The 72,089-nt window shown below is 43.3% G+C and overlaps 2 protein-coding genes and 1 pseudogene across 2 annotated transcripts; 2 read left to right on the top strand and 1 right to left on the bottom strand.

The window, feature by feature from the left end:
- The first annotated feature begins 12,859 nt into the window (after positions 1-12,859).
- KCNJ10 (potassium inwardly rectifying channel subfamily J member 10) lies at positions 12,860-36,497 on the top strand. Its single transcript, XM_077156610.1, has 2 exons — positions 12,860-12,942; positions 34,483-36,497. Exons 1-2 carry the CDS (start codon positions 12,886-12,888, stop codon positions 35,620-35,622), a joined length of 1,197 nt encoding a protein of 398 aa, XP_077012725.1. The 5' UTR covers positions 12,860-12,885; the 3' UTR covers positions 35,623-36,497.
- Positions 36,498-44,963: 8,466 nt separating this feature from the next.
- Positions 44,964-47,931, top strand: PIGM (phosphatidylinositol glycan anchor biosynthesis class M). The gene has a single exon (XM_077156609.1). It carries the CDS (start codon positions 45,120-45,122, stop codon positions 46,386-46,388), a length of 1,269 nt encoding a protein of 422 aa, XP_077012724.1. The 5' UTR covers positions 44,964-45,119; the 3' UTR covers positions 46,389-47,931.
- An 8,549-nt stretch (positions 47,932-56,480) lies between these two features.
- LOC143680169 (N-alpha-acetyltransferase 50 pseudogene) lies at positions 56,481-57,014 on the bottom strand (annotated as a pseudogene).
- Between the last annotated feature and the right edge of the window lie 15,075 nt (positions 57,015-72,089).

The raw sequence follows: 72,089 nt of genomic DNA, 5'->3' as shown, positions 1-72,089 counted from the left end.
CCTGGCCCTGTCCACCTGAGCTTTGGGCCTGCTAACCTGCCCTTCTCTGTCCTGCCAAGTGTCTGCTCATGTTGGTTCCACTGTGCCAGGAGCTCAGAGAGAAGAAATCAAACCCCTGGGCAAGAACATGTTTGCACAGAGCTGGCCCCATTTCCCAGAGGGGAAATCACAGGGCTGGCAGGGTCCTCTTAAAAGGGTTCTCAGCCAGCCCCCTGCCCCCGTCCAGGCTGCTTTGAACCTAGCCTTGCTGACAAGAAAGGAGGCCACCACTCCCTTGCCTGATTTTCTGACTCCTGCAGGTCCTAGATTTTACCCTGTTATCTGACCTCAGCTCCTTGTTTATCATTGAGCTTGAATAGAGGCGGTGGAAAAAAAAGTGTTTTTTTATGTACCAGGATACAGAAAAATAGGCAAGATCCTAGCTTTCAAATCTTACTGAGAGAAAGTGACTTCACAAGGAATCAGGAAAAATATGTCAGTACATTTGTGATGATGGAAGATTGGGTGTGGAACTTGAGAATGTTTGGGGCAGGAGCTGGAACCACAAACGGTCTAGAAGTAATCAAGATTCAAAATAGAAAAAGGTGGCCCCTCTGGGCAGATATATTCCTTGTACCATTTACCTTGGAGAGCAGATGGTACCTTTGGCGGAGAAAAATTTTTTACAAGATTCCCTTCCTTCAGCAGATACAGCTCTAAACAGAGGCATAAGAGTTGGCAAGCGGAGCACAGGTTGCATGTCAATCCTCAGCTTGCCTGCCTCAGTGGGTGTCTTTGTGCAGTACACAGACTGTACAACTGTATATGGTAGTCCTGGAATCAGAAAATCTGGGAAGACCTTGAGCAACATCTTGAGACTTCTTGGGCAAAAGTATGGAGGTGGGAGAGGAAACATTACAGGGAAGACAAGAGATGGTAGCGGATGTAAAAGCTTAGTGGACCCAGGAGGCCAATCTTGTAGTTTAAAACAGTTTATATAAATTCAAAGAAGGCAGGGCCTTAGAAGACTCAGAGGATTGCCTTCTCAGGTACAAGTCTACCTTACTTTGCAGGATGGGTGGGAAAAGACCCAGGATTTGAAAGTCGTATGGCATTTAGAGATGATACAGTCTTAGCCACCTTTTATGAATAAGGCAATGGGTCCTGAAAAGAAAGCCAGCCTGAGGACCTGAGTCTCCTTACTCCTTGTCCCTGGTTGTTGCTTTATTATTTGTTGCCTCCCTCCTACCACCATGTATTGGTGTATTAATGGAGTTTGTATCAGTTGGACTCAATTGGAGAGGGACTAGAGAAAACACCTGGTTAAATAAATTATTTCGTTTTTAAGGAAGGTATTCTTTAGTAATATGACTAAGCGTCTTCTAACCTATATGTCTTATAAATATGGGTTGAGTATATTACATTTATTTAAAGAAGGTGGCATACCTAAATAATAATCTGTCACTGACTAGATGCTCAGAACTTCCCTTTAATTTCACTTCTGGAGCCTGAATCATCCAGCCAATAGATGTCTCACTAATAATGGAATTTGTTTGGCCCTTGTGGATCCTGAACACTAAAATTTCACTCAAAATCCCGTGGTGAGCCAAGACAGTGTCCCTATTCTTTCCAACCAACTCCTCTGATTGATTAAGATAAGTGTTGCCTATTCTGAGTCCCCATCTTGTCTCCCAACCCAAAGCTTCCCTCAACCCTTTTGTCCATACCTGCTTTTCCTAGCAGAAGCCCCTCATACTGCTGCCCACTTGTGGATTCCCCATCCAAATCAGGTCACTAACCACTACTCCCACTCTATGCTTTAAGGGAGGTCTTGTCCCATTATGCATGAGGCAAAAGGAGATGATGCTGTTTTAGTTTGTTAAACTGCTGGAATGTAATATACCAGAAACAGAATGACTTTTAAAAAGGGCAATAATTGCAATGACTTGCAGTTTATTAAGTTGCAAGTTTACAGTTCTAAGGCTGTAAAAATGTCCAAATTAAGGCACCAACAAGAGGTTACCTTCATTCAAGAAAGGCTAATGCCATCCAGGACAGCTCTATCAGCTGGGAAAGCACATGGCTTGCAACTGCTGGGGTCTTTGGCTTCTGGACACCTGTTCTAGCTGGGAAGGAACATGGAAAAGTCTTCTAGCTTTCTCTCCCAGCTTCTTATATGGCTTCTGCAGGGGCATTTTCTTCCTGCATCTCCAAAGGCTTCTGGCTGTGTGGGTTCTGTCTGCTCTTTCCAAAATGGTTCCCTCTTAAATTACTCCAGTAAGCAACCCCACCTTGAATGGGTGAGGACACATCTCTATGGAAACTACCTAATCAAAAGGTCTCACCCACAATTGGGTGGGTCATATCTCCATGGAAACAATTTAATCAAAAAGATTCCACCCAGCAATATGGAATGAAGATTAAATAACATGGCTTTTCTAGAGGTCACAACAGTTTCAAACCAGCAGATGTCAAAGTTGGAAGGGGTGAGTCTGAAAGGAGCAATTGAGGACAATAAGAAAGACACAACTTGCTAAACTAAGAGAAGAGAGAGAAGTCCTCAAATAAAGAGGTTACCCCTTCATTGTCATGTTGTATGGTGAGCACTGGACAATGTAACCCTGGTGAATTTTTCGTGCCAGCATCTATCTGCTCAGGAGTAAGAGCCCTTAGTTGACAAGTCAGATTATGTTTAAACCATGCAAATTCTGGTATTACTCTGAGAAAATCTTTGAAATCAAACATATAAGGATTAAAATCCCAAATCTAATAATTCTCTTGTTTCCATAGTTAAGCCACTTAACCTCAGAACCTGTTTCCCCTCTCAGGCAATAGATGTATTTTGCATAGTAAACACTCACAAATATTAATATTCCATGTTCCTTATCAGTGATACCCTATTGGACTCCTGGTGACTTTTCTAGGACTTCTTTTTATAAAAATTTAAAAATATATTACAAAGAAATATGCATGGTGAATATATGTATGTATGTTATAATACATAATTTAAAAACAAGAATTCAATTTAGATCACTTTTAAAATTGGAATGTTACAATGCTGTTGACACTATCTGTGTACTTTTCTACAATCTCACACCCCTGCTGTTCTAGAAATTCTAAATTCTAATTGCCTAGATTGTTGGTAAATGAACTCTTCTGCTCTGTAGAAAAAGTTGGAAGAAACTTCTCCAGGGACTTTCTCCTTCACCTCAAGATTTCTCTTTCTGCTCCTCCTGCTCTTTCGTTTCTTTCTTCCTTCCCCTTCTCAGAGGGGTGCCTTAAATGTCAAGCAAGGAGTTTCAGTACAAAGGCACAGCAACTAAACATGAGAACAGGTTGCTCTTCCTTTGACACTGGAGAGAAAGGTGAGTGGTAGATGTAAGGTCCTGGGTTGGGATAATAACCATGGGAATTAAAAAGGACATCCTAGAGAGAGATAAAAAAGGAAACTGGACAGAATTTTGTGGCTTAATTGACATGACAAGGAAGCCTTTAAGGAAAGGGGAATAGGGGAAGAGTGAAGAGTAAAGTCAACTTAGTTTTTTAATCTAATAGACCAGGAAAAACACTTACAGAAATAAGGAAGTCACAAGTACTTCCTTCCTGGGGAGGAAAAGGATTAGTTCATATTGGGGCCTGTCAAATGAAGTAGAAATCCCCTGTAGGCAACTGGAACTGTGCAGGTTGGAACCACAAGGAGAGTCTAGGGCTGAAGATAGAGATTTTAGCATTACTCACTGTTCTGGTTTGCTAGCTGCCAGAATGCAACACACCAGAGACGGATTGGCTTTTAATAAAAGGGGATTTATTTTGTTAGTTCTTCAGAGGAAAGGCAGCTAACTTTCATCTATGGTTCTTTCTTACATGGGAAGGCTCAGGGTAATCTCTGCTGGCCTTCTCTCCAGGCCTCTGGGTTCCAACAGCTTTCCCCAGGGTGATTTGCTTTCTGCATCTCCAAAGCCCTGGGCTGAGCTGCGAGTGCTGAGGTGAGGTATGCCGAGCTATTTGGGCTGTGCTACGTTGCACTCTCTCATTTAAGCACCAGCCAATTAAGTCAAACGTCATTCACTGCAGCAGGCACGCCTCCTGGCCGACTGCAGATGTAATGAGCAACAGATGAGGTTCACGTACCATTGGCACATGTCCGCAGCAACAAAACTGGGTGCCTTCACCTGGCCAAGTTGACAACTGAATCTAACTACCACACTCACTTAGAAGTGATTGTTGAAGCTATGGAAGTGACAAACTCTGGAGAAGCAAGACACAGAAAGAGAATGTAAGAATCAAACTTGGGTGTTGGAGGAGGAAGCAGCTTAGGTTTGGGTGTGTAGGAGCAGTGGAAGGAGATGAGGCTGGAATGGCATCACGTCTAGGTCATGACAGACCTTCTATCCCCTGATAAAGAATTTTTACTTTACTTATAGACAATGGGTCACCATTGAAGTCTCTTAAACTTGGAAATAAGGCAGTCAGATTTGTGTTTCAGAGAGATGACACATTATTATTGTTTCATTAATTTTAAATGAAGGAATGTATGATTATTAGAGTGGAAAAAGACTGGAGGCAGGAAGATTAGTTACAGCTGCTGTAGAAATCCTAGTGAGAGTTGATGGCCTAGACTACAGCAATGGTGACAGGATAGAGGGAAGGAAATAGTAATTAGGTTTTTTTAGAAAGTTGATCCATTGATCAGAGAAGGGAGACAAGGTAAGGAAGAATGAAGAATCTCTGATGGCTGCCATGTTTCTGGTTGGGTGAAGGTAGAGTGGGGGAGAAAATAAATGAAGAGGCGCATTTTTTTTTTGTCAGAAAAATGACACGTCCACTTGGAAGATGTTGACTGTGAAAATGGACATCCTGCTGGCTTGAAATGTCAGCACATGGGTGGAAGCAGAAGCCAAATGCTTGGATAACATTTTTGGAAAAATGGTAAGTGCACAATAAATGCCTGTTAATGATTGCACGAGTCATTACAGTTCCTTTGGTTTATTTTCTGTAGTTCTTCATGTCAAATTTGAAGTTTCCCCACAGCCTTCAAATCCTTCTCAAGATCCTAAGGTCAAGACTGTGGTCCTCTTAGGGATCTCTTAGATACCCTACCTCCATTTCCTTAAAGCTCTTATACTAGCCTTGCAAGTGGCCCTCAGACAATCTTATCACATCCCTCATTCCCTTAGGGACAAGGGATATTGGAAATTTGAAGAAGAAAATCTGGGAGATAGTTTTTATGTAAATTGTTCTGAGATTCTATTGTATTGCTCTCCTTTCTGAACAAAGTTCTCAAAATAGTAACTTAAACTTGTGAACACCTTCTCACTATCTAACAGGAATTTCTAATAATCTGGTTCCTACCCTTATCACTCTTCTGAAACTACTTTCAGATGTCACTAGTGACTTTCTCATCACCACATCCAATGCTTCCTCTCTCTCTCTTCACCTTTTGGCACTGTTGGAACCTCTTCTTTAATAGTTGCTCCTTCCTTGGCTCTTGTAACATTCCACTCTGTCTCCTTCCTGCTTTTCTGTTGCATTCTATGTCACTTTTTTGGGGGGAGGGGGGCTTCCTCTCCTCCCCTGTCCTCTATATGTGGGCATTTCCCACTTTCTGCTGAGAGCTAAGCACACAGTCTTCATTGGCTGCACCCCTTCTCTCAGGCTTCAATTCACCTGCTCCTGACAGCAACCACCTCCTTCTCCCTTTAGCATTGACCTCTCCCCACACCACCCAGCCTGTATCCCCAGCTCTGAAGTCATCATCTCCTCTTTCTTCCACCTCAGTCTCCCAATTCTCTACTATTAATGGCCTTACAGTTCTCTTCATCAGACTTGAGACCCTAGTGTGACTCTGAAGTCTCCCTCTTTTGTTCACCATTAAGTTGTTTCCACAGGTTTTTGGTTTTCTTTTAATTTTTCTCTACTCTCTCTAATCCATTTTCTCTGTTTCAGTATTCACTGTCACCACTGTGAGTTGGGCTCTCATCTCTTCATGCCTACACTATTGCAGTTTCTTTCCATCAAATATACTTTACTGTTTCGCTTTGAGTCAGACAATCTTGCTCACCTCCAGATTAATCTTCCTAAAATTTTACTGTGGTTTTGTCCTCCCCCCTGCTCAAGAACCTTCACTTGTTCTCATTGCTTACAGAAACTCAAGGCTTATGAATTTGTACACTTTATATTCCCTCCATAACAAAAACTATGCCCATGGTGCCTAATTTTTAGCACAGCCCCTCAAGCCCTCCCCCCAATCAGGGATATTTGAAATGCACATTTACCCATCTTATGGCTTTTAGAGGTTAAACTAAACTAAAATTTCAGGGTTCTTTCTTCTCTTCCTGGATTTATACTTCTTGATCAGTAGTTGTATGTCTATGATGAACAAAAATGGGGAAATAATTATTTGTTTCCTTTATATGCCAAGAGTAGGAGATTGTAAATTAAAAAAAAACTTTTAAAACTTGAATTTTAAAACTTTTGTGCTTTGATAAGGACATTATCAGAAAAGTAAAAAGACAACCTACAGAATGGGAGAAAATATCCATTAGTCATATATCCAATATGGGTTTGATAACCAGAATATATAAAGAACTCCTACAACTCAACCAAAAAAAAAACAAACAACCCAATTTTAAAATGGGCAAAGGACTTGAATCGGTAATTCTCCAAAGAAGATACATACATGGCCAATAAACATGTGAAAAAGATGCTCAAAATCATTAGCCATTAGGAAATGCAAATCAAAACCACAATGAGATACTGCTTCACATGCTGTAGAATGGCTATTATTTATAAAAGGGAAAGTAACAAGTGTTGGTGAGGATACAAGGAAATAGGAACCCTCATGCATTGTTGTTGGGAACATAATATGGTTCAGTTGCTGTGGAAAACACTTTGGCCGCACCTCAAAAAGTTAAATATAGAATTATCATATGACCTGGCAATCCCATTTTGTACAAAAGAATACTCCTCAATTAATTGAAAGTGTATGCCCTAAAGAATTGAAGGTGAACACTCCTAAAGATTTCTGTATGCTGATGTTCATAGCAGCATTATTCACAATAGCCAGAAGGTGGAAACAACCCATCAACAGATGAATGGATAAGCAAAATGTGGCATATACATATGTTTTAGTTTGCTAAAGCTGCTGAAGTGCAATATACCAGAAATGGACTGGTTTTTTAAAATGGGGATTTGTTAGCTTACAAGCTGTATTAATTTGTTAAATGCTGCCAAAATACGATATACCAGAAATAGAACTGGTTCTAAAAGGGGAATTCATTAAGTTACAAGTTTACATCTCTAAGGCTATCAAAATATCCAAACTAAGGGATCCAGGGAAAGATACCTTGACTCAAGAAAGGCTGATGGGTCCAGAACACCTATGTCAGCTGGCAGGTGTGTGGCTGACATCTGCTGGTCCTTGTTCCTAGGTCCATTGCTTCCAACTTCTGATGTCAGAGATTTCCTCTCTAAGTGTCTGTGGGCCTTCACTTAGCTCCTCCAGGATACAACTCTAAGTTCTGGCTTGCTGAGCATCTCATGGGAAAGCATGTGGCAATGCCGGCCAGGCTCTGCACCACCAAACATCCATGTCTAGGCATCGGCACTTTCTGTCGGCACTCCAAGAATCTTCAAATGTCTGTGTGTCTCTGGGCTCTGAAGCTTTCACCAAAGTGTTTCCTCCTTTAAAGGCCTCCAGTAAACTAGTCAATACCCACCTTTAAGGGGTGGAGCCACATCTCCATCTAATCAAAAGCTCATGCCCAAATTTGGGGTGCCACATCACCAGGAAAGTAATCTAATCAAACGACCACACGCACAATTGAGTGGGTCCGTCTCCATGGAAACAATCTAATCAAAGGTTTCCACTTTACAATATTGAATCAGGATTAAAGGACATGGCTTTTCTGGGGTACACAACACTTCCAAACCAGCACACAAGCTTACAATTCTGAGGCTATGCAAATATCCAAATTAAGGCACCATCAGACAGTACCTGGACTTTTCTGTCAAATGGCAAGGTACATGGTATCTATTGATCTCTCCCTTCTCTTCCTGTTCATTGCTTTCAGCTTCTGGCTTTAGTGGTTTCCTCTGTTTCTATGGCTTTCTTTCTCTGCTTTTGTTGTATCCTCTGTCAGCTTCTGTCTACCCTGTCTTTCTTTTTTCAGCTTCTGAGTCTTCCTCTGTGTCTTCTGCCTTTGAATTTCATCCTCCTATAAAGGACTCCAGTAAGAGGTTTAACACCCGCCTGGGGCATGCCTCAACTAAAATAGCCTAATTAAAAGGTCCCACCCAATATGGGACTTTTTTCTTCAGAAGAAATGAGAATGTTCTTATATTGACTGTAGTGGTGGATGCGTAACTATGTGATTATACCAAGAGGCACTGATTGTACAGTTAGGATGGTTTGTATGGTGTGTGAATAAAACTGTTTTTTTTTTTTTAAAGGTCCCACCCACAAAAGGTTTACACTAACAGGAATGGATTAGCTTTAAGAACATGATCTTTTCTGGGGTCCATTCAGCTTCAAACTAACACAACATACAATGGAATATTATTCTGCCATAAAAAGGAATGAAGTTCTGATACATGCTATGACATGGATGAGCCTTGAAGACATCATCTGGAGTGAAATAAGCCAGACACAAAAGGACAGCTTTTGTATAACTCCACTTATATGAAATAACCAGTAAATGCATATTCATAGAGATAGAGAGTACAGGTTTCCAGGCACAAGGTGGGAGCAGGGTGGGAAGGGGAGAATGGGAGACTAATGAATGCAGAGTTTCTGTTTAGGGTGATGGGAAAATGTTGGTAATGGAAGGGGGCAATGATAGCATACCACTGGGTGTAATTAATGCCACAGGATTGTATCCTTGAAAATGATTAAAATGGGAAATTTTATGTTGGATATATGTTACCACAATACATATAGACAGACAGATATACACTGAAAATGAGTCCAGATAATGCAAGAAGTCCTTGATGGTGACAAGGTTGAGACCCTCCTCTCTGTACTCTGGTTCAGTGGAATAGTTTGCGGCTGTACCCAAGCACACTTGATTTTTGACGATCCCAGTAACTTTGTTTATGCAGTTTCTGCTTCCTCAAACTCCCTTCCACTACCTCCCAGACTTTGAAACCTCTGCATCCTTTAGAGTCCTTATCAGACATCACTTCTTTGCTCTGACATCTGCCGGGGACTCTGCCCCCTCCTCCCTGGGAGAATTCTTTTCCTTTCTGCGGCCTTTAGCACCTCGCACACTTGCGGCCGCGTGTCCGGGCCTCTTCTCTCCTTCCAGGCGAGGATGATCTGCGCGGTGCGCACCCAGCGCAAGTACCTGGTACGAGGAAGCTGCGGACCTCACGGCAGAGGCGTGCAGCGCCCAGAGCCCTGCCCCGGGCCGCCCCAATCTCACTCCCAGGCGTGGCCTCGGAGCAGCCCGTAGGGTCAGGGGCCCGTCCTAAGTGGATTTTCACCTCATTAACTCGCCCCAGTCCCGCCCCCGCCGGCTCCCGCTCTAGTTCCCCAGCTCCGACACGACTCCCTCCCTTTTCTTCCCTCTTTCTTCTTCTGTCATTTTGCCAGCCCGGCGTCTATCGCTGCGCGTATCGCAGCTTCATCTCTCTCTCTCCCTTGCCTGCCGTCTGGGTCTGGGTCTTGGGTGTTTCTCTCCGACCTGCCTCGGCGGCTGTCTGGGTCTCCGCTTCCTTGCCCCGGAGGCCCCGCCCCCGGCCCAAGCCCCTCCAATCCGGCTGCTTGGGCCTGGCGCTCCACTCTCCCATTGGCCTGTCCACGGCCCCCCGCCCCCGCCGCTCGGCCCCCTCCGGGCCCCTCCATTCACACGAAGTTTGGCTCCGGCGCTGCGGAGGGAGGGGGCGGCCCGGCCCGGCCCAGCTCTGCCCCCGGCCGGCCCGACCCCGGCCCCGGCCCCCGAACCAGCCCTTATCAGATCCCAGCTCCGGGTTTAAAAGTCCCGGCCGTGCCCGTCGCACAGCTCCGCTGCTCTCTCCAGCCCGCCCCGTCTGTCTGTCCTTGTGATCTGCAGCCCCGCGGCCCATCCGAGGGGCCACTCCACCCCGGACCCAAGGTAAGACCCTGGCTCTGAGGAAGGAGTGCTGCCGCCCCGGCCGGGGTCCTGTCCCCCTCATTCTCCAGAGACATCGGAACCTCCACCCTCTCGGGCCTGCGGTAGGGTCTGGTTCCCCCGGTCTCCCGCTTTGGGTAGCCCCAAATGGAGTTTCCTGGGAGGGGCTCCCCGAAGAGGAAACTTTGACCAGGTGGTCACCTTAGCCCTTTAGGCTAAGGAAAGGGCTTTTCCCGGGCCCCCTTCCACAGGGCAGACCTGCGGTTCCACCACAGCGCCTCCAACGCCTACGGTGACCACCGCGCAGAACCACGCAGCCCCCTCCCGCCCGCACAGGCGCCTCAGAAGGCGCCCCCTCCTCCCAGGATCACCACTCCCATAGCCAGCCCCTTCCCCCCAGCCCCATTCAGTGGCACTCTCAGAGTGACAGCCACAAGTCACCAGTTCACACACAGGGAGGAAAACACGCTCACAGAGGCCGGTAGACGGGTGTGCGACCCTTCCTTCTGTTCATCCAGGCTCCCACTTCCCCGACCCATCCCCTTTCATCACAGCGGCGCCCCAGCTGTTCCACGCTGACAGCCCCCGAAGGAAAGGGGCCGGGTGGACCTGGCTCTCCAACGTTCACCTTCCAGATCCCCCTTCCCATTCCTTCCCTCCTTTCCAAACAGGAACTAGCCCAGGGCACCTGGTTAAAAAAGAGATGAAGGTTGGGACTCCCTGCTTTGGGGGAAGGTAGAAGGACAGACTGGGGAAAAGTGGGAGTGGTATCTTGTGATTTCATTCCAGGAAATGAAACGCTCCAAGAATGGGTGAGGCACCTGGGGAAGGAGGGTGGTGAAGCCTGTATAAGCTGAGACCCCAAGAAGGCCAGGGCTCCGGGCTGTTTGTGCTGCTTATCAACACAAATTCCGACTACAGATATTTGGCCAGTTTGCCCTTGCTGCGGTGTTTGAACTTTTTCTCCCCCACTGGAAGAGCTCTAGGTAGTTCTGGTTGGGAGAGAGATGCTGATGGGAGATTTGGTGTCCTCTTGTGAGGGGTACCCTAGATGGGGGTGCTGAGGAGGGCCCGGAGTGGATCTCAGCCACCTCGGGTGTCAAGAAACCACCCAAGGCCAGGCCGGAAGCCACAGCTAAGTTTCCTTTAGTTTCATCTTGAAACCTTCTCCTTAATGTCCAAAGATACCTGAACATGTGTTCCTGGTGTGATAGGGACACCATCCCATGCCGAGTTATAGGGTCTGCAATTCCTCAGGGTATTGGTTGTGAATTGGGAGACCAAGTCTAGAAGGGACCAGATTTCCTGGCTCACAGCTGGTGCTTCAGGGAGGAAGAAAGGGGGAGGTGGGGGAGAGAAGGCGCCATGCCAGGGCCAGGGGCCAGGCCTGGTCTGCAGAGGCAATAGGCATGGCCGGGCAGTGCCACCTCCCTTTCCCTGCCTCCCAGTCCTTTGGTGGTGGTGGTGAGGGAGGGAGGGAGGGGTGTTGGGGGGTGATCTGGGCCAGTCCAGCCTCCCAAAGCCCTTGCCAACCTGGGTCCTGAAAGGAGCTGCTGTTTTCTGAGCCATCCCCCCACCCCTCACCCCGGAGCCTGAGCAGCCAACTTGTCTCAGCGGATATCAAATGGCAATGACTCCACTGACAGGGGCTGGGGGGGCAGGGTTATGGTCCCATTCCTTCTGTGGCTCTACTGCAGAGTCCCACTGCTGTCCCTACCCTGAGGGAAAAGATCTGTCTCCCAGATCTGCCTCAGGTCTAGCCTACGGAGGCATATGCTTGCATGGGGAGATTAGTTGTCTGTCCCCTGGATCTCCCACTCCTCTCTGTTCCTACCCATGGCACCCCCCTGCACCGCTGTGTAGAAGCTCCTTTCCAGCTCTAGCTTTGTTTATGGAGTTAGCTTGAGCTAGAAGGGAAGGGACTGGCAGAAGATCCAGTGCTCAGAGAGGATCTGGGTAGGCTCAGATGAAATCTTCTGGGGTCATCATAAGATGGGGAAGATAAGGGGCTTAGGGCTCCTGTGTGTGTGTGTGTGTGTGTGTGTGTGTGTGTTTGGGGGAGTGGTCATCAGAAAGGCCCACTTCCTCAAAGGAGATTCCTGGGCTTCCTAGCAAAAATGCTTGATTTTTCTGCACACAAGGTACAGGGGTTGAGACCCCTGGCATTGATGAGGAGGGGGAAGAGATCTCAGGCGTTAGAACCTCTAAATCTTCCTGCCAGAGATTATTTAGGATGGAAGGAAAAACCTCCACTCCCCTCCCCTTCCCGGCCTAGATTCTTCTCTTGCCTGACTGGTCAGTGCTACTGTCCAGGCAGTGGCCAAGCTGTCCAGGATAGTGGTGAGGCCCTGGAAGGGGACAGAGAGAAGGGATAATTCCAGGCACACACTGTTGAGACGAAACTGCAGAAGGAGTGGAGAGAAAGTAGAGATTTGAAATTCAAGTTGAAATTGAAAATCAATTTAGCACCCAATGAAGAGTGGCTGGCTGAGCAGCTCCTAGGAATGAGAGCTTTTCGAGTTTACCACATCACCCTGTCTCTCACACAGGCTGTGTCCAATGCTTCCTCTCCTTTGCCCGAGTTTGATGTATGAATTGCAGCCATGCTCCATGGGGAGAGTGCATCCAGCAGCCACTTTCATCCCCTCCTCCCATCAGAACCTTGAAAGGGCAAAGAGAAGGGGATTGTGGGAAAAGCTCTCCCGTGGGTGTCTGCCAGCTTGGAGCCTGGATTTGAGGTGGTGGGGAGAAGGGAGGGGCTGGCTCAGGAATGTGGGAGAGAAGTAAGAACTGAACTGTATAACCCTGGAAAAAGATGTTGGAGAAGCGGCAGCTTGAGAGGACTGAATTAAGACTCCAGGCCACTAAAAAGGTATAATATACCTTATCCAGTAGCAGAATACCTGGGAAAGGGGTTGAGGCTGCAGCTGGAAGGGTGTAGGTTAGATTTCAGGATCACATCCCGTTAAAGGAAGGCCATCTGCAATGGAGGTTGGGAAAGAAAGGGAAACCACCTTCTGGACACTCACAGAAAGCCCATCCTTGGGGTTCTGAATGGAGCTGGGATGCTCGGAGGTCTTGGCATCACTGTGGCGGCCGCAGGAAGCCTCTCTGGAGAGACAGTGCACCTCTGCATTGCTGCCCCTTTCTGCTCTGGGCTTCAGGGGCATTGCCTGAGAGGCAGTAGGCATTGCGGTTAAATCCTGGGCTTACCACTTGGTAGCTGCACAAGTCTCCTAACCCATCTAAAGGACAAATAATAGTTGCGGGGGGTAAAAGAGCCGGTATTTGTAAGGGGTCCACCATGATGCTTAACGTGTAAAAGTGCAATTGAGTTGCTTGCTCTGAGCCTTCTCCCTACCTCTGTTTTCACTCTGTCGTCTTTCTTGGCTCCTGTCTTTGACCCAGACCTTCACTGTGGTTGTCTCTGAGCTCTTACACTAGGGTTCTCAATTCCTCTCTCTCTCTCTTTCCTTCTTGTGCAGAGCACCCTTCTGGAGTTTGAGAAGGTGAGGGAATTATTAAGGAGTTTAAGATGAGGCTCCTGTCTTCTTTGCAACAGGCTGGCCACCACCCAAGGCTGAGTCTCCACATCCTTAACCCCTTCTTTCCATGGGTTTTTTTATCAGGCAGATGGTCTGTCTCCAACTCAGATTCAGTAAATATGAACTGAGCTAGAGCATTTCCCCCAAATAGTCTCTTGCCTCATTCTCAGCAACTTCCTTCTTCAGCTAAAGACACCAGCTTCTCTCTACTGGCATATCTCGCCCCTGTCCCCACCATGGCCTTGCCTGTCTCTTTTCCTCTCCTCACCCTGCCTGTCCCTCTCCCTACCCAGGCTTCTCCCCTCAGCTTCCCTCAGGTTTGTGTGCCCTCCACTTCCTCCATCCCCTGGCCAGCCATCCCCCCCGTTGGCCTGGATGCCCACAACAGCCTCCTTAATTCCTTTCTGACACCAGCTTCTTTCTGGATTCGTTCCTTTCCCATCAGGAAATTACCACAGGAATTGTCCTTATGAAATACCAGTTTTATCTTGCCCCTTCCCTACCTAGACACTCCTCTTGGTAGCAGATGAAAATGTCCCAATGACAATTGTCAAGATACTTTATGCCTTTTCCCTCAATTCCCTCCGGCACCCCCGTCTTCTGCTACTGCTCTTTTCAGATCCTACTTTGGGGGAAGCGTATCTGATGACAACCTCTGAACCACATTCCTCCTCCCTAAGATGACAAGGAGCAGACCCCAGGACCCTCATTCCCGTCCTCTAAGTGTGGGTGAACCAAACACAAGAACGTGGTGTGAGTCTCCAGGCCTTTGATACCCTGTCCCACAGACTCCCTCTCTCCTCGCCAGGGATGTGTGGCCCCAGGCTGAGGCTGGGCTTCTGGGCAGGTGAAGATGCGGGAGAGGGTAAAGGTCAGAGTCCAGTCTCAGATGGCCCCATGGTCTTGCGTGTACCCCTGAACAAGCTAGAAGACAGGTGGGGACATCTCCCAAGTGGGGTGGTAGGGACCAGATGTCGGCCTGGCCTCTTTTAATTGCATTTGTCCTAGGACTGTCCCCTCGGCTCCCACCCTGGATCCCAGCCCCATCTTCTGGACCCAGTCACACATCCTCTCCCCATGTCCAAACCCTGGTAGATCCTGTGATAACAGAGATACGGGGCACTGCCCAGAGGAATGAGCAGGACCCCTTTTTTATCTCAGGACCCCTTTATACTCTTCAAAAATTGCTGAAGACTCTAAAGCGTCTCTGTTTGTGTGGGCTATATCTATTGATATTTACTATGTTAAGAATGAAAACTAAGATTTAAAACTTTTTATTAATTAATTTTAAAATAACATTAATAAACCCATTGCATGTTAATATATGTGACATACTTGTATGAAAAATACCGTATATTTGAAAACAAAAACAGTTTAGTGAAAAGAATAGCACTGTCTTACATGTTCGCAAATCTCTTTAATGCCTAGCATACTAAAAGACAGTTGGGTTCTCATATCTGCTTCTGCATTCAGTATGTTGTAATATCATGTCACAAAGCCTCTGGAAAACTCCACTGAATACTCATGAGAGAGTTAAAGTCGAAATGGCGAATAATATTTATTATTATTATGAAAATAGCTTTGACCTTGTGAAGTCTCCCCCGGGTCTCAGGGACCCCCACAGTCCTTGGAACACACTTTGAAAACTGCTGGTCTAGAGGAGCCTCAGAAGGCAGTTTTAAGAAAACCCTGTGAATCTGATGTCCCTGACGGGTCTCCTTCGCTCCCCTTGGTCTTTTGAATGGTTTCAGAGGGAGGCGGTATAGGGACGTGGTTAAACATGTGGGTCTGTACCCAGACCACCTGAGCTTGAATCACAGTTCTACCACTCACTAGCTATGGGATCTTAGGCAAATTATTAAGGTCTCTGTGACTCAGTTTTCTCACCTGCAAAATGGGGCTTTAAAGGAGTGCCTCCTTTCTAGAGGTGTTGAGCTTAGCAAGTGCTCAATAATATGAACTATTACTAAATTCCAGATCCATGTAGGTGAATACACTGCCTCTGCATGCGGAAGACAAGGAGCTGCAGAGATGATCCCCCCACCATCACCCCCACCCCACCCCCGCCCTGCCTTTTAAGAGAGAGAAAGTGACTCATTCAAGGTCCCAGGGAAAGTGAACACGGTGGTCGGGCCCTGAACCTAGGAGTTCGAACTCATAGCCCTACATCCCCCCTCCACCAGACTCTCGGTGGGGAAACAAGCCAAGGTTCTGAGAGGGGAGGAAGCAGGCCTTACCTTTCCCACAGCGATCCACGTGAGCAATCCAGGCCCAGAGTGTTGTAATAGGGAGCCTGGAGGGTAAATAGCAGTGAGGGCTTCCTGACACCAACAGCGACTGACAAGGAAAAAGAAATCCATGAGAAGATATTCCTAAACTCAGATTTTTCTGTCTTGCCTTGTAGGGAGGTGATTCCCTCACTCGGCCCCCACCAGGCAGAGGTGACTAATACTCTGTCTTCTCCCCCTGGGGTTACTGGTCCAGGGCAGAGAGAGCCTATGATTGGGTGACACGTCTTCTCATCTGGTTCCTCTTCCCTGCTCACTGCCTGCAGCCCCTTCCCAGATCCTGGTCCTCCTCTCAGCTCTCCCATCACCCTAGGCCCAGGATTCCTCTCCCCTTCCCCTTTTCCAACCCTGCCCTTTGCGCTTTGGCTCCATGATGCAGAACAAAGTGCCTTGAGAAAGGCAGCTGGTGATGCTGAGGGTCTCCAGCAGGATAGGGGAGGTGCTGGGGGTTCCCTGGGCAGGAGAACAGGTGCCCCTCCCCAAAGAGTGTTGCAGTGGGGTGAGATGGGGAGAAGGAAACGATCACTGGGGAAAAGCTCGTTCTGGCTCTTGATGCCCTGGGCTGGGTTGCAGGTTCCACCCTCCACATACAGGCACAACTCCCTGGAAGAGTCCCCAAGGGCGAGGGACCTTTGTCCCTAATCACTACCCCCTGCTCCCTCTGTAGCCAAATCATCAGCCTCCAAAACCACTGTAGGAGGAGGATAAGAAGGTGGGACCCCAAGAAAGCAGAAACCCAAATACCTGACACATACCCATTCTGCATCCTGGAGGTTCAGACCCCACCCCACCCTGCAAGACTGACAATTCTGACACACAGTCTCCACCCTAGTGCTGGCTCCCAGTTTAGGTTTGAGGTCTTGCTGTCTCTTGCTCTGTTTTTCTTCTCCTACCCACACAAATCCCTTAAGTCAATGGTAAAACTGAGGCAGAAAGTGGGTTCAGACTGCCCAGCCTGGAACCAAGAGGCCTGGCCTCCCAGACTCTGCAACCCCCCTTCCATCCCTACCAGCCCCTGTGGTTTTTTCCATTTGGGAAGTCCTTTCTGGAGAGTGACAGGTCTGGGGGCCCCGGTCTGCTCTCCTCCACGCCCTCCTGGGCAGTGCCCCCAGGGGAGCCCCCGAGCTAAGATCTCCTCAGTCTCAGCCCTGTCCCACCCCCTGCCTCCACCCAGAGCCCCCCAGCCGGCAGCCCCCCGGTGCCTGCCCTGGGCTGTGGGACAGGGAGAGGGCTGAGGGGCTGGCTCTGCATACTAATGTCCTGCCCATTGTCAAAGCCCCTTTGTGCCAGAGAGCTCCATTGAGGCGGCTCCGGAGCAGGCACAATGGGGGCTCTGTCCCTGAGTTCCCCCAAACAGTCACCTGCTTTCAGAGCCTCCCCCCACCACCCCCACCCCCACCCGCCCCAGTGTCCGGAGGGCCCAGAGAGTGCGGGGGGAATGGGCCCAGGGCCAGGGGGGATGGGCAGGAGGCAATCCCCCCACTCCCTGGGCAAACTGGAGAGATGGGCAGTAGACAGGGCAGGCAGCAAAGGGCATGCAGAGGGGAGCGGCCCCAGGCTCACAGGGACGGAGGCAGTCTGGAGATAGAGTTGAATGCAGGTTCTGTGAGGCCAGAGAAGGGGAAGGGGCACTGATGCCTGCCCACTCCTCGATTCCAATGCCCGGCCTCCTCCCACCAAAGGGATACACTCGGGCTCATATATGCAGAAACACACATGCCCGCACTCATCTGTGCGGCCCCACACTCAGCTGCCCTACGCACACCCCAGCGGATGTGCCCAGATGTAGCACTCCGACCCGGGCGCATGGACCTGCACGTCCGCGCCACCCCTCACTCACATATGCACCCGCACACCCGTCCTCCCTGGGCCCCACCCCACCCCATTCCCCTTTGCACCCCTCTGCCAGCCGCAGGCATCTCTGCACCACCCCCCTCGTGCCCTCACTGCCCCCTGCTGCTCTGACACAGGTTATAACAAGTTTGCACTTGTTGTGACCTGAGGAATGTGGCCCTGGGGCGGGAAATGTCCCGCTGCCCCAGACTGCCCCTGCTTATACGTTAACCATGGACACAGCCTGTGCCGAACTCTAAGCACGGCTGCCCCAACCCCACTCCTAACAGGGAGAGAGCCTGGTGGGCGAGCTGAGCCAAGCATAATGGACAGAGCTCTGTGTGTGTGAGTGTGTGTGTGTGTGTGTGTGTGTGTGTGTGTGTGACCAAACCCCACCCGGCCCCAGCATAACCCATCATGAGTATTCATTGCATCTGCCCAGGGCACTGGGATATCCCAGCCCCTCCCAGCCCCATGAGGTAGACAGGTAACAGCCTGTCTGTGTTTTACAGCGAAGCCTGGAGAGATGAGATGATGTGTCCAGGCAGTTGGTGGCAAGGCAAGGACTAGAATGGATCTAGATTTTTTTCATGATCTTTTTCCACTTTACTCAGATGCCCCACCCTGCATGTGGACTTTACCCCCACCCCAGCATGTGGACTTTTTTTTTATTTAAAAAAATTATCAACAAACAAACAAAAATATTAACATATCATTCCATTCTACATATATAAAGCATGTGGACTTTTAACAGAGCCATCTTTTCCCCACCTTCCTTGGGAGTAGTGGGGCCAAGGCAGGTGAGGGATGGTGAGGTGGGAGGAGAGAACAGCAGGTACAGGAACCTGAAATAGGATTCTGGGTCTAGAAAGACTCTCAGAAGGTCACCTTGACCCTTCTACTGCCTTCCTCTTTCATTTCCTACCCCCTGCCTCCCACCTGCCCCGCTCCTACCACTGACTCTGGACCAATGGAGAGAACCCCCACTGCCTTCTTAGAGTTTGAGATCTCTGTTGATTACAAGTCCTGCCCAACACCTGCCTCTGATTGTCACTGCCAATATCCTTATGTCTGTACAAAGATCGGTAAGGGGTGTCTATGCCTATTCTGGTCTGGGGCGTCTTCTGGCAGTCTGGAGGAGGCGCCCTAAAAAAGGCAAGAGATTTGCACAATGGAGTGCTGGGACTTGGGGTGGTGGGTGGGGCCACAGCTGTAGAAACTCCCTTAGATAGAAAGCTAAACTGATAACAGTTTGTTCATCTACAAATATAATTGACACTGATCTCCATGATGCTTTCTTTATATCAGAATTGCACAGAAGAACCTTATTCCTTCCCCGTCTCCCCAGTTTTTATCTTGATTGCTTCCCTTCTGGCGGCTGGTTTCAGCTTAAGCCTCCTCATCCATCTGTCTTCCATCAGGCAGGACGATACCTCCCCCAGCCCTTATTCTCTGGTGCTTCTGCTTCCAAATGTCTCCTATTGGAGAAAGAGACCTGCTCAAAGTAAAACTCCAACTCCTCCCACACACTCGGGTAGTTAGTTATTGCAAGGATTGTGAGCCATCTACCTCTGAATCTAGTTCTGTATCTAGTCAGATACCTCTGCCCCACCTTTGTCCTCAAATGAGGAATATGGATGAGGAATCAGAGGAAGGTTGGATCATGCAACCCCTAGAATTCTCTGCGTTAGGGTTATGGATCCAGGAGCCCTGAGAAGTTGAGGTGACACCTGTCAGGGTAGGTGGCCCAGTTCCAAGAACACACATTATAGGTAGAGGGTACCTATAGGTCTTCATTTCCCCCAAGGGTAAAAATAAGAATAAGTTGCTTAGGCAGCAGAGATACATTTCAACTTGGATAAAAGGAAGAATTTCCTGGATATAAGATATTACCTAGGCAAAAGAAAGGGATGGGAGACGGTGAAGAATTCGCTCTCCCTGATGCAGAGTAGAGGCCTGCCTTTGGTCCCCTAATGAACAAAGACGAGTGAGTCTGAGTAATAGGTCCAAAGACTCTCCAGGTCTGTTTGGACTGGGGAAGTCTCTGTGACTCCAAGGAACTTCCTTGACCGCTTTCACAGCTCTGAGATGGCATCATTCAATCAGTCAGGGTCCTCCTCATAGGCCCTGACATGCTGAATATTCCAGCTCCTCTTGCTGGTGGGCTGCGAGTGGATGGGAGGGGTACGTTGCACACGCGCTGAGCTGCGGCTCGGTTGAACAGGGGAAGGACTCAACAGGTAATATTTCAAAGTTGGCTTCATACCAACTGGCCCTCCACCTTCCCAGAAGCTAGAAACAAGGATCTTGTCAGAAGAGAGAAGTTAGGATGAGGAAGAAAGCCAGGGTTAATTTTATGAATCTGATATAAATTAACAGCTGTTACTAACAGCTGTGTGATCTTGGGGAAGTTACCCAACTTTTCCAGGCCTTGGCTTCCTTTCAGTAAAATGAGGGATGCAAACGGGGTGGCCCCTAAGGGACCCAGCATGTACATTCTGACACAGGACGGTGGAAAGATGAAAAGCACACAGACTCAGGTTTAAGCAGGCCTGGGTTCAACTTGCAGCAGCATCGCTTATGAGCCAATCATCTGGACAAGTTAGCTAGCCTCCCTCAGTCCTAGTTTCTCTGTATTAATGTGAAGGACAATGATGTGACCATCCTCTCAGGGAGGACAGGGTGATGTGGGGCTCGCAAACACTCAGTACAGTTGCCTGGCTCACTGTAAGAGGTGAGATGGGGAAGTCCATGGTACCTGGGAACACAGAGGAGGGACGCCAACCCACACTGCAGGGAGGGGCATTGCAAAAGCTTCCTAGAGCAAGGGGCATCTAAACTAAGGCCTGAAGGAGGAGTAAAAATTAATCAAGCAAAGTGAGTAGGAGAAGAGTCCCCAGTATTTGCGAAGAACTGTCAGTCAGAGAAAGCATGATCTGTTCAACAATTGAGAAATTTATCAGAGCTGGGGAGTAGAGTAGGTTTGTGTGTGAGGGGTGCAGGTAGGTAATAGAGAATGCTGACGCTAGAGATATCAGTCGAAGGCAGACTCTGTCCCACCTATAATTCTAGGGGTTATAGAGCTGGGGTCCCTCTACTTTCCCTTCATTTTCCTTTTCCTAATTTTCTTTCTTCCTTTCTCCCAAAACTCAGTCTTCCTATCCTTGGTCAGGGTGTGCCACATGGGCAAAAAGAAGTACTGGACTCCCCAAGGGGACCCAGTCAGTCCGGGGAGAAGCTGCACATCCAGAGTTGTCTGACTCTTGACAAGTTTTTGGCTCAGGCCTTAAGTTTTCTTCTTCTCTCCTTCCCCATCGTAAAAGAGGAATCTGCCTCCTACAGATGAGTCTGGAATTCTGGCATTGAGGCACTCCTGCTGAGCACCGTGGACCTCAGTTTCCCCACCTGGCCACCTTCTATAGAGAGTCAGAAGAGTGTTGATGGTGGTGAGGCTGAGGGCAGCTTAGAGCGAGGACTGAGGGACATTAGAGAAAAGACTGCTGTAACTTCAGTTACCGTGAAGAGTAAAAGCTGATGGGGAGACTGAGTCAGTGCCCCCAAGTGTCCAAAAGTTGAAGCTGTGATGGAGAGCTCAGAGGAAGGACTTCCCAACGGTAGAGCATGTTACACATTGGAAAGGGGGCTTGAGGGAGGAGAAAGTAAAGTAGAATATCAATCTTAGTGCCTCCTTTTAAGTCAAGAAATACTCAGCCAAACCTCTATACCAAGCACTGAGGAGGACACAAAGATGAACAAAACACAGACAAAGAATCAGTTCAGAAAAGATTCTCCTGATGCGATAGGTGGGCATGGTCTTTCCTGGAAAAAATGGGGCAGAGCAGATGATGCGTATGGGACTGCCCCCGGGGTGCTTTTGACACTGGGGAGTGACTCTTGTGCCTTCTCCCTCCCCACACATTGCCTCTCTAGCTCTCCACCAGCTAGGGCCAAGTCCTCGCACTAGCAGATTCACCTTCTAAGATCACTGATAAGAAAGTATGCCAAGACAGGGGCTTCAGCTGGGACCTAGTCTGCCGTCCTCTCTCCAATCCAGTGAGAATCATGTGGTTCTATTTAGGCCCGGGGACCCCAAGGAGTAGGTCCCATCAGCTTGGCTCCTGTCTGATTTCCCAGACTCTGGCAACAGATCTGGTGACAGCTCAGTGGCTCACTGCCTGTACCCCGAGAATCTTATCTCCTGGGGCCCGGCCATCCAGGGCTTTGAGAAGCCTGTCAGCTGCCTGGAGCCTCTGTGTCTGGGGGTAAGTGGGAGACAAGAGGCTGAAAGGCAATATTTGAGAAATTTCATTCTATTCAGCACCATTTCCATGTACCTTCCCCACCTCTTGGCAGGTTGAGAGGATTCTGGAGGGAGCCCCATCTTGGGGATTATAGGGAGGCAGGATGAAGAGAAGTGAGTTGGAACTCCATTGCAATTCTGAGCCTATAGTAAATCCTACCACACAAATCACTGTTACCCTAGAGAAAGGAGAGAGGGGTAAGAGAAATGGTACAGTGGTTTAGCTTGAGCATCATTATGACTCTGTAATGTGTTAGTAAGCAATGTGAGTGAAAGTCCACTGCACATGGAATCGGAAGTTATGGCTTTACTATTAAACAAATGTCGGTAAGTCACTTTACCTCCCTAAGCTTTATTTCTCAAATTCAGCAAATACTTTTCCTTCATCTGCAAAGAAAACTAACAGTAATATCTTGTATTTGCATCAGAGCCTTTCAGATTTCACACATTTTATCCCATGTCATCCTGACCACACAATGGAAGGCTTAAGTGCCTCCCTAGTTGAGGAAATGGAGCCTAGAGAAATTAAGAGATTGATGAAATTCCCACAGCTAGTAAGTGACAGAGGCCATGATGGCAAGTAGTAGCTGTGACCCAGACCTGCCAGCATAACAAATAGGTTTTATTTGTTAGGGTAACTTCATTTGACTGGAAATGGCTCTCTGTATCCCTGTGTTGAGAAAGATTCTGAGGCTCGGCCAGAAAAAAGTACTGTAATGAATTAGTGATCTCTACTAAGGGCAGGGGGGTGGGAGAGGTGGGGGCGGCAGGCATAGTAAGTGATGGCCCCCACATGCTGTATATTTTACATCCCTGGGCCAGAATCAGACTCAGATATTGGACGTATAAATCCTTCCTCTATATTACTCAGTTAGGTTAAATTCTAAGGCACCAGTTTAAAAAGGTAACTAAGATATAGTCTCTGCCTTCAAAGAGCTCACAGTCTACTGAGAGGGGCAGAGAAATGATCTATTGATATATCAAAATGTCCCAGGAGGTGGGCCACGGTGGCTCAGTGGCAGAGTTCTCACCTGCCAAGCTGGAGATCTGGGTTTGGTTCCCGGTGCCTGCCCATATAAAAGAAAAAAAAAATTCCCAGAAACATAGAGGGAGAGTAAATATTTCTACCTGGGAGCTGAAGAAAGTCGCCATAGTGGAGAGGGCATTGGAACAGGACCTTAAAGGATGAAAAAGAGAACTGCAGGAGCAAAGGTACAGAGAAATGCAAATGGAGGGCAGGCCAGGTTTGAAGAACAAAAGGTAGTTCTTTACCTAGAATGTGGAGTACATAGGGAGAAGCATCCAAAGGAGAGGCTGTGAAAAGTAAAGTGGAGTAAAGTGGTGAAGGATTTTGAGTGCTATGTCTAGAAGTTTGGGCTTCATCTCAAGAGCTGAGAGGTTTCATTAAAATATTTAAAGCCTGGAGCTATGGGGTCAGAATCTTCTAGAAAGGCCCTGTGACAGCTGAGGGGGTAGAGCGAGGAAGGTGAGCCTGGGGCAAGAGCACCAGGAGATCCTTGCAACATTTTAGGTGAAAGAGAGTAGAGACTGAGTTAGGGCAGCCTCAAAGGGGAAGGAAAAAAGTCTCACAAAGGCTGAATTGGCAAGATCTGGTGACCACGGGATGAGGGGCATGAGAGAAACCAAGGATGGTTCTAAGGTTTCTGGCTCGGGCATTAACTGGATGATACTTTTTGAACAAAAAGGAAAACACAACAGACTCCCTTTTGAGGAGAGAGGACATGTTTGGACATGCTAAAATTGAAATGCTCCAGATAGACGGAGCCTGTGAGCAAGTGAACATACAGAGCAGAGGGTAGGTGGAAACTGTGGGAATGGTTGAAACAGGTAAGGAAAGGAAAGTAGAGTGGTTAGAGATCAGAGCCAAGGGTGATTCCTGAGAAACACCAACATTTAAGGGACTGAGGAGAAACCACAGTAAGAAAGACACACCAAAGGTAAAGAGGTAGAGACAGAATCCAGAGAATGGGATGTCAGAGATAAACGAAACTATCCATATATTTAGTGCTTCACAACTCAAGAATTGCCCTCACATATATGATCTTATTTGATTTTCACTATAATTCTGTGAAACGGACATTATTAGACAAATTGGCAGACACAGGTAATGGAAATCAGAGAGGTTAAGTGATTTGCCCCAAATTATGAATTCTCAAAGTTGCAGAGCCACTTAATGGCCAAAAAAAGTCTGTAATAGAGTGAATTTCCACCACATTAAAAGCCAGAGGAGGGGAGAATGTCAGGAATGGACAGATTGGTCATCAGTCTCAAAAGCTGTAGAGAAAAACGCTGGCGCTGAGGACTGAGCAAACACCCTTGCATTTAATGCCCTTGGATTAGAAAGTCAGCTGTGACCTTGGAGAGAGCTTCCTGCAGTTTCAACTGCACCCAGTGAGGCTGTGTGGCTCAAATGGAATCGTTTCTAAAGTGCTTTGCAGACTGCAATGCCCCATATTCTGAAGGTGGTGGTGATTATTATTATTGTTGTTGTTATTAAATATTATTAGATTGAACCATGTGAAATTGCCAGTATGGGACCCATTGGCAATTAGGTTGGGCCTAATAATAAAGAGTGGGCTAGTGAAGGTGATAGTGAGAGAGGCAGGCATATTGGCAAGGGCAGCCTCATGGGACTAAAGAGCCCTTCCCCCTGGTGGTGGGGAGATAAATCTTCAATTATCAGCACAGGACAGAGTGTGGCAGGTGTCTGGTGAAGGTTGAAATTTGCTGGAATCCCCTTCTACCCACCCTCCCCGCCCCACTCCCTTAATGTGGGCCTATCTTCAGTCTTGCCAGTTCCCTCAGCTGTAGTTCTGAGCCTGGAGATGGGGATATAACCTCCCAAGGGGTCTCTCTTTCTCTAACTTCGATATTAAAATGGTCCTCCAATATTTTTCATCAGTTGGTAGAGGTTTCCCCTATGGCAAATCTCAGGGACCTAGGCCAGGTGATGCCAGATTGGAGATCCAGGGCAGAGCTGACATACGAAGAAGAGATCCTGAACAGACATCTTGTTCATCACCGTTTCTATCTCAACCAGTCCAGACCCTCTGTGGAGACTTCCCCAGTGTCCTTAGGAAGCTCTTCAGTATCTCACACCTTACCCAGGAGTTCTTTCTCTCAATACCATTGCCTCCAGCTGAATCTTAGCATTTATTTTTCTAGCTCTTCAGTCAAGGTGAGGAGGGATGAGTTATCATCTCCAAGTAGAAGTTACTAGTTCCTTTGGAGGTGAGGGCCCAGGTGGGGCCAAGCTAGGTGGTGGTCCGTATTGCTGGAGCTGGGGCTCTGGAGTTAGTGTGCAGTGGAGTTAGTGGTACAGCCTTCGTCCTCAGTTGAACTCTGCACAGTGCCAAGCTCTTCACAAAGACCAGCCCCACACTGAACCCAGGATGTACAGCCCTGTTGTCCAGACGATGGGTAGGAGCAGACACTGTGGCTGGGTGATGACAGGGGGGACGTGTCCTGGGGCTGGGTTGAGGAGTTGGGAGGGCAGGTGCATTAAAGGGGCAGTGTTCTCTCTGCTGCATGTGCTGGGAAGTCATCTCCCTCTCCAGCCTGGGAAAGAGAGATCCTTGAGACGCCACCTCCTCAGCAGGAACACTGTTCCCTTCTTGTAGGGGACAGAAGGCAATGCCTGGGGATTGGGGTGGGGGCAGAAGGATTAGTACCGATCAGCCCACACTGATGGGTTGGGGTAATGTCTGAACAGAGAACATCTGACATGGCCCCATTTCTCTGTCCCTCCCTCTCTTGACCGGAAAACACACAGGTCAGAAGGGCCAGACAGAGGTCACAAGCTACCAGGAAATGCTTTGAAGGCTATTATCCTTTTTTTTTTTCTTTCTTTTTATTTTTTTTATCAGACTATGAGAACTTTCCAAATGTTAATACAAGGAGAAAAAAAAAGCCTATTCTTCCCTGGGCCAGTGCCTCGGTGTCAGGCTAGGGCTGGAGAATGGGAGGGAAAGGGGAAAGAACATCAGAGGGTAGGGAGACCGAGGCAATAGTGACTCAGCTGGAAAGTCAGGTCATGGACACATGCACTGCCCTCTTTTTCCCCACATCAAGATTTGTGTGCATCTGGCTCTATTTCCATTTGTTTCTTTTCCTTGGGGCAGGACAGGAGAGAGATTAATCAATAAAGACATCATTTGAAAAGAACCCCAAATCCAGCTCCATTCTTCTTCCAAGACTGTGGGCTTACATAATCTTGCAGTGCTTTTCTTACTGGCCCTCCTCTTATACCCTCTCCTTTCTCTTCTCTTCCTCTCTCTCTTATTAAAAACACTTGGAAGCCCAGAAACGCTTCCTTTCAGCCCCCGATCTCCTGGAGGCCTCTAAGGTCAGCCCTCACTTTTCAAGTTGGAATTGGTATCCAAAAAGGAGATGGTATGGTTGGTGAGAGGAGACCAAGTAGCTGTTTCCTCTCCCCATCAAGGCCAGGCGGGGGACAGGACCAAACCATAGTGGGAGGAACTCCGGCCAGACATAGTTTTTTTGGTTTTTTTTTTAACATGGGCAGGCACCAGGAATCAAACCCAGGTCTCCAGGATGGCAGGCGAGAACTCTGCCTGTTAAGCCACCATGGCCTGCCCGTAGACATAGTTTTAAAGTGAGAAGAGATCTTAATAACCTCAAACAATACCTCCCACCCACAACACAATCTGAAAGGCAGGAAAGCAAGATTTATACCCCAGAAGATGCAAGGGCTTAGCCATAACCTGCCAGATACAGATTGTACATCTTTGAAATCTGTTTTGTCTTTACAATTATGCTAATTTTTCATTCTACTTCTTCATACATTGTTTAATATGAAAATAATATTTCCCTCAAAATACTTTAGTAAAATCGGTATCTCAGGAAAATACACTAAATTTGTTCTGTGGCTTTGCTCACCTCCTGGCCTATTACAGCATGCCCTACTTTGAGAAGTGTAGAACTAACACAACTCCCTTCTTCCATAACTGAGGAAATAAAGGGCTGACAGTTCTAGTGACTTGCCCAAGGTCACAGCTAGTGAGTGGCAGAGTTGAGATTAACACCTAACTCTCTTGCTTCTCAGTCCAGTACAATTACCACCAGGCAGTACTGCCTCTAAGTTCCTGGTAGGGTCTTTTAAAATTGTTTTTATATTTTTACTGATAAATCTTCACACACACATATGTTCCATACATGGTACACAATCAGTGGCTCACAATATCATCACATCATTGTGTATTCATCACCATGATCATTTTTTAGAACAATTTGGGTCACTCTAGAAAAAGAAATAAAAAGAAAAAACCTCATACATACCATACCTTCTTACACTTCCCTCTCATTGACCACTAGGATTTCCATCTACCCAATTTATTTTACCCCTTGTTTCTCCTATTATTTATTTATTTTATCCATATTTGTTTTTACTCATCCCTGGCTGGGGTTTAAACATCTTGAAACTGATTCTCTCACTCTATCTCCAGAATATTGTACATGGACATAGAATATCTGAGATAAGGGTGGGCTTGGAGCCCAGTCTAGCCACAGGTTCTCAGGCTGATAGTGCTTAAAAACTTTCTTTTGACACACTTGAGCATGATGGACAGATACCAGGACAGAGAGTGAGCGAGTACTGTAATTCTCTATTTCGATCTACCTAGTCATTTATCTATACCCAACATGTGATTGGTTCAAGAATAATTCAAACTAAAACAGCTGTATTGGTTAATGGCTATAGTGAGGATTCTCTCTCTCTTCTTGGAAACCATTTCCCTTTCTGATCCCATTTCCAAATCTCTAAAACAAGAGGCTCTTTTCTAGAGAGAAGAAGGAAGAATAGGAGGCTTTGGCTTTGGAATGCCTCTATTAATGTGGACACCTAGACCTTGGTATGTAAGAGAAGAGTAGAAGTATAAAGTATGATAAAGAATTTGAAAGTGAGGTTTGTAATTAGATGGATAGCACACTACTCCGTATAGCATCTTCAAAAACCAGATCACCAGGTTGAGATACAGGAGGCTGGAGAAACTATAAAGGGAAAAGAGAGACTAACCAGATAGATGTGTAGGGAATGAAAAAGACAAAGAAGCTAAAAGGAAGAGAGAAGCTGGGGTGGGTGGTGGGTGGGGGATTTGAATAACGGACAGAATGAAACACAAGAGGGGGCGAGCAGGGCAACACAGATGACAGGAGATGAGAGGAGAGTTGGGTGGAGAGTGCAAGAGAAGGAACTAGGGTGAATAAAGACATGACATGCAAAACAAGGAACAGAAACAATGGGATCAAGCCACCAGAGGAAGAGTGTTGCTTCCAACCATCAGCATACAAACTGCACCTTGGGTATCATCGCTAGTGATTTTTCATGCCAGGCTGGCCCCTGATGACTTTCCAGCAGGTTCTCGATATCATTTTCTCTGGATGTTGAGTGTTGAGCTTGCTTACTGAAGGCAAATTCTAATGGAAAGGATTTTGGAATCTAGCCAGAACTAGGTACTAATTCGTGCTTTGCTACCTAAAAGTTGTGCTGCCTGGGCTCTCTGAACCTGTTTCCTCAACAGTAATTATAAAGATAATGAGACCTATTTTATGGAGTTGTTGCAAAGATAAAATGCGAAGGGCTGTCCTAAAGTAGGCATTCCTAAATAATAGTTCCCTCCCTTTCTCTCTTCCCTTTCCCCAAGCCAAACAACTTTGGGAAGGAGAGCTACTCCATAGCCAAAATAGAAAAATCACCTAATGGCTGTCTGTGAAAGGAGCCCAGCAAGCTAGAGTACTATGCAGAAGAGGCCAAAGTTTTGTATCTGAAGCTTGTGGGAGCCACGGGACTCTGCACCCACACTGTGGCTCTTACCCCTCATCCTGGAGGCCCAACCTCTAAACACATGAAACCGAGAACAAAGCAGAAGTGTGTTGAGGGATCAGAACTCAAGATTGTTTTTCTAGTTTGTCCTATGAAGGTCTTTTATGTGCTCCCAACATTTCAACCAAAATGAATGGCTCCTTATTCCCTGGCTGGCCCCGGATTTCTTCAAAGTTATACCTTTTGCTCATGTCGCTCCCTTCACTGGAAGGGCCTTCTCTCTGGATCCCAAACCCCCACTCTCCAGGGCCAAAATCTTGCCTATCATTCATGCCCAGCTCCAATGCCATAAATGTCTTCCCTGAATGAGGCCGTGAGACATGGAGGCAGAAGCTCAACTCTTGATTTTTACTTCCTAAATATGTTTCCTGGTCAAAATAGGGATAATAATGTCTTTATAGGGTTGTCTGGAGGAATTATATGAGGTAACATTTTTTTTAAAAACACACAAATCATAGCCCAGTGCCTAAACGCAATAGGTGCTCCAGTCAATACTTGTTACTTACCTTCCCAGTCCTGAGCTCTTGAGCAGGATTTCACAGCTTTTGTTTTCAAACTCCCCTAGCACTTTATCAATACCTTTTTTTATGGTACTTATCACACTCCCTGCCTGATTTTTGGTTGCCTCTCTTATTAGATTGTAATGTCCTCAAGGGAGACTCTTCATCTGGTTCATCTCCATCATTTCAGAACTTTGTTTGGAATGAGGCACCCAGTAGATGCTGAAAAAAAAAGTTCATTGTATGAAAACGCACCTCAAACAGCATGGGTCTTCCTATGTGGAGGGCAACATCATTACAGGTGAAAACATTGTCCTTGTTTGCATATCTTTCATTGTTGCTAATCAGTTATCTAGGGTTTCCATGTGTACAAGGAAAAAGGGGAAAATCAAGAGAAGACACGTGACAATCAGATGAATGTTGCAGTGAGGAGGGAGGTGTTTAAGGTAATCCCAAAATTCTGAGAATAGGCAACTGGGAGGATGATGGGACCATTAATTATTTAGGGAACTGTGCCAGTTTGAAACTATTACATACCCCAGAAAAGTCATGTTCTAATTCTGACCAATCTTGTGGAGCCAGACCTACTGCTTAGGGTTTAAACTTTGATTGGATTACTTCCATGGCCATGTGACACACCCAATTGCGGCTGTGACCTTTTGATTAGATGGAGATGAGATTCCACCCATTCAAGGTGGGTCTTGACTAGTTTACTAAAGAGTCCTTTAAAAGGGGAAACATTTTGGAGAAACTTCAGAACAGATGCAGATGCTTGGAGAATAGCTGCTTCAGAGCTCACAGAGACACAGAGACACAGATGTTTGGAGGTGCTTGGCTTGCCAACCAAGAGAGCAGATGCCCTGACTTTGGTAGAGCCCAGCAGACGTCACCACGTGCCTTCCCATGATATGCTAAGCAAGCCAGACCCAGCGTTGCATTCTGGAGAAGCTAAGTGAAGGCCCTACAGATGCTTAAGAGAGGAAACCACTGGCATCAGAAGCTGGAAGAAACAGAACCAGGAACAAGAACCAGCAGACGCCAGCCATGTGCCTTCCCAGATGGAGAGTCAGGGATCAATTTTAGTCACAAGAGTTACAAGAACAGTGTTCTTACTTAAGAACATTCCTGTGTTTAAGAAAGGCTCAGATAAATCCATCCATTCTGGGGAATAAAGGAGTCATGGGCTTTTAGGTAAAGAAAGAGTTCTGGGTAGATCTATCAGCATGAAGCAGTAGGTGGGAGTGGTATTTGCTGACATCACTATATGTATGGCTTTTCTTTGTTTTAGGGAGACACCAACCATTAGTTCAATTCTTAAAGGAAAAAGAAGGTGAATGTCCCTCTTTTTTTTCTTTATCTCTTTTCACCATTCAGGCTGGTCCTGTCTTCACAATTCTGTCCCTGGTATCTGACTGGAACTGTTTTGGGGGAAATAGCACCCTCTAGAGGAAAAAGTGTGTATATTTTGGGTAAGGCAGCAACAAACCATTTTGAGTTTTGGCCTGCTTCCTTCCTCAGGGACCTGGCCAGCTTGCGGGTCTAGTTGATTGTTTACTTGCTTCTGACTCTGACCACCATGGAGAACAAAGCTGCCTGGCTATGGGAGATAGCATAACAGCTGGGAGCAGCAGATAACAGCTGGAGGTGGCAGATAAAAAAGCTAGCAACAAGCAGACACAACAGCTGGAGGTGGCAATCATAACAGCCAGAGGCAGCAATGAGGCAAGCCAGTAGCCCAAATCTCCAAAGCCTTGACTGGAGTATATTGCGTCAACACAGGGCTCTGGAAGCTCCAGTCTCTATCTTCTTTGTCTCAGCTGTGATCCTCTTTACAGGATACCACAAAGGTGCCTCCAGAAAGCATAAGACCCATGAGAATGAACCTGAGGTACACAGAAGCTGGTGCTAAAATTAAAATGTTCTGGACCAGGAGCCAGAAGACATGGGCTGTTGTTTCAGCTCTGCCATTAATCTGATGGTGGTAAATCTCTCTGAGCTTTAGTTTCTAATGATGCCTTTCCTGTAGGATTAAGGATCATATTCATATTCTGTAAAGTAATATATAATCACAGACTATTATTTTGAAAATGATGAGAAAACTCCAAGAGCTTTCATTTATCCAGAAACACAGAGTCTCCCCTCAGCACAACCTAGGACATTGATGAAGGATCCCTGAATGTCACCATGGAAAGTGCTGGGGTAGAGGTAGGGAAGAGGAGGCAGCCTTTCTGATCCTCCATAAGTATAGACAGAAGCTTAAAGACAATCTTTCAACCTCCCATTCAAAGCTTAAATCTCTATAGAGTCTCTGCAAAGTGTTTGTCTAACCTATCCTCAAGCACCTCCTGGGATGCAGCACTCTTGAGAAGCTCTTTCCAAATCTGGACAGTTCTTACAATGCTCTTTGTTATATCAATCTGGAATCTTTCTTCCTGTAGTTTGAACTCACTAGCACTGATTGTTCCTCTTGGAGCTCAAAGAACTATTCCAAAACCTCTTTCATGATAGCTCTTCAAAGCAAATATTTGTACACAGACATCATGTCCCTGTGATTGACTATTCTGAATAGATTTCCCCATTTCCTGTAACCATTTCCCATATGATCTGGTTCTAAATAGTCTCATATTGTAATTGTTTCTTGACACTTGATATTGCAGGTGTGGGATGAAGAGAGTGGAATAAAATCAATTACTTTATTCTAAATACTTTAAAGTAAATGCAGTTTAAGATTCCATTGATTTTTTGACAACCAAAGCCCATGGATAACTCATACTGGATTATTTTCTGTTAAAATGCTTCATGGTACTGATTGTTAAATCACATCTTCCCAATCCAGAACTTGTTCATGTAATTTTTGGATCTAAGTACGTAACCCAGTATTTATCTTTTTTGGTAGATTGGGCCCACTCATCTAGAGCCTAATTCTTCCTCAGGCTTTGTATTTGGAATCTGCCCCCACTTGGTGTCATCCACATAATTGATGGCCATGTTCTATAATTTTGAATAAAATTAGTGTTAAGAACGTAGAATAGGACAAGGCCAAAGATGAAGTTCTGTGGTACATCACTAAAAAACTGACTCCAAGCCATCATGAGCCGCTGAACAGTACCACTGATTTTTAGTCACCTAATTAGATTAACATTCTATTTACTTTTCTCTGCCTTATCCCCAACAACATAAGGAGAGATCTTAAGTTTTGCTGAAGTTTAGCTACTTCATCGAGTTCCTCTGATTTACCAATTTACAGCCTGCCATAAAAGGAAAGTGGATTAGTTTGATGTGCCTTGTCTTTGTAAATCTATGTTGGGTGCTATTGATAACTGTCTTTCCCCCACATTGCCCAGGTATGGTCAATCTTAATATTCCATTCCTTGCTTAAGATCAATATCTTACCTGCTTGTCTGTACTTTGTAAAATGACCTCATTTTTCTTTTTGAAGATCAAAATCATGTTCCTCCTTCTCCAACCTCCCAGGCCTTTCTCTGTTCTCTAATAACACCACAAAATCTCTCATAGAAGCTTCACATTTTCAAGCGTTTGAGGATCAGATGAGAAAGCATACTGGTGTGTAAACTTTATAATGATATATTGATGAAAGTATTGCTAATATTGGTTTTTTAAAAAAAATTATTTGTATTACTGAGCCCTGCTTGGGTTCTATCTAAGAATTCTTCAAACAGGAGTGGCAGAGAGTCCCTTTGGCTCTAAAGGAACCAGATATATTTGGGAATGGATGGCATCCAAGTCTGACTGAGTAGATTGACTTGGAAAAAAGTTCCAAATAGGCTGGGAGGCATCCTGGTTGCCTCTAAGCATTTTTGAAGTTCTCATCCCTTGGTGATCTCTAATTCAGTGCCCATTTGGGTGGTCATATAGATGGACCCACATGATTTAGAGTTTTCCAGGGGGATAGGGCCATAGAATAGGCAGAGTAGGAAGGAAATGAGAAAAGAATGATAAAATGAAATGGTTCAGACTTCTTGGAATGGAGAATGTGATGGGTCTCTTTGTTCTTCAAGATCTGGCCTCCCCATAAGATCCGGCCCTCTGAGAATCAGAGACAAAGGGCTCAGGTGCTTAAAATTCTTTCTCTGCTGGAAAAGTACAAGTTACTCCTTGAGCAAGGTTGCCAGGCACCTTGTATTAAGTGAACTGTCTCCTATTTCAGCACCATGTCCCACTTTCTGCTATTAGGACAAATAGCAATCCTGAATTTTAGCTTGTGGACTTAGCCATGGACTAATATACACTCTTAACTCTCCTACTTCATTTAGTCAAGAAAATTTTGCCACCTACGATGCAGCATTTCCCCCAGTCTTTGGGAAAAATGTACCAGCTGCCAAGAAACTTCAGCATGTTGTTTCTACCTTTTTTTTGTTCAGATCCTGTCTGCAGCCTCCCCAGCACCACCTTACCCTAACCCAGGCAAAATTTCCCAAAATGATGCAAGAGATTAAGAAGAAGAAGAATTAAATGGGCTGGGTGCTTGAAGGGTAGAAGAATGGGCAGTTTCTGCTATTTTCTAAGCCAGATTAATATCTTAGTATTACCACTGGAGATGAATTTGGGGCTAGAGAAGACAGTGGAGATATTATGGGTATGTGTGTGTTGGCCTGGAAGGATATCAGTATGATAACCTTCTTGCTGACGCCATTCATGAGGAGGGGGAGTATTCAGAACTTGAGATCTTCAAAGAACTGGTTTTACTGTGAATGGAGATGAGCAGACCTCTCTTTAGTCTCACTCCTACTTTAAGGAACTGTGAATTTATTACTCCTTCTATCCCTCTTCTCAGTATTATAACTCTCACGCTGTACTGTTTTGCTTTCTGAACAAAAGCATATTTACTTTCTTTCTTACTAGACTGTGTTCTTGGAGAGCAAGGATGATGTCATTTTCATCTTTGACTTATAGGCACCTTGCATAAGTGCCTGGCGTATAGCAATGCTTGATAAATATTTGTCAATGAAAGAACAAATAAATGATGCTAAAATGGATGCTACTTCCTCCTTCCCATTAGGCGGTGGTGAGGAATTGGCTGTACTTCTATAATAACCTCTATTATGCTGTCTTGCTCCCTACAGATGACATCAGTTGCCAAGGTGTATTACAGTCAGACCACTCAGACAGAAAGCCGGCCCCTAATGGGCCCAGGGATACGAAGGCGGAGAGTCCTGACAAAGGATGGCCGCAGCAATGTGAGAATGGAGCACATTGCTGACAAGCGCTTCCTATATCTCAAGGATTTGTGGACAACCTTCATCGACATGCAGTGGCGCTACAAGCTTCTGCTCTTCTCTGCGACTTTCGCAGGCACCTGGTTCCTTTTTGGTGTGGTCTGGTATCTGGTAGCTGTTGCCCATGGGGACTTGCTAGAGCTGGGCCCTCCGGCCAACCACACCCCCTGTGTGGTACAGGTGCACACGCTCACGGGGGCCTTCCTCTTCTCCCTTGAATCCCAGACCACTATTGGCTATGGTTTCCGCTACATCAGTGAGGAATGCCCACTAGCCATTGTGCTTCTTATTGCCCAGCTGGTGCTCACCACCATCCTGGAAATTTTCATCACAGGTACTTTCCTGGCCAAGATTGCCCGGCCCAAAAAGCGGGCTGAGACCATCCGTTTCAGCCAGCATGCAGTTGTAGCTGCCCACAATGGGAAGCCTTGCCTTATGATCCGAGTTGCCAATATGCGTAAGAGTCTCCTTATAGGCTGCCAGGTGACAGGCAAACTGCTTCAGACCCACCAGACCAAGGAGGGAGAGAACATCCGACTCAACCAGGTCAATGTGGCTTTCCAAGTAGACACAGCATCCGACAGCCCCTTCCTTATTCTACCCCTTACCTTCTACCATGTGGTAGATGAGACCAGTCCCTTGAAAGATCTCCCTCTACGCAGCGGCGAGGGTGACTTTGAGCTGGTGCTGATCCTAAGTGGGACAGTGGAGTCCACCAGTGCTACCTGCCAGGTGCGCACTTCTTACCTGCCGGAGGAGATCCTTTGGGGCTATGAATTCACGCCTGCCATCTCACTGTCAGCCAGTGGCAAGTACATAGCTGACTTCAGCCTTTTTGACCAAGTTGTGAAAGTAACCCCTCCTAGTGGTCTCCGTGACAGCACTGTACGCTACGGAGACCCTGAAAAACTCAGACTGGAGGAGTCACTAAGGGAGCAATCTGAGAAGGAGGGCAGTGCTCTTAGTGTGCGCATCAGCAATGTCTGATGGTCTGGATTCTCCTGCCTCCACATCCCTCTGGTCTATCTTCCTCTCTCTTTTGGCACTCTGGGTAAGGGATACTACCCAGGTTTCTTGGAGAGCCCCCAAAGCACTTATCTTCCACTCCCTCTTCTTTAACCCAGTGGCCTGTGGGGTAGTCTAGCCATGGAGAGTTTGCTCCCATTATCTGCTTTCACCTTCCCCCACCTTCCACCCAATACACACATATTCCTTAAACCAGGATGGGGGAAGGGGAGGGAAGATTAGGCTGAAGTGGCTTAGAAGGCCTCAGCCATGCTTGGAGACTCACATCAGAAGGACCATGCAGTTGGATGGATAGACTTCAAACAGAAAGTCTGGTGATTTGAGGCTGGAGCCCCTTCTCTTTCTACCTTTCCACTTAGTAAGTTCCCTAAGGCAAGACTCTCTGACAGTCACTTTAGGGTCTGTGCCCTCAGAAATATAGGACCCTGGAATCAATGTATCCTGGGGTATTTACCAACTCCTGTTGAAAGAAGCCAGTGTTTTATATGGTATAATTTCTGTTGGTAGCTCCTAACCATAACCTAGGACCTTGGTCGCCCCTATTTTTCCCTTTCTTATTTCTCAAGTGGACCCTCTCTCAGGATAGAGTGTTTTGTTCTGAGAATTGGGGTTGACCCCAAAAATAGAAAACACTTAGCCATAACCACCATATCTGTATCCATCCTGGATTAAGAACTCTCTGGCTTGAAGTGACTAATACGGAGCTGATGTTCAAAATTTTGAGCCTATCCTTCAGGCTGCCCTGGGATGAAGATTTCTTTCCCTGTGTCCTGTGAATGGAATGACCATTGCCAATGGGTTCTCCTGGGGGCGGGGTGGATAAGAAGCCCAGTACCGTGGCCCTATGTAAAGGTCTGAAATTATATTCCAGATTACATGATATCTGTCCTCTCTTCTTTCCTGCCCAACCCAGATCCTTCTTCCCTTAATCCCAAAACTGTGGAGGATGGGGAAGGAAATGCAAGGGCTTCCCTCTCAATACTGATGTTCAACTAAAAACTAGATTCACCAGGTACAGATTTCCCAGGAAAAGTTAAACCAATCCCACCAAGTAGGATGGGTAAAGTCTCTTATTTCCAGACATCTGTACAGAGCCTCTGATAATCAGTGATGCTTTGTTAAAGTTTGGGCAGAAGCAGACCTTTGTGGTTGACAACTACAGTTCTCCTTACCCCTCCTGGTGCTCTCCTGAAAAGTGCTACTTAGGTCATTAGGCATTGCTGGGAGGGGAGGAAATTATACCTCCCGATCAAATAACTATGTTTTCCTTTAGCTATTCCTGAGACTTAAGGCAAAATAATGAGAATCAGTTTCATCTACTCTCCTTTGCTATGAGGCCAGTTTCAAGCAAGTTAAAAAGCATACTTTAAGAGTTAAGACTCTGCTCATTCTTTATTCCCTAAGGAGTGGGTGCAGAGGACTGTTGGGGGTAGGGGGAAGTCAGGGATAGGGGATGCATGTATGGATATCAGGACTTTTTTTAAAGCCTCAAATCCCATGAGTGCTTTCTGGTCTCATTTAGTTACCAAGGAACCCCCCAAAAGGGGCTTGGCTCTGTATGAATTTATATTAATCAAGTTGCAGTTTATTAAGCTGGAAACAGTCAATTATGTTTCAAGCTAAACCCTTATAAAATAATATGTACATGTATCTGTGTACAGAGCTTTGCAGTGAAACCCACAAAATTTTGAGGCTGGACCTGTTGTCACCATCTTCTACAACTACACACGATCCTCTTATGTTGACATCTCCTTGAACTCAACCAACTGTATTTTGAAAATGAAGACGCTTCAGTTTCCGCTTACTGTATACCCCACCACTACTCCCTAGCGCTCATGAAACCAGGAACCAGAAAAACTTGAAAATCTGAAAGAGACAGCAGAAGGCAAAGAGCCAGCTCCTGGCGTCTTGACTTTTATTCAACATTAGACTTACCTGATAAGTACGTGTGTGTGTGTGGGTGTGTGTGTGTGTCTTCTTATCCATTAAGATATCCTTCATCTAATTTCTTCTGCAGACTGCTGCTCCCTTCTTGAAGTAACTACTCTCTTCCCATCCCCCTGCTGTCTACTCTAAGTGCTCAGTCTCTCTTCAGTTTCTTGGACAGCAAAGTGAGAAGAGAATGTTTTCTGATTTACCCTTTTTTTTTTCCTTTGGTATGGGAGGCACCAGGAATTGAACCCGGGTCTCCGACATGGCAGGCAAGAACTCTGCCTGCTGAGCCACCGTGGCCTGCCCTGACTTACCCTTTTTGATTCTCCTCCACTATCCCAGGCTTTGCTCTAAGTTGCACTTTAAATCATACTGGCCCTTAATGCAATCAGGCATCTTTTCCCATAAGTCCCCTTCCCCCAAACCCTAGATGGTTCTTTAGACTGCAACCTCACCTCCTTTGAAAAAGAATGTTCTTTCAGGCTATAGGACAAGCTTTAGAAGCAGCCAGCTCTGGTGAGAAATGGAACCCTTGAGCACACCAACCACAGATTTGAAATATTAGGAGAGTATCCAGCATAGATGTTAAAGGGGGAGATTTCAAAAGATGAACAAAACACTTGATATGGGAGGATACTTGGGGTGTGAAAATGGGGATGGTGCTGAGGGACTTAGTGAAGTCAATGAAACCCTGAATCTTACTTATACTTAGCATTACTCATCTTGGGTCAGCAAAAAAGAGGTAAATGGAGACTCAGGGAATTAGGATATGACACTCTTGGAAGATTTATCTAAGCTGGAAAAAGCAGATATGAAAGAGAGACAGAGATGTATATACGAATATTGAATGTACAGAAAGGAAGTATTCAAAGACCTTAGCAAAGGGGTCTACTTCTCAACTGAAGCAGATATCTTGCCCTACTTGTGGGGTAGAACACCTTTCAGATTTACAACCAGTAATTGTGGTTTAAACATGAGTTTAGATAACGTGATGAAGGCTTTCCAGTTTGAGGACAGGAAAGGAAGAGATGAAGCTGGTCTTCAGAAATAAAGAAGCATCCATTGAGACTTCTGTCAGCTGTCAGCCCCTGTCAGCTAATCGAACCATCTTTGTCTTATGAGATTTGAGCAGTGAAATAGTTGTACTATTGCTAGAAGCCAGGCACACTGCTCCCTCCCAAGGCTGCTACCCTGGTCCTGTACCCATGCTAGCTAAACTAGTTTATTTGTAAAATAACACACCAGTCCTTTGCTATGAAGTTAGTGTGGGCCTCTGGGCTCAGTAATGGTCAACTCCTATCAGAATGCTAACTGATAGGACCAGGAAAAGAGGGGAGTAAGAGGAAAGTAGGGAGGGGATATACTCCATCTCATAATAATCTGGGAGAACCTACTACTTCTATTGTGTGCCCCCATTCCCATCAGTGTCCTGATGCTAGTTTTTTTTTTTTTTTCGGTGCATGTTCGGGAATCAAACCTGGGTCTCCCACATGGAAGGCAAGCATTCTTCCACTGAACCACTCGTGCACTATAGCTTTTTTTTTTTTAATAATAGCACTCTTCTGACACCCTCCCTTCTCTAAGTATAACGTGCACTGTATCTCCCCTCCTTTCCACAGGGGTGGGGACAGCTGCAGCTCAAACCCTTGAAGATAATGTCTATTAAACTGAGAAGAACACTTTGGCATGTGAGAGGCACTAAAGGGAAGCCTCAATGCTAGAATCCAAACACCAGAACTAAAGAACTGTTAGGCCAAAGATACTACCAAGGCAAAGACCCAGGGCATTATCTGACTGCATGCAGTCCAAAGAGAATGCCACCTATGCCAGAAGAGTCCCAATCCTGCATGTGGGCATGGGGAATGATGCTTTGGCTTTGATGCTTCTGAGAAAGTGAAAAACAGATTTACTAGGTGCCCTAGAGGATGGAACAGTTCCATGAGACACTTCTGAAATCCTATTCTATGTTTCATCTTATTATCCCTCTAGCCCCTGTCAGTTAATAAGACCATCTGAGTCTTCTGAGTCTTGAGCAGTGAAAGGAAACCAGTTATACTATTACTACAAGCCAGGCACACTGCTCCCTCCAAAGGCTGCTACCCTGGTTCTATATCCCTGCTAGCTAAACTAGTTTAATTGTAAATTAACACACCCAGTCCTTCGCTATAAAGTTAGCATGGGCCTTTGGGCTCAGTAATGGTAAACTCAACTGAAGCAGAGATATCTAGGGATGGTTTTCCATTTGTTAAACTAAAGATTTAAACCAGGTCAGACTTACCTAAGGAAAAAAATGTGGAGAATATTTTATTTTCTCTGCTCAGAGCAAGCTACTAAATAAAATGGACGGATCTCTGTTCTTCATCCTATCTTCTTTTAGAAACCTAAGCCAGTACTATTAATAAGGTCTGAACTCATAAGCCTACCCATGGGAAAGGATGGGTGAATTAGGCTTTCTTGGAAGAACTTCTGACTGCCTGGCCAAGACTTGTCCCTTCATTTTTCTCATGCTTTTCATTATTGACATTACTCAGTCCCTGCACTCCTTCCCACAACTCTCTTCATTAACTTCAGGATCCTTTAGCAAATACCTTTCAAACTCAGGTTTTAAAGGACAAAATTAAAAAAAAAAAATGTTAAGCCCCAGAAATCTGCAAATTGGCTCAACTTAACCCAGGAGAGTCAAATTGTTTTGGATCCTGGGCATTGTCTTTTCAAGATAGTGATCACGAGCCCAATTTCCTTTCCATGGTAACTTGGAGACTTGTTCCCAGTTTTCCTTACATATTCTCAAGACTTCATAGGCTGATGTCTTTAATCATTGGGCATTTCTCAAAGAAATGGATTTCTCTTCTACTCTTTTCTAGCACTAGTTTGTGAAAGGCCTGGTTATCAATATCCAGCCCTGAATTCTCTCTGACTAGAAGCAACAGATTCCAAGCTCCTGTTTCCCAGAAATGAAAGGACAGAAGCAGGAGGTGGGGGAGGGGAGGGTGGGTCTCTTATCATCATCAATAACTATTTCACTACAATATTTAGGAAACACTAGTCTAGGGCTGAATCGTAAGACATATACAATATATAGTTCCTAAAAGTTTGAAGAAACTTATAAACTTGTGAAGAAAAAGGTATAAAATAACAGGTTGCATATACTAAGGCACAGTTATATCATTAATATATTCTAAAAAGAGTGAGATCTCTGTGGAAAACATTTCCTAGAGTCAGGCACTAGACAAGGGATGGTATGAATCTAAAAGGTCTGGTTAGGATAATGTGACATAAGATTCAGGAAAAAAATCAGCAAATTCTGAGTTTGTATCATGTAGAAGGTACTATTCAAGTTAACAAAGAAATGTAAGACCAGATACATGCCATCAAAGGGATGTAAAATCTTATTGGGCTTTGCACCTGCTATTCCTTTTGTGGAACTGTCCCTACTGCTTGTCCACTTCCAACACTGTTAATTCTTACTACTCTGATCTTAGGTCAAGTCCTCTCTTAAAAGCTGTGATTGTATCATGTACTCCTGGTTCATAGCACTTTCCACAGCTGCAGTTTTACATTACTTATGAATTTCTTTGACACTTCTGTCTCCTTCACTAGACTTTTAAATGCCACAAGAATGGGATTCATGTCAGTGTTTGGTCACCAGTACAATTCGGTACTTAGCACCATGCCTGACATGTATAGATGCTGAATAAATGCAGCAGAAAGGAGGGAAGGAAGGAACGTGCCTAAAGTTCACATAGTTAGTAGACACTGGACTGGTATATCTTGTTAAATAACCATGAAAAATTTAGTTATCAAGGGTTCTCACAAGGTATGGCACAGTTAACTGTTTTCAAAAACTAGAATACCACCACAGTTTAGGGAGAGATCATTTCCCCCACCCATTAAAGCCTATCAAAGAGTTTACAGAGGAGTTGAGGTTTGAGCTCACAGTGAAGACTAGCATTTAAATATGTGAAGGGAAACAGGATTCTTTGTAGGTGGTATATGGCATGAGCAAAAGTATCGGAGGGGGCTGGCCATCGTGGCTCAGTAGGCAGAGTTCTCACCTGCCATGCCAGAGACCCCTATTCGATCCCCGGTACCTACCCTTGCAAAAAAAAAAAAATATATATATATATATATATAGTAGGAAGAAAGCCCAAGGCACATTTAAAGGATGATTAGAAAACCTAGAACAGAGGACTTTATAGGTGAATAGGTTAAAAAGGTAGGGTAAAACCAGGTAATGAAGGCAATGGATATCAGATTAGCATTTATTATTTTTCTTTTAGGCAGCAGGAGGCCACTGAAGGTGTCTGAAGAAGGAAAGAATCTAAAGCATTATCGATGAATATTAATCTAGCAATAGAATTGAGACAGGGGACACTAAACCACTTAAGAGACTTGCAAAAGCTAGGGAGAAAGGAGATTGCCACCAATGCTAGTATAGTATAGGTGTTCATGCTAGTATAGTACAGGTGTTCACTACACGTTACCAAGTTGAGGTGCAGAGGGTCTGGACTAAGCTGCAGGATGCAGGATGCTGGACATGGGAAGAAAGGTTAGATTCAAAAAAATTTAAAAGGACGAAATAAAAACAAAACTAGAAAAAAAAAAGAAACCGATTGAATTAGGGTTCCCACGGGAAACAGATGGCACACTCAAAAAGTAATTGGACATGGTCTAATGAAGGACCATAAAGGTATGCGCCAGCTCAATAAACCTGGATGGTGAAGCACCCAGGGACTCCCAACAGTGGGAAGCCATTACTTCCTTTACTCACAGTTATTGGAACTTGACAAGAGCTGTAGCTAAGAGCAATGACTACGGTTCCACAGGAGTCATAGGCTTAGATAGAGGAACTCAGCCACTGCCAAAGATCTCCTGCCATTTTGGCCTGTTTTAACAGAGTATGGGACAAGGGATACCGAGTGAGGCTGCTCATAGAGGTTAACCTCCTGGAACACAGAACAGGGCAGAAAAGACGGAAAGCAGATCTGGAAGGGTAATGAGAACATATACGCAGTGACCAAAATCAAGGTCCTGGTTAAGGTACACGCTATGCATGTGCATGCTTTCCCTAGGATGGAAATCTAGGGGGGCAGATAGTGAAAGGGAAAATTAGGAAGAATTGTAAGTTAAAGGCTAAGAAGTAAGGAATAATTGTGTATTTGAAAAAAATGCAGCTCTTTCAGGGAGAGGTGAGAAAATGGAATCCCTAAACTCAATACAAAAAGCCTCTGTATGGGACCTGTAGACTATGATACTGTACTTAGAAATAGTAATGAAAGTCAAACCTCCCTGCCCTGCATTCTCCAATCTGTTTTACAGGACTCCAGTCAGTCCTTTGTTCATTCCCACAACTATTACATACAGTTTACGCCTTTGACTTCAGTGACCCAAGCTTAGTTTCTCTTGATTAGTTGTTTTTACCCTTAACTGTCCAAATTTTGTGCTCCCGCTGCTCTACTAGGTCAGCCCTAGAGAAAGAGATTGGCTGAGGCCTTTTTGCCGTACTACCTAAACTAACCCTCCAGAAGAACTCTTATTGATGTAACCCTTATATATCTATCTCTCACATCCTCAATCTTCTGGGTCTAAGTCTCACTTCACCACCACCAGCAAAGTAAAAGAATAAATCAGAGATAAGTTGAGTCACAGTGAGAAAAAATATCAGAGGGATTCAGACCAGAGAACGATGAGAGACAGAGAAGGAAATTAGAATTCATAATCAACATTTTAATTGGAGATTAGTGGTACAGTGGTTAAGAACACTCTAGCTCAGACAGACCTGGCTGTGAGTTCCAGCTCTACCATTAGCTGGCTTTGTGATTTAGGCAAATTACTCAAACTCTGAAAGCCTTGAGTTCTTCATTCTGTAAAGGTGAGATATCTATCTTATGTAAAAAGTATTTACCAAAATGCCTGGCACATTGCAAATAAATTGTAAATTATCATCATTACAATTTTTTAATAATGCTGCCACTGTATATATGGCCACTGTATTGCAAAGAGATTGGTTAAAAGTAATGATCTATGTAAGCACGTAAAAGGACATAAGAATATGAATATGGATTGAATAAGATTAGTATGGCTCACCCAAAGAAGAAATGTACATTGTAGGATGGATGAGTGAAAAGCATCCCTGAGAGTGAAATGTTAAAACTGGATGGAGTCATTTCCTCTCTTTAGGCTTGTTTAGAAGACTTCCCCTCATAAGCAAGACCAATCTGTAAAAATCAAGTATTAACTAAACATTTACTATGTACCAAATACTACATAAATTATGACGATTTTTTAAAATTTAAGGATAAGATATAATCCTTACTTTAAACCTTACCATTTCATTGAAAGGATTATGAATATAATCTCAAATTATGCAACGCAAACTATAAATGCACGTAAAGGAAAGTAATTACGGAAACGAAAGACCTAGTGATTTGGAGTTCTTGGTGAGGAATTGGCCTGGGACTTTTGTGCAGAGGCAGGGTCTTCTGTGTGGGAGATTTTACAGGGCTTAGAATCTCCCCTATACCTCCCCCTCCTCTCCCCCAGTCTACCCGCAGGTGGCGGAGAGGCATGGCTTCCATACCACACTGCGTGAATGGGCAGCGAGCCGAGTCAGAATATGCTTCTAGAAATGAACACTTGAGCCCGGGGCCTGAAGGAGTGGTGGTTGTCTGCCAGGCTGACGGGGAAGCGGAAGGCAACTTTGGCAAAAAGAACAGCAAATATAAAGGCACTGAGGCATGAGGGCATGACAAGATTTCTGAAGCTTCCCGGTCCCCCTTCCCATCCCCTCCACCTAAGGTTGCCAGATAAAATACAGGCCGCCCCAGTCAAACCTGATTTTCAGGTATACAGCTAATACATTTTAAATATAAGTATGCCCCAAATATTGCATGGGATATACACACTCTGGGTCCCCTTCAACTCATCTTAGCCTGGGACCGGGACCCACAATCTCCCGGGGATAACCGGCGAGCTGACAGAGCGAAGCGTGAGAAACGACCTCAGGCTTTTCCTTCCCCTCTACTCTCTTCACTGGCGGGTGTCCGGCCCAGACGGCCTGAGGGCTGCAGCCCTCTGCTTGGGCTCGGTGACGAGGGGACGCCTCGGCCGACTGGAGTGGCGGAGGGGTCAGGGAACTCCGAACAGAAAGACTCTCACTCACTGAGAAGACCCCGCTGGATGCGGAAAGAGACAGAAGCAGTGCAGCCTACTCCGCCAACAGACGGTGCTTTTCCCCCGCCCCCGCCGGACACAGGCGCGGGAAGCGAAAACCACCAATCCCGCGGGAGGGATTCCCAGAGGGCGGGATTCTCTGTCACCGCCCTATGAGAACCTCGCTCCCGGTCCGCTACCGGAAACAGGGCGGGGGCGGGGCTGCGGGCCGGAAGCGGCCGCCCGGAAGTTGTACCGGTTGGCAGCCTCTCAGGCGAGATGTGCCGGCGACCTGAGCAGGGAAACCTCCGCGTAGGTTAGAGAGTCGCAGGAAGTTTGGAGCTGGATCTGAGCGGCCGTCGCCCGGTGAGCTCATGGGCTCCAGTAGGACTTGTGGAGAGTGGTTGCTGAGTCTGCGGGTGCCCCCTGCCGGGGTGTTTGGTGTGGCCTTCCTTGCCCGAGTCGCCCTGGTCTTCTACGGGGTCTTCCAGGACCGCACCCTGCACGTGAGGTATACAGATGTCGACTACCAGGTCTTCACGGATGCCGCACGCTTTGTCACGGAAGGGCGTTCTCCCTATCTGAGGGCCACCTACCGTTACACCCCGCTGCTGGGTTGGCTCCTCACTCCCAACATCTATCTCGGTGAACTTTTCGGAAAGTTTCTCTTCATCAGCTGCGACCTCCTCACCGCCTTCCTCATATACCGTCTGCTGCTGCTTAAGGGGCTGGGGCGCCGCCAAGCTTGTGGCTACTGTGTCTTCTGGCTTCTTAACCCCCTACCTATGGCGGTCTCCAGCCGAGGCAATGCAGACTCGATGGTCGCCGCCTTGGTGCTTACGGCCCTGTACTTAATAGAGAAAAGACTCGTCGCGTGTGCCGCCGTATTCTATGGTTTCGCGGTGCATATGAAGATGTACCCAGTGACCTACATCCTTCCAATTGCCCTCCACTTGCTGCCACAAGGCGACAACGAAGGCCTGGGTCAGTCCCGGTATTCTTTTAAGGCTTGTTTGTACGAATTCCTGAAGAGGTTGTGTGATCGGACTGTGCTGGTCTTTGTAGCAGTGGCTGGGCTCACCTTTTTGGCCCTGAGCTTCGGTTTTTACTATATATATGGATGGGAATTTTTGGAGCACACCTACCTTTATCACCTGACCAGGCGGGATATCCGCCACAACTTTTCTCCATACTTCTACATGCTGTATTTGACAGCAGAGAGCAAGTGGAGTTTTTCCCTGGGAATTGCTGCGTTCTTGCCACAGTTCATCTTGCTTTCAGTAGTGTCTTTCGCGTATTACAGAGACCTCGTCTTTTGTTGTTTTCTTCATACAGCCATTTTTGTGACTTTTAACAAAGTCTGTACCTCCCAGTACTTTCTTTGGTACCTTTGCCTTCTGCCCCTTGTGATGCCACAAGTGAGGATACCGTGGAAAAGAACTGTAGTTCTCCTCATGTTATGGTTTATGGGGCAGGCCTTATGGCTAGCTCCTGCATATGTTCTTGAGTTTCAAGGAAAAAACACCTTTTTGTTAATTTGGTTAGCCAGTTTATTCTTCCTTCTTATCAACTGTTCCATCCTCGTTCAAATTATTTCCCATTACAAGAAGGAACCCTTGTCAGAGAGAATCAAATATGAATAATATATGCTTCAGATCTTCTTCCACTTCTACCTGTTAACGTTCGGATTGTTCTTTATAGACCATAAATGAGCTTTGGAGGTTTTTTCCAAACTTTGTAAGCACTCTAGTCAAAGTTGAATTTGGAGAATAAAACAGTCTTCCAATAGAAAATAGAGTGAATGTTTGCCTCATATATAAAAATAATTGAGGTTTACTCTCTAAGAAGTCATAAGACTCAGTTTTCTGGGACATGATGAAAAGTTAAGGTTATTTGTTGGAACATGGAAAGGTTGATAACATCCTCAGACGCCAAAAGATTCTTGTAGAAAAATACAGAAATATAGATAAAGATACAAGGTCTAAGCCAGTATTTGTTCCAGTTATATTACTGTCTTAAACTATGCTTATCTTAAGCCCTGCTTTTTCTTTCTAAAGCTTTCCTGGCAACTTTGAAAACTCACAAAATGTTCTAAAGGTTTATCTTTTAGATATAAAGTGTTTTATAATCCTGCTGTTGTTAGGTCAGGAAAATTCTTTAATCTGTATTAAAAGTGGGGGGTTAGAAGGTAAAAATCCAGGGAATTTGAATTGTAATTATGTTTTATGTATTTGTTTTCTAACTTAATTTTTAGCACTTTGTCCCAATGGTATTAGCCTACCATTTGATTTTATTTTAAAAGGATTAAATTAAAATTCATTTTAAACTTGTTATTAAATGTTTAATAATAGCATCTTTTGATGTTTGAGGTCTGATAAACACATGAAGACATTTTAATACACTCTTAGCCCTTTGTAAGTTTCCAATTGTTAAAAATGTATTCGTCATCCAGAATTAAGTTGAAATCAGGTACTATCTATGTTGTAAAGGTAAATAATAGTAGATTTTAGGTGATACAAAATTAAATTGTTAGTAAGGTGTTTATTTCCCAACTTAAAAACATTCCACTTATGAAAATTCTAAATAGAAATGTAGACCTGTGTGTAGGATTTCTGGAAAGTTGAAGAAGATTTTTAAGGAGTTATTGGTCTAGACTAGAAAATTTGGGGAGGAATTGTGAAAATAAAGCTTTAAAAGGCAAATTTGGTTCCCTTATTATAATTCTGGGAAAAATCTGAGATTTAAACAAGCAACCTAAAAATAAGTACGTATGTTAAACATAGCCCATCTAGGTTGGAAACTTGCTGAAATGCAGTAGCACATATGAGTATGATGTTATGGTTTTTAAAGATGAGTAATTTAACAATTGTTCTTTCACGGTGAAAAAAGAGAAGAGCTTCAGAGAAATAGTTTATTTCGTGTGAGTTCAGGCCTAAAAAAGCCATTGAGAATTAGCTGTCTTATGAACTGGTCATAATTAAGAATGCTATTATTGGCAGCACTTCTTTGATGTATACTTTTTGGGACCTACCATTAGAAAGGAAAGAAGGGGTGTTTTTTTGGATTTTTTTAACCATAAAAAAAAATACTTCTTTTCCCATAAAAAAATAGGTCCTTCCTGCCCTTTCTCCCGTTTTGTGATTTCTGAAGTGGTTCCTTTCCTGTCTTTTTTTTTTACTTTTTTTAATTGTGAATTATAACATCTATACAAATAAATTTCAAAGTATGTTGTAAAATAATTATAGAACAAATTTCAGAATTTAGTATGGGTTACAGTCCACAATTTTAGTTTTTTTCCTTCTAGCTTCTGTAAGACACTGGAGACTAAAAGAAATATCAATATAGTAATTCAGCAGACTCATTTGTTAAATCCTATCTTCTCTGTTATAACTCCTCTCTCTTATTAGGGCCTTATCCCAGTCTTTAGGGTTATTTGTGCTATGTCCATTCTAGCTTTTTCCTGTTGGAAAGGGGTGTCAGTTATATGGAATAGGGGGATGGAACTAGTTGATGTTCTTGGAGAGGCTGGCCCCCCTTGTTTCAGGAGTTAATCTGGCCTAGGAACCCAACTGGAGGTTGTAGGTTTCTGGAAATTAATCTAAGTGCATAAAACATTTGTAGAATCTCAAATAGAGCCCCAGGTGTTCTTTAGTGTTGACAGGGATGATTTTGGTTGGGGTTTGGCAAACCATGGTAAACAGCTAGTTAGCATAAGAGTAGCCTCCAGAATAGCCTCTTGACTGTATTTGAATTCTCTTGGCCACTAATACCTTATTTTGTTACATTTCTTTTCCCCTTTTTGGTCAGGAAGGCGTGTTGATCCCACAGTGCCAGGGCCAGGCTCATCCCTGGGGGTCATGTCCCACATTGCCATGGAGACTTTTACCCCTGGTTGTCATGTCCCATGTAGGGGGGAAGGTAATAATTTTATTTGCAAAATTGGGCTTAGAGAGAGGCCACATCTGAGCAACAAAAGAGGTCTTCTGGACGTAACTCTTAAGCATAATTTTAGGTAGGCTTAGCTTCTCTGCTACAGAAGTAAGTTTCACAAGGGCAAGCCTCATGATCAAAGGCTTGGAGTCCCTAAGGTTTGAGACAGTATCGGGTTTCTCTGGGTAAAGCTCAATAGTTCCATATTTTTTCTCCCATCTTTCAAGGGACTTTGCCAATATTTTAAAATTTTCTACTCAACATCCTCCAGAATGTATAGAAAGGGTAGTTTTGCATGGGCTACTGTTTGGGTGAAAATAGAATCAATTAGTTGTTGAAGACAATAATCTTTCTAACATCTGGTCTCATATCCCACATTAAGTCTAATCTTGAGGGCTCTTTGCCTTACTAGTGGCCTTCCAGCCATGGCATTCTTACCTATTTAAAAAAATTATTTCATAACAACATTTTGACAGAGCTGTTAGTAGCCATGGGGTGGCCGTTTGGTAAACAAACAAAAAAACATTATGTTATCCCAATACAATGGTCTTTTTTTATGGTCATAAGTATAGTTACTTAATTTTATTTCCTTATTTTTTCTTACTTTAACATTTACGAATTTTTCTTTGTTGTGGTTTACTCATACTTAGAATTGAAAATTGGTTAATAATATTTCATCTTATGGATGTTCACATAGCAAATGCATCATTCTAACTTTATTAGACCTTTCAAAATGCTTTTAATATACTAAATAAGACTTCAAATGTTTTTCATGTTTTTAATCATTTCCTTAGGACTTTCTAGAATTTAGTGGAATTCTGCTGCTGGGATCTCTGGAGAGAACTTCAGCTGCTGATTCCACCCTTTACTAAGTAACTGTCGGCTATTCTTAAGAGAAGCAGAGGCTAGTTTGCATTTTATAGGCTGCAAAACACTTAGTAAATTCACTCAAGAAGGGATTTTGTTCTCTGGATTTTATTTTTAGTTTTGTTTTGTTTTCTGTAAAATTTGGTCTTTTAACTTACATTCCTTTCAGTTTCTCTGTTAGTCCTTTAATAATGCCTTAAAATTATGTAGCTCTTTGGTTTATAACCTACATAATTCCTTTTTGGTTTTTTTAGTACCCCTTTAAGATCAATATACCGATTTTACATGTAAGCAATTATCATTAGTATAAGAAAAATGCTGAAGGTAATCTGTGTTCTAAACAAAGGGCTATGTAAGGTCTTTTTTGGGGGTGCATGATCTGGGGATCGAACCTAGGTCTCCCGCATGGAAGTTGGGCATTCTAACCACTGAACTACCCATGCACCCTTACATAAGGTCTTTTTAATGTCTTCAAAATGGTGTCCCTAAATATCCCTAGATAAATTGATTCCCTGGATCAAGCCATTGGGGAGGCTATTTATCCTTGCCTCCCCCCGACTCCACACCCCAGGTTTTAATCACTAACGTCTCACCATTATTTCATAAGTTTTATAGAACTTTCTTTTAGTTGGTTGACTTATGGCTGAATATATTTGTTATTTCTTCAACATCAACTGTTTTCTGCACTACCACCCTGTATTAGTTAGGGTTCTCTAGAGAAACAGAATCAACAGTAAACGTTTGGAATTATAAAATTTATGAAAGTGCTGTCTGAAAATGTAGAGCTGTATTCCAGTAGCCATGTTTCTTTATGATTGTATAATGACATAACTTTCACAGTGTGACTGTGTGATTGTGAAAACCTTGTGTCTGATGCTCCTTTTATCTACCTTGTCAACAGACGAGTAGAACATATGGAATAAAAATAAATAGTGGGGGAACAAATGTTAAAATAAATTTAGTTTGAAATGCTAGTGATCAATGAAAGGAAAGTGTAAGGGGTATGGTATGTATAATTTTTTTTTCTGTTTTCGTTTTATTTCTTTTTCTGAATTGATGCAAATGTTCTATGGAATGATCATGCTGATGAATCTGCAACTATGTGATGATATTGTGAATTACTGATTATATATGTAGAATAGAATGATCATATGTTAAGAATGTTTGTGTTTCTTGTCTTATTTTTTTTAATTTAAAAATTAATTTAAAAATTAAAAAACAAAAACAACAAAAGAAATAAAAACCTAAAATTGTGAAATTGTAACCCATGTCAAAGTCTGAAATATGTTCTACAACTAATTGTGGTGCTGTGCTTTGAAAATCTGTAGCTTTTTGTATACATGTTATTGTTTATTAAAAAAAAGGAAAAAAAGTCGATTGTGATGATAAAAATATATTTAAGCCCTCTAGCCTCCTATATTCTGGAGCAGCTAGAAGGAAAAATATGAGAGGATTGAATGGTAGTCCACGACAAACTCTGGAATCTATCTTGTAACCACTTGTTGAAGAGTGCTTTGAAAACCTGCTTTTTTGTTTCTTTGCTTTGTAGATATGTTATACTATTCAATAAAAAAAGTTAAAAAAAAAAAAAGTTATGAAAGTGTCTCAGGTAACCGTGGGAATGTAGAGTCCAAAATCTGCAGGGCAGGCTGTGAAGCTGACGATTCCGATGGAGGGTCTGGACAAACTCCGCAAAAGAGGCTTGCCAGCTGAAGCAGGAAGAAGAGCCTATCTCTTCTGAATCCTCCTTAAAAGGCTCCCAGTGATTAGATTAAGCATCATTTATTGCAGAAGATGCTTCCCTTGGCTGGTTATAAATGGAATCAGCTGTGGATGCAGCTGACGTTATCATGATTTGATTCTATGAAATGTCCTCATCGCAACAGACAGGCCAGCACTTGCCTAACCAGACAAACAGGTACCACGACTTGGCCAAATTGACAGGTGAACCTGACCATGACACACCCTCACCTCAATTATTTGTACTGTGAATGGTAAAGGAAAAAGATGAAAAATTTCACTCAGACAATTCCTACATGCAATCTCTTAGTTTTTTCCCCAGTGCTTTATCATGAAAAAATTTAAACATTACCCGTATTCCCGTAGTCTTAAGTTCAACACTGGACATTTTGCCATATTTGTTTTATTTATACATACTGGTTTTTTAAAAATATTTTTACTGATAAAACATACAAATATGAACATTCTTAACATATGAACATTCCATTTTAGGTATGTAATCAGTGACTCACAATATCATCACATAGTTCTGTATTCATCACCATGATTATTTCTTAGAACATTTGCATCACCCCAGAAAAAGAATTAAAAAGAAAAATCTCATAGATACCATATCCCTACCCCTCCCTCTCATTGACCACTAGTATTTCCATCTACCAATATATTTTAACCTTTGTTCCCTCTATTTTTTCCCTATACCTCTTACCACTCCCTTTCATTGATCACTAGTATTTTAATATACTCAATTTTTAACATTAGTTCCCCCTACTATTTATTTTTAATCCATATGTTTTACTCATCTGTCCATACCATAGTTAGAGGGAGCATCAGACACAAGATTTTCTTTGTTTTAATATCTTTTTTATTTAGTTTTAATTGATTTATTTATTAAATATAACAACGAACAAGCACATTCTTACCATATGATCATTCCATTCTTGGAATCAATAACTCACAATATCATCACGCAGTTGTATATTCATCACCATGATCATTTCTTAGAACATTTGTATCAATTCAGAAAAAGAAAGAAAAAACAGAAAAGAATTCATAAATAGCATACCCCTTACCCCTCCCTTTCATTGATCACTAGCATTTCAATCTAAATTTATTTTCACATTTGTTCCCCCTATTATTTTTATTCCATACGTTTTACTCGTCTGTTGACAAAGTAGATAAAAGGAGCATCAGAGACAAGGTTTTCACAATCACACAGTCACACTGTGAAAGCTATATCCTTATACAATCATCTTCAAGAAACATGGCTACTGGAATACAGCTCTACATTTTCAGGCAGTTGCCTCCAGCCTCCCCATTACATCTTGACAAAGTGATATTTATTTAATGTGTAAGAATAGCCTCCAGGATAACCTCTTGACTCTGTTTGGAATCTCAGCCATTGACACTTTATTTTGTCTCATTTCGCTCTTCCCCCTTTTGGTAGAGGTTTTCTCAATCCCTTGATGCTGAGTCTCAGCTCATTCTAGGGTGTGGGGGTGATTCTTAGGCCTAATTTTAAGTAGGCTTAACCTATCCTTTGCAGGGAAAGTTTCTTATGAACAAACCCCAAGATTGAGAGCTCAGCCTATTGATTTGCTGGTCCCCATTGCTTGTGAGAATATCAGGAATTCTCCACGTGGGAAAGTTGAATTTTCCCCCTTTCTGGTCATTCCCCTAAGGGGATTTTGCAAATACTTCTTTAGTCACTGTTCCAATCAATCTGGGATTTATCGGGGAATCACACTGGACAAACCTACAAAATCTCATGCCCTATTTAAGATTCCATGTACTTAAAGTGTTCAGTTATCCTGTCCATATAAATTATATTAGGAAATGCACTAGTCAAAACATAAATTTTGTACTGAATAAACATTTTTTGCCTTAGTCTCACACCGAATTTGAACTTTTAAAATATGAATGACCATTATTTTCAACACCCTGCAATACTGACATTCCTTTATTCTTCCTTATGCAAAAATATTTTTAAATTTGTACATTTAGTCCCTATCATTGTACAGCATTCCTAGTTTATAACCTCTCAGTCTTTATTGTTTATCTTCTCTTCTGGTTTTATATGTGCCCCCAGCCCTCCTCCCTCTAGCCTCCCATTCAGCTTCATTCATACGTACTGCTTTTTATATTTAGATACAATTTTTTTCTGGACCATGGGGAGTCGCAAACATTGAACTTCATTACTAAATACATCAGTATGCATCTCCTAGAAATAAAGTCCTTTTTAAAATAAAACCATAATACTGTTATCATGCCTAAGAAATGATTAATAATGCTCTGGCATTATTTAACATCCTGTCAATTTTCAAATTTTTCCATTTACCTGTGTTTAATCTTAAAGAACAAACAATCTTGGATGTCAAAGATTCCTTGGAAAAAAAGGACACGAAAGATAACCCAAAATTAAGAATCCTGGATCTTTCCCTGTCTTTTATTTTTTTATTTTTTAGCAGAATATCACATAAGTTTATCTCAGATGTGTCAGCAATGTTAAAATCGACAAGTTTAATTCTCAACTGCACCAAGTAAGCTTAGTCATTTAAGTATTTTTAAAGTTATTCCCTCCAAAAAACTGAGGGAGCATTTCCTTTCCACCACCACAACAACGATTTTCCCAATACTTCTATTTTGGAGGCCTTTCAAATGTTAAGTAAACTGCTTTGGGGGTATTTCAGAACTTCCTTACTAACAAATCTGGGCAAGTTATATATTGCATAGATTTATCTGCAGATTCTGTTCTTTAGAACCTAAATCAACTGCCATACAATATAATTTTCACCTATTCACCCCACAGTAAAAACTGTCCTGAAATATGGTCACATTGTGTGATCTTCAAGTTAATAGAATCATTTATTGTATTACCTCCAAGGAGATAATTTTTATTATACACCAAAAGTAACAACTCAAAATGGGTCACTCATTCATTCTTTGCTGATTCGCAGGCATATGAATTACTGTCCGGCTTCTACCTCCTCCTTAAGCGGATGGAATTATTTAATACAAGTTTGATGCAGGACAATTAACCCTTTACATGCATTTATGATTTAGGTTAAGTTATTGTCTAGTGTGGAAAAAAGAAACTATAATGACAGAGCCTACACACTCATTTCAAAATTTAATTTTTTTCCCTCCTTAAAAAAACATGTATTTAATTAGTCATGAGGCAGCTATTCTGTTTTCAATAACCACATTTAGGGATACAATCATAGTTCAGGCAAAATGGTTATAGAAATAGAGGGAGTGTCATCTTAGAAAACTCATTTACATATCAAAATCTATTCTGATATCTGAAGTTCAAAAAAGAGTGCATTATTCAAACTCATGCCTTCTGTAACTCAAGCACTCTTCTCTGGCCAGAGGAACCTGAAGCTTATCCTTGAAGGTTAAATCTGCGTAATAAGAATACTTTCTTCCAAGCTTAGATTTGGACTGTTTAAGAAATTGATGCTCAAGAAACAGCATGGTACTTGTAGTTTTCTACTATCTTAAGATTAGAGCGCTACATATTCACTCATCAACTACCTTCCTTTTTGATATTATTATTGGCACTCAGTAAAACTGTTTGTCTATATAATTTCACATTCTCAAATAAGAATTTAAGATTATAAAATGTGTGCAAACATTTTGTCAATAGCATATTTGGAGAGATGAGACTTTCATACCAGAATTTTACAAAGGAGTATAAGTATTATGAATCAATCTTCCTTTTAAAGTAAAGTGAGAGGAAACTCAAACCCTGTGCACTGTTATAAAATTTGATGGGACATTGTAATTGGCTATCAGTATTGGCAATCTAAAAAAATTTAAATATTGGAGATGGGCCTATGGGAGGAAAAGACAAAATAATTTCAGATGTTTCCCATATTACAGAAATTTATCAACCCATCAAAGCTACTTGTCTACGTGCCAGAAAATTTTCTGGTATAAATCAGTTCTTTCAGTGAGAAAGGTCATAGTGACATATGCGTTATTAACACTTCTGGACTTCTACTTTTCCAAGGATAGAAGCAATACGTTTAACAATTCCACTCTTCCCCAAATCCTTAAAAGTCAACATTGTAGGCACAGAATGTAATCAAATCTGATATGTTCTCCAACAGAGAAGTGATAGCATAGCCATGTTGTCAAAAATATTGCTTTTATATCCTTTCCTGTATATTAAACACTCAGTGGCCACAGGTTTAGCAGCCTGCATTAGCTGACATTTAATGATTTTTTTGTATGTGCCACATCTAAACTTTCTTTTAAGTCCTTCTTAATATGTCCAAGAGAAAACACCTGCTTCAGGTTTAATCAGGGGCATTAACCTATAGGGACATAAACTCCATTTTTGACAGTGCTGACCAAAACTACTCTTGGGGTTCACTGAAGAAAAAGGACAGGAGGGAAAAAGATAAATCACAACAAACCTCTTTAGGTTAGTTAAAGGCCATATCTCTAGCTGAGATATTAAAATAAATTAATCTCCCCAGCCCACATTCTAAAAGTATGTCACTAGTAACACTCAACAGCAGGAAAAAATAACTTGCCAACAACCACGTCCACTCATTAGCAAAAAGCAGTTTAACTCAAATACTGAGACCCAAGTGTAAACACTGCCTAACCAAACTGCCCCACTCACCTCAACCACCAGCAAGGAAGAAAGGAAAAACTACTTAAAGAAACAACAACAAAAGCTTAAGTATTTCTTACAAGGATAATAATGGTCCTGCTCCTGAGACAGTGTTCAGAAGGACTAAAGCTGGAGTGAAGGCAATATTTAGGGCTTAGTATCCCACAAATAGTCTTAAAAAGAAACACAAAGTACCACAAACTTGCTAATTTGTCTATGAATTAGAGAACAAGATATTACTGCTGGCTTCTGAATATACAATATTTTGTAGGCTCGGCCCTTTTATGTGAAAGCAGGACATTTAAAAAAATTAGTTAAAAAATTTGAACTTATTTGACACCCCAATCTTTGGGACCATGTATCTTAACTGTGAAGCTAAACATACCTATATCTTCTTCCTTCAATGAAACCATCTCACGAAAGTTAGAAAACTAAAGCAACCCAAACATGATTAATGCTTAAAGTCCTTGAAAGTATTACAACTTTTAGAGAAAAAAAAGGAAGGAAAGATAGAAGAAAGAGAGAGAAACAAGAATAAGGAGGGAGGAAACTTTAAAAGAAAGAAGGGGAGAAATCAATGGGCCTCTTTTATTTGGTGACGAGCAAGTGCAAGAAAGTTCATTTGTAACTTGTTCAGTTGTCTGCAGTCTGGCCAGGAGGACCTTGGAGTTTTCCTGCAGTATATGCGCATCTGTGGGCTCATCCTCTTATAATAGTCCTTCTTTGTCTCAATAATCTCAAAGCCAAACTTCCTGTGTAAGTCAATGGCCGACTCATCACTGAGCTGGACGTGTAGACAGATGTCAAAAGTGCCATCTTTTTCACAGATGTTTAGGACATGATTTAACATTTTAGTTCCTATTCCTAGCCTTCGGTAGGGCGCCAGATATCCTAGTGCCATGATGTAAAGTCTCCTCTGATCCTGCGAACGAGCCACCCTACAGCACACGGCACCTACTGCAGTAGCTTTGAAATAAGCAGGCTTTGCTAGCTCTCCCACCTCCAGTACATCCTTGTGGAACTTGTCGTTGGAGCTGACTGGAAAGATGACGTGGTCTAATCGCTTCAACTGCTTGCATTTGCGTGGTGTCACAGCTCCCTGCTCCATCGGGCCTTTTGTCTTTGCCCACTGAGGCTGTCCTTACCACGGACATGAACGCAGGCCCCTGTGCTGATTTCTTCACACCCTCAGCTGGGGCCACTCAGCCGCACAAGCCAGGCTACTCTCCCGGGGCAGGGAGCTGGGCCGGTGACCAAGGCCCTGTGGCTCCGGAGGGGCTGAGAGGTGTCCCGGCGCTGCGTTGGTGCGGCTGCTGCCCCATGCATGCACAGGGTGCCAGGACCTGTCAGCCACCCCACCTGCTCCCCGCGCAGGCCTACCTGGTCTTTTAAAGAAAGCCAGAACGAAAGGATTTACCTTCTCTCAATGTTGAACCTCTAAGTAATTCCTTTGTATAATTCCCCCCATCCCCCTCCTAAGAAAACATACAGATGTAGCCATCCCTGATAAGTTTTCTACATAGAAGATTATACGGGTTGGGGTTCTTACTTAGTATCCAGTCTTTCCCCGGCCCCATAAAACAAAACAACAACTGAATTCACATCCTTATGATGAGTTGCATCTTTTCATGATTCACCAATTTTGGGGTTCTTATTGTGTCATATATGATCTCATATAATTTTCACAGCAGCACTTCAGAAGTGGTATTTGTACTCCCATTTTAGAGATGAATGAAGGAAAAAAGAAAACAAAGCTCAGAGATTAAATGACTTGCTAATAGGAGGCAAAAGTGGAATTTGAAGTGTTTTGCCTGATTAACATTGTCATACTCTTTCCACTATATTAGGTTTTGGATTTTTCCAAAGCCTCAAAACCCAGCAAAGGAAGATTCCTGCAAAATAAGTGGAATTTGACACTAACTCTTAATACTTTTCTTCCAAATCAATTTGTCCTTCCTAATGTTTTAATTATTTGCTGGAGGAGCAGTTCTCTTACAGCTGACAAAAGTTTCTGACAATCCTAAACATTTCTCTTTGGTGACACCAGAACTTTAATAACCCCCTCGCACATCCAAAATTGTATAATTTCTCTCTAAATTGTATAATTCTTTATTACTGCAGACTTCATCGTACTCCTTCCACCCATAGTCTGATCTAAGAAGCTGCTTTACTGAACCACTACGTAACCTAGCTGTTTGTAAATCAAGCTGTAGAAGTTAAATGAGTATAATCTCCAAAAACCAAATGGTTGTTGTTAAATTTCTCTTGAACTGCAGTGTATATTTGCAATGTGCTTTCATTCAGCTAAAAATTGCGTCCTACACTAAAGGATAGATACTGTATAATTTCACTATTATGACGCTGGTAAAGGTAATTCACTGTATAATATAAGGGGAACTAGTCATACACACAGAAGCTAGAGATGGAAAAAAGGCTACCCAATGAGATTGAACTCAAATGTAAGGGAACTGATAGAAGTGATGATAACTAATTAGTGGAGTTATAAGCATCATTGCCATATTGAAAGTGAATATGATTGAAAGGGGATGTACAGTGCCATGTATCCCACTGATTAACTCTACAATTATAAATAAGTTCTTGCATGAACAACTTCAAGGTTTGATCTTGTACAAAGAGCCAATAATAGAGAAATATAGGGAGAAACTGAAATTGCATGTTATAGCCAACAGTTAACAGGAAGACGGCACAGCACCAAAGCAATACCAGGGGTAAGTAATTGGGGAGGGGATGGGGGAGAGAAAAGAGATCAGGGGAAGTTTTGATTTGACATTGGGTGAGGCTGTGTTTATCAGTTCTTTGTCTCTTTAGACCAATGAAAATTGTCTAAAATTGAGAGTGCTGCTGATTGTACAACCAAGTGAGGACACTGTAAGACATGGTTTGTTTATTTTGGTTAATGCCCAATGAATGGAGGCAGCAAAGGGTACAGTGACTGACAAGCCAAAAGGCAAATGATGAAATATCGTGTGGCTACAAAAAGGAAGGATGTCATGAGGCATGCAACGAACTGAATGAAACTTGGGGACAACGTGTTGTGCAAATAAGCCAGAAACAAAAGAACAAATATGCCATGATCTCTTTCAGAAAATACTTGAAAGAAAATTGGAGCCTAGATTGTAAGCTCTTATAGCAGCCACACTTAGTCTGAAGCTGTATTTCTAGATTCTGAGACACTGAGCTATATGTGTATAAGCTGCTATTTCTCTGAAACTTTGAGACCCTCTGAGGCAAGACCCGCTGTGACAGCTGAGCCTCAGAAATGGCATTCTGCAGCCCTGAAAGTTACATTCAATGTATCGTTACTAAATTCAATAACAATTAAAGTAACTGAAAAAGAGATCAAATTTCAATTCGAGTTTTAAACGAAGCCAATGGCTGGAACTAAGGTAAACCAGAATACAGGGTAAAAGGTGATAGTGTTTGTACTCTAGAGCTTCAACTACTGTATGAGACCAAAGGCAGAGAGGTTTATTGTGTCTAGAACCTAAATTTTCTGTAACACACACTCTAAATCAACCTGTCTGGATAGTTCATTTAAACAACCCAAAATTCATGAAGCCAAGAATGGAAACAAGGCTTTGTAATTCTGTATAGGTTAATGTAAAACCTGGACACATCTCAGACTATGGTGGGCTGATAATTTTAAAATACTGGCAGGAAAAAAAATATTGGTGGAGTCCTTTTGAGGGATCGGAAAAAAATATATAGAACTATTAAATTTTCCAATTCAGAACTCCCTCCCCCACCCCAGTATCCTCTCAAACATTGGGGACTCTACTCTCCAAAAATAGGCCAAGCCCTTGATTTTAAGGCTTGTCCTTGTGAAACTTATCTCAGTATTGGAGAAGCTAAGACTACTCTATAATGAGACCTAACAGTTGCTTCCAGGAAACTTCTGTTGTTCAGATGTGGCCTCTCTCTCTCTGTAAGCCCAGCTCTGCAAGGAAAATCATTGCCAACCCCCACCCCCACCCCATGTCTCACATACACACACTTGGTACATAATATTCAGTGTGAAAATCTCCTTGACAATGTGAGGCATGGCTCCCAGGGATGAGTGGTCCTGACACTGTGGGATTGACAACACCAACCCTGACCAAAGCTGTGGGGAGAGGGGGGAGAGGGGCAGGCAGAAGTGTAACAAAATAAGGCAATCTTATGCAAACTTCAGTTAGACATCGCTAATTCCTATGGTTTGCCGAACCCCAACCAATATCATTACTGTTAACTCTTAAGAACACCTAGGGCTCTAGCTGAGACCCTATAAGTTTCATGCACTAAGTTAATTTTCCTGAAAATTGTAACCTCCAGAGCCTTCCTAGGCCAAATAAATCCTGAAACCCAGAAGGACCAGCCTCTCCAAGATTATCAACTAATTATAGCCCCCCTACCCCTTAATGTTGACACCCCTTATCAACATGAAAAAGAATGGGCATTGCCCAAAGATCCCTATAGATTGGGAGAAGGATCAAAGGAGGAGGAGGAGTTATAACAGAGAAGATGGGATTTAACAAATGAGTATGACTGCTGAATCATTATATTGATATTTCTTTTAGCCTCCAGTGTTTTGGAGCAGCTAGAAGTAAAAATCTGAAACAGTGAAATGGTAACCTATAACCAACTCTGAAATCTGCTCTGTAATTACTCGTTAAAATGTACTTTGAAATTTATCGTTTCTTCTTTCTTTTCTTTGTATATACATTATAATTTACAAGTTAAAAACATTTAAAAAAAAATTCACATCCTAGACTGCTAGTGTGGCATGATAAAGCACAGACTCTGATAGTTTAGGTTTCAATGCTGGTGCATGACAATTGGGCAAAATTCATACATCTAGATACATTAGTTTTCTCATCCGTGAAATAGGGATGAGAATATAATTCTCACAGAATTGTTGTGAGGATTAATGAGTGAAAATGCCCAATATGCTTATGCTGGCACAGAACAAGCCATTCCGCCTCACCTACCCCAGCTTTAACATCTGTTTGTAAACCTTTAAAGAAGACTGTCCTTCGGGACTGCTTTCTGTTTCAGTTCTAATGGATATGAACAAGGAACCTGGATTTATACTAAGTACTTTTAATTATCTGTTACTATAAAATTTATCCCTTCTGATCATGATTTATACTTTGTACAGCTACTACTTATATGTCTAAATGTATGTACCGATTCTTCAGATATCTGATTCCAGCTTGACAGTTTTGTGTTTGTATGTTCCTGTCATACATTAGCTGACTCTAAGCAGTGGAGGTTTGGTTCACATCCCTAAGTTACACAGCACTTCTTTTCTGCATTGTATTGAGGGTTCATTCCAGGGTTGGTGTTCTCTAGATGGAAGCACATGTCTTTTGCCTGGGTCAGAAGATTTGGAATAGCACAAGCATTTATTCAGTGCTGAATTAGGAGAACAATTCAATTAGTCAAAACAAGCATTTGTATTCATTATCCTGAACAAAACCCAGAATAAATGGGAACATTTCTAGCTGCTTAGACATTTTGCTAATTGCTATTTCTGCTATATAAAATGAAATGACATTTACAGTGACTATTTAGAAATAATTTGTAGCATGAATATTTGAAGCTCAGTTCTTTCACAAAGGAAAACTTTTAACCTTTGCTCTCCATTCATTTGGCAATTATTTATATATCCAGGCCTTGTGCCAAGTACTGATTAGATGAGTAAAAGACGAGGTCTAATTAACAGTAAAGACCGAAGCATACTACTAGTAAAATGCTAGATGAGAGCCCCCATCAAATTCCACAATTCTGTGGTTTGCAAAATGGGGGAGTAAAGGATGTTAGTATTTTAATTTTATAGATAAGAAAATTGAGGCTTGGGAACAAGTAACCTTCCAAGACCAAACAACTGGTTAATGAATGGGCCACACCGGGCCTGGACTTCAGAGCTACTGATTTTAAGTCCAGTGCTTTTCTTCTACTTCATTTTGCAATCTTTCTTGATGCTATTTGATGACAGATGAATACAGTGAAAATTTTCACTTAATGAATATCTATTGAGTATCTGCTATGTGCCAGGCATTGTTCTAGGTATTGTGAATGCAGCTGTAGAATAGGCAAAGATTCCATCTTCATGGAACTTACATTTTCATGCTGAGAATAAGCAAATGTATTATGGTGATGATTATCATAAAGAAAAAGAAGGCAAGCTAAGGAAGTAGAGAGTGATGGTGGCGAGGAGAGGGATATGAGTGCTGTTTAATAAAGTGGATAAGGAAGGCATCTCAATGAGATAGCGCTTAAGCAGAGACCTGAAGTAAATGACAGCACAGCAGCCAGGCATCTCTCTGGGGGAAGGGCTTACCAGTTGGTGAAAAGCAGTGCAAAGGTCCTGAGGCAGGAATGAGCTTGCATATGTTTAAAGATCAGCCAGAAGGTCAGTATAACAAGTGAGCGAGGAGCAGCTAGAATCTAATTCACAGTATTCAGTAGAACAACATGACTGCTAACTGAAAACTGCAATTAAAATATTTTTATGGCCTGAAATACAGTAAACTTATTTGGTGGAAGTCCAACCTTCCACTGCCTCTAACTTCTGAACACATATATATAATTTGTGATGAAAATGAAATATATACAAACAACATATTTGAGTAGTGCTACAAAGTATACACTATTTTGAGACATTGAGGATTTTTTTTTAATCCCATTTTTACAGATGAGAACCCTTGTGCTCAGAATATATGCATTTTGACAAAAGTTGAGGCAGTACATGAGGCAGAACTAGAATTCTGATCTTCTGAAGCAGGGTTTACTGTTCCTTTCTCTGTTCTGTCCTTATCAGGTAGCTTTGGGAAGCAGAAGATGAGTCACTGAACTCTAGAAGGAAGGAAATTCAGGAAAAAGTTGTCCAGATTATTCATACATTCAATAAACACTTTAGTTAGGGCCTACTTTATGCCAGATACTCAGCCAGCTGGGGACATAAGGATGAATGAGACAATAGCCCTTTCTTCAAGGAACTCACAGTGTCCAACACAGAAGACAAATGGAACCTTGAGTATAACTCAGTGTGACAATATCTAGAGTAATATACAGGCACGTCTTATTTTATTGTGCTTTACTTTATTGCACTTCACAGATATTGTGGGTTTTTTTTACAATTTGAAGGTTTGTCAAGCAAATCTATCAGTAGCATTTTTCCAACAGCATATGCTCACATCCTGTCTGTGTCATATTGTAATGAAGAGATGGACATTGTTGTTGTTTTAGACATAATGCCATCGCACTCTTAGTAGACTATGGTATAGTGTACACATAAATTTCATATGCATTGGGAAACCACAAAACTCATGGGACATGCTTTATTTGGAATTTGCTTTATTGTGGAGGTCTGGAACCCCAACAGCCATATCTCTTAGATTATGCCTGTACGTATATATCACCTGGTAGCTTTTCACTAATCCATCAATTGGGCAAAGCTAGCACAGATCCTGGTACATATGAGACACTCACATGTTTGTTAACTTACTTGTTTTCCTTAGGCACTGGGGGCTTTCTTTTAAATTTACCTGCCTCAAATCGCTCAGTGATTAGTCATATCTTTGAAAATCCTTAGCTTAGTTCATAAGACCTTTTATGATCTGGCTCATGCCTACATCTCCAGCTTCATCTTCCACCTCCCCCTACCCTCTAGTCATATCAAATCATATGACCTCTTCATGCCTTCACATCTCCTGTGCCCTTGACTAAAACATCTTTCTCCCTTTGCACCAGCTCCTGCTCAGTTTAAGGATGACCTTGGTGAAGCCATATGTCTATTATAGTACAGATCGCGTTGTACTATAGTTCCCAGTTTTTGTGTCTGTGCCATCTAATCTTTGAGCTCCCTGGAGGCAGAATTTATTTCTTATTAATCAACGCTATTTCCTCAAGGCTGTCTCAGAACCAAGCAAAGATGGGCAGGAATAATCAACGTCACTGAGCTGCTGGGTGAGCCACATACTCTCCTAGGTTTTCAAAGTGAAATCATGCATAAATCTGTCAAGTGGGAACCGGGGAGAGTGGATTCCTTTGCCTGGTGTCAGTGGTGGCAGCTGCGAAGAAGGAAAGAGAGTAGTTTCTGGGTGCCTGTCATTTCTAAATGCCATCAGTCTCCACCTAGTTTTCTAAGCTGGAATCTTATAATCACCTCTTTTTCCTTCTCCTTTACTTGCTAACTGCCTCCCCTTCATCCTCCCGCCATCTCATCAGTCACTGAGTCCTGTCAGTTCTACCTTTAAATGTCCCTGAAGCCTGCTGGCACTTTGCCATTGCCCTTTGCCAATTCTCCGGTTCAGGTCCTCATTATCTCTCATCTGGAATCGATAGCTCCTGACTGGTCTTGCTTTCATTCTCCCTCGCCCTTCATTCCACCTCTCATTTATCCTCCCCAGTGCTGCAGGAGCATGCTTTCCGAAGCAGATCTGATCATGTCATCGTCTTGATCAAAGCATCCTAGGGGACACCATGACTTGCAAGAAAAAATTGAGACTCCTTAACCTCCTCCATCTTGTACCTACCAGTTTTCTCTATTCAGCTTCACTCTAGCCCTCTGGAGAGAGCATAGGTTCCTGAAATCACACTGTCAAGCCTTTACCCATGCTCTTTCTCTGCCTTGTGCTCTTACTCCTCTCCTACCCTTCAGATAAACTGCCACTCATTTTTCAAGACCCAACTCATAGGCCCCTACATCTAAAAAGAGCCATGTAGGGTGAATTTATGGAGAGAGAAGGCTATTAAGGGAGAAAGAAATAAAGGGTCACAGTTGTAAGGTTTGGTAAATATTGATTAATGCACTTAACATGTAATAGTACAGTTATTTGTGCATTTGTCTTTCTCTCAATTGTTACCTCCTGGAGGACAAGAACAGTGTTTTGTATTTATATCCTTAGCATACAGCATAAATGCTCAATAAATGTTTGTTAAATAAATGAAGGGGTGAGGGAGGTACAAACTTAACTTTCACACATCATCTCATCTAATTTTATCCTCAAAACAACCATTTGAGACAAGCACCATTTGCTGAAAAGGAAACAGGCTCAGAGGGAGTAAGTATTTTTTTCAGGGTCATGGGCTTGTAAGGGCTGGAGCTATGTTGGAACCTCGATCTGTCTGATTCAAATCTTTCCTGTATAGAATGGTACCCAGCCAGGGGTGGCCTAGCCCCCACTCCAGGAACATTGGGCAATGTCTGCAGATGTTTTTGGTCATCATGACTGGGAAGGGCTAGCAGTAGCATGCAGCAGAGACAGGTCTGGAATGCTGCTAAACATCCTACAGTGCCCTGGCAGTACCTAACAACAAAGAATTATCTGGCCAAAGTATCAATAATGCTGAAGTTGAGAAACCCTGCCCTATACCATGTGAACTCTACTGAATAGCACATAGTCAAACTAAATGCATCCATGGGGACTCAGACTGGGCTGAAAGAAGCCTTAGGAGGTTGGCACCAGTTGTGAGCCTTTGGCACTGGTGGGAAAAAAAAAAAAGACTATTCTGTCCAGTTCCTGACCTGCTTCCAATTTTTTGGTTCTTTCTCGATTGCAGCCACTGAGTCTTTCTTCTTCATTTTTTCTCTTCCTCAGTAGACTCTAATTGAACTTGGGAAAGACAACCCAGAAAGCTCCAACATTTTTTAACCCTTTTCTAATTAGAAGATAGAGTCAGTGTAAAAGAAGCTGTAGGTTTCAAACTGATAATATATCTAGAATCTGGGAACAAAGACAAAAATCTCTGAATCTGACAATAAAAAATGGATGAGATTAATCACTGCGATAATCTTCCCAGAAAATAACCCACCCAAGAAATTCTTGGTGTTCTAGTTTGCTAGCTGCCGGAATGCAAAATACCAGAAACAGAATGGCTTTTAAAAAGGGGAATTTAATAAGTTCCTAGTTTACAGTTCTAAGGCTGGGAAAATGCCCCAATTAAAACAAGTCTATAGACATGTCCAATCTAAGGCATCCAGGGAAAGATACCTTGGTATCTTTCATTGGCAAGAAAGCCAATGAAGTTCAGGGTTTCTCTCTCAAGTGAGAAGGCACATGGCAAACATAGTCAGGGCTTCTCTCTCATCTGGAAGGGCACATGGCAAGCATGGCGTCATCTGCTAGTTTTCTGTCCTGGCTTCCTGTTTTATGAAGCTCCCTGGGAGGTGTTTTCTTTCTTCATCTCCAAGGTGGCTGGCTCATGGGCTCTCTGTTTTGTTGTTCTGCAGCATTCTCTGCTCTCTCCAAATCTCCTTTATTCTCCAAAATGTTTCCTCTTTTATAGGACTCAAGAAACTTATCAAGACCCACCCAAATGGGTGGAGACATGTCATCACCTAAGCCAGCTAAACAACCACTCTTGATTAAATCACATCTCCAGGGAGATGACCTGATTACAGTTTCAAACATACAGTATTGAATAGGGATTATTCTGCCTTTACAAGATGGGATTTTGGTTAAAACATGGCTTTTCTAGGGGACATACATCCTTTCAATCCTGCTACTGATAAAATTTAGCTATTTCCTAACCTCAGTCAGGTTCCAGAATGCCTCCCCATAAAAGAGAACATTTAAAATGTAATTTGGGTGAGATAAACAGTAATCTAGGAAATTATAAAGTGTGTGTCTTGGGTGATGTCTAAGAGGGGAACTTTTAATGACTCAGAAATGTAACTGCCTGAATTGTTGGGTTCGTTCATTTGTTTGTTTTCTCAGCATAATAAACTCTGGAGGACAGATTCAGGTTTTATTGCATGGGTATCTCTGGAGCAGAGCTGTGGATGAGCCATTCCCACCCTAGAGAAGGGTGGGGAATTATGGAGTGGTGGGGGGAGGGGAGGGTGACATAGATACTGTCTCTAGTGAAGGAATTCTTAATCAGGAGTGAGTCCAAGAACCCTTGTTGTGTACACAATTGTGTGTGTGCATTTTTCTGTGGGAATGCCTGTAGTATTCATCAGAGGGGGCCATGAGTTCCAAATAGTGAAGCCCTCTGCCTTGGTGATAGAAACACTCAATTATAATGATTCAGCAGTCATACTCATTTGCTAAATCTTATCTTCTCTGTTATACTCCTCCTTCTCTTTAAGTAACATATACACATAAAAGCAATAAATTTCAAATTAAATCACAAAAAAAAAAAAGAAAAAAGAAAAAGAAACACTGCTGCTGGGGACAATTAAATGGAAATAAAATAACCCAGGGAAGGCAAGGGAAGTGAATTCCTTCTATGGAGAGAGAACTGTGTTTCTTTCAGACTTTAGATTTACTATTTTATTATATCAGGTTGTGTGTGTACAAGGCCCCTTCACATACATGAGAAAATTGGGAGTTCAGCGTGCAGTGAAGAGATGAGCTGTGAGCAAGCATCAATGCAGAACAGAAATCCAAACTCAAGGAAGCTGGAGAAAAGTGCAGAGGGTAATGAGAGGACGTGGAGAGAATGCAGGAGTTGTGGGGTGTGGGGGTGGGGAGAGAATATTAAATTATAGATAGAGAGAAGAATATTAAATTGTTCTACTTATGCCAAGATCAATGCTGATTTTAGATTCCTTAGATGCCCTGGTGTAGCTGACATTCAAGGTAGGAGAAGGGTCTGGGAGGCTGAGTTCTAGGAAATAGACCAGGCAATTAACATGTGGTCCTTCATTGTCAAAGTCTTTTCAGTTGTAAATTATAGAAACCAACTTTGGCTAAAGGATTTACTCAAAGAATCCTGGGTAGTTCATAAACACCAAGGAAAGAGCCGAACAAGGAAACCTGGGGATATGGGAATTTGGTTGGTCCCATGGCAGGGGACCCAGCTCCAGGGCCTCAAGTCTCCCAATCTCTGGGTTCAGATTTTAAATTTCCAGGAGAGAATTTTGCTGTTGGAGTCATTCCAGAGAAGAGGAAACTGGAAGCCAAGAAATCATTCCAGTTGTCGCCAATCACAGTCATTAGCATGATAAGTTTGGGGGCAGGTTCCATCCATATCTTAAAAATAGTGAGGGAAACCAAGATGAGTACCCAAGTCTTCCAATGGCCACTGAGACACTGTCCTGGCCTGCAGGGCCTTTCTAGCTGAGAGACCAAAGAAAGTGCTAGGTATGGACTGAGAAATGAACTTTTTTACTGGAATTTAGTTACAGGAGTAAAGGAGGAAGTTAATCAGGCAATCACACTGCTCCAAATTGCTCAGGTGAAAGCACTCCGCACTTAGGCAGGAATCAGCAGGGCCAGTTATAGGGGCCAGAGACAAAGACATTCCGTTGAGTGTGAGAACATGGGTATAGCAGAGGGGTCTCGTGAACAACGGTAGGATTGATTATGGTTTGTGTGCACTGGGGAAGGATTACAGGTTGCTTTGTACATAACACTAAACACAATAACATCACAGGGACTTCAGGAAGGAGGTGGGGTATAGATGAACTTCCTACGCAGAGAAGGACCTGGCCTCTTGCATACCTTGACCTGTACATTCCTCCTTCCGTAAGGAGCTCAGCTTAAACACTAACTGACCCAAGTCATGCAAGTGGCTGCATACTTGCAAATTTTACAGAGACTTAGGGTATGCCAAATCCCAATCAAAACCATTCCTCCAATCCTAAAGAATACCTGGGGCATTAAATAAGATTCTACAAACTTTCCATGCACTAGGGTAACTTTCCAGCAACCTACAACCTCCAGATGGGTCCCTGGATCATTTAAGTCTTGAAATGCAAAGGGGTCAGCCTCTCCAGAACATCCCCCTATCCCATATTATTGACAGCCTCTTCCAACATGAAAAAGTTAGAATGGGCATAGCCCAAATACCCCTAAAGAGTGGGAGAAAGATCAAAGTTGATAGTGGAGTTATACAGAAAAGGTAGGGCTTAAAAAATGAGTATGAGTGCTGAATCATTATACTGATATTTCCTTTAGCATCCAGGATCTTAGAGCAGCTGGAAGTAAAAACTGAAATTGTGGAATTGTAACCCATGCCAAACTCTGAAATCTGTTCTACAACTAATTGTTGCTATGTCTTTGACATTTACTGCTTTTTTGCATATATGTTATTTTTCACAAACAAGAAAAAAAGTCAAAAAGAAAGAAACAGAATGGGCAGAGCCCAAATATCCCTAAAAATTGGGAGAAGGATCAAAGGAGAAGGTGGAGTTATAACAGAGAAGATAGGATTTAACAATTGAGTATCAGTGCTGAATCATTATATTGATATTTCTTTTAGTCTTCAGTGTCTTGGAGCAACTAGAAGGAAAAACATAAAATTGTGGAACTGTAACCCATACCAAACTAAAATCTGTTCTATAACTATTTGTTACAATGTACTTTGAAATGTATTGCTTTTTTATATAGATGTTATATTTCATAGTAAAAAATGTTAAAAAAAAATACTTAGGGAATGGCTCAGTCCCTAAGTTCCCCCCACCCCACCCCTCGCACACCCACTATATGCTCTTAATGCACATTTTTACGTCCTCCATGTTTTAAAAAGTATAATGGGTGGGGTGGAGTGGGTGTGGTGAAAGCAGTGAGGCGAGGGAAATAAAAAGTACCGTGTTCCTCAGGAAGGATGAACATGGCATCCCAGAAATATAAAGAAGATTCTTGCAGCCAGAGAGTAATTTTCAAGGAATGGTGAATAGTAAAAGGGCATTAAGAAGCTTTACCACCTCACATAGTCTTTGGAGACCATAGGGAAGAGTTCAGTTTATTTTTTTGTTTTCTGTTTTTTGTTTTTCCCTATGGGCAATAGAAAGTCACTGGGGAGATACAAACAGATATGAATTACAGTTTTTAAAAAATCACTCTGGCCATTCAGTGGAGAATAGATTCTAGAAAGATCAGATAGGAGGTTATTGTAATAATCCAGGTGAGACATGATGATTGCTTAAACAAGAATGAGAGAACTAGAGATGGTGAGAAATGGGTAGATTTGGCATGGGGTTTTGTATTTTGGAAAGAGAAGGGACAGGACTTACTGGTGGATCTGTCGTCAGGGGAGAAGAAAAAGGAAATCCACAACAAATCCTAGGCTTTCGGTTTGGGCATCTTGGCAGATAGTCATGTGCCATGGAGACTAATTGAAGGGGTAGATTTGCAGAGAAAGAAAGAAAGGGTTTGGATTTGATCATGCCAAGTTTGAGATGTCAGTTAGATGTCTTAGTTGAGAAGTCACACGGGCAGTCAGATATATATATATAGTCATGGTCAGGTTCATGTGTCAACTTGGCCAAGTGGTGGTACCTGTTTGTCTGGTTGGGCAGGTGCTGGCCTGTCTGTTGTGATGAAGACATTTCATAGAATTAAATCATGATCATGTCAGCTGCATCCATAGCTGATTCCATTTGTAATCAACCAAAGGGGGGTGTCTTCTGCAATGAGTGACGCTTAATCTAATCACTGGAAGCCTCTTAAGGAGGATTCAGAAAAGACAGGCTCTCTTCCTGCTTCGACTGGCGAGCCTCTCCTGTGGACTTCGTCCAGACCCTCCTTTGGAATCGTCGGCTTCACAGCTTGTCCTATGGATTTTGGACTCTGCGTTCCCACGCACACGTGAGACACTTTTATAAATTTTATATTTGCGAGTGTTCCCTGTTGATTCAGTTTCTGTAGAGAACCCTAATACGTCTATATATATCTGTATATATATAAAATACATCTATAATAAATGTATATTTGGCAGTCACCAGATTAAAGACGCTATTTAAAATCAAGGGTCTGGGGGTGTGGCCAAGATGGCAGCTTAGCAATGTGTGCGTTTTAGTTCGTCCTCCAGAACAACTACTAAATAACCAGAAACAGTACAGAACAACTCCTGGAGCCACGTCAGTGACTGGACACACAGCATACCCCAGTCTGGACCAGCTGGACAGGCTGCGAGCCTCCCCAGAACCATGAGTGTCCCAAGCCACAAAAGCCGACAGGCTGCTTCCCAGAGGGGAAAGGAAATAGACTTTACCAGCAACAGGGGCTGAGCCCAACCAAACGCCAATTGTGGAATTAATTAACAAATCTGACTACTAAAAATAGGCTCCCAATCAGGTGAACCTGGTCAAGGTGGAGGTCGCTTATTGGGCTAACCGAAAAAGAGGAAAGGGGAGGAAACGGAGGTTTTTCTGGCTGTCTCTACGGCTTGGCTGCCTCTGGATTCAGCAGCGGGACTACTCAGGCTGCAACTGCCCCAGGCATAGGCAGAGATGGACTGCTTTCAGGGCTGTCTCCTGCCTGTGCCTTCCCCAGGGGAGGGGTGAAGCACAACTCAGGTGGAATCCCTCTCTCAAGGAGTTCAGAACCCAGGGCTCGGAAATTTAAAGCCATTAAAACCAGCCTACAACCTCTCCTCTGTCTCCACCATGCCCCTAGCAGGGAGAGTCAGCCAAAGCTAAAGGTGCCACATCATCTTATGCTGGTGGGACCTGCAGGCAGACAAGCGCCACATACTGGGCAGGATAAGAAAAACAGAGCCCAGAGACTTCACAGGAAAGTCTTTTAACCTGCTGGGTCTCACCCTCAGGGAAAACTGATGCAGGTGACTCCTTCCCCCTGACAGGAGGCCAGTTTAGTCCGGGAAAACCCGACTGGAGTCTATAATACCTATGTAGACCCTCCTAAGGCTTGGGGGGAAAAGCACCATACAAGCAGGGCAAGAAACAAGAAAACAAGAACCGAAAAATTCTCCTCTGTTAAACAAAACCTAAGCAAGAGGTCCAGAAAAAGCTGAACTGAATGTCAAAGAAGAGATAGACAACAAATTCATCCAGCAAGAAAACCCTAGGTAAGAGAAGTGAAAGCAATCGCCAGAATAAACTAATTAAGGTAATTAAATGTCTAGATGCCAGCAAAAAATAACAAATCACACCAGGGAAATTGAACATATGGCCCAGTCAAAGGAACAAACCAATAGTTCAAATGAGATACAGGAGCTGAAACAATTAATTCATAATATACGAATGGACATGGAAAACCTCATCAAAAAACAAATCAATGAATTGAGGGAGGAAATAAAGAAGGCAAGGAATGAACAAAAAGAAGAAATGGAAAGTCTGAAAAAACAAATCACAGAACTTATGGGAATGAAATGTACAGTAGAAGAGATGAAAAAAGCAATGGAAACCTACAATGGTAGATTTTGAGAGACAGAGGATAGGATTAGTGAACTGGAGGATGGAACATCTGAAATCTGACAAGAAACA

This window comes from Tamandua tetradactyla, chromosome 4 (genome assembly GCF_023851605.1).
Source record: "Tamandua tetradactyla isolate mTamTet1 chromosome 4, mTamTet1.pri, whole genome shotgun sequence".
In the NCBI taxonomy this organism is placed as follows: domain Eukaryota; kingdom Metazoa; phylum Chordata; class Mammalia; order Pilosa; family Myrmecophagidae; genus Tamandua; species Tamandua tetradactyla.
The sequence above is the reverse complement of the archived record's forward strand: the minus strand, read 5'-3'. Positions and strand labels throughout refer to the sequence as shown.

What these genes read in the sequence shown, in the direction of transcription:
- PIGM (XM_077156609.1), top strand. Translation starts at nt 45,120, where the DNA reads ATGGGCTCCAGTAGGACTTGTGGAGAGTGGTTGCTGAGTCTGCGGGTG.
- KCNJ10 (XM_077156610.1), top strand. Translation starts at nt 12,886, where the DNA reads ATGTTGGAGAAGCGGCAGCTTGAGAGGACTGAATTAAGACTCCAGGCC. An exon ending in GACTCCAGGCCACTAAAAAG is followed by an intron (nt 12,943 to 34,482) that starts GTATAATATACC and finishes TGCTCCCTACAG; the next exon opens with ATGACATCAGTTGCCAAGGT.